Consider the following 72,089-nt stretch of genomic DNA (forward strand, 5'->3'; position numbering starts at 1 on the left):
AAAGAGGAGATCAGATGTTCCTCCATCTCCTTTGTATAAAGTGATCCCAGTCGCTTACAGCGATCCTGGGCTCCCCGGAGGAATGGGAGAGCCCACAAACCACCTCAGGCGAGAGGAAGGGTCATCCTGAGCTGGCGGAGAATGTAAAAGTATAGTTTCGTTGTTAGAGGCAGGACAGACCTCTCTGTAGAGGTGTTTTTTTAGGGATCACCTCAAAGTGGACAGAGTAGGAGATAGTTGGAAAGAGTGGGGTAAGGAGTTCCAAAGGATGGGAGAGGCTCTGGGGGAGTCCTTGAGGTGAGCATTTGAGGAGGTGACAAGGTAGCTAGAGAACAGGAGGTCTTGGGAAGAGGTTGGTATTTTGGGATGAGGTTGGTGATGTAACTGGGGACAGAGTTGTGAATCGCTTTGTAAGTTGTTAGTAATTTGAATTTTTTATGCGATGGCTGAGCTGAAGTCAGTGGAGGGCTCGCCAGAGAGGGTTAGCAGATACTGCGTAGATGGCAAGGTGAATAATTCTGGCTGAAGCATTTATGATGGACGGAGGATCTACAGGTAGGCCAACAAGGAGGGAGTTGGCCTATTAACCATCACAAAGCTTATCCCACTGCTTCTTCTTCTAAGGCCTTGTTCACACAGGTGGTAAAACCAGGGGTTTCAGACACATTTTTTTTGTATTTTTACCACAAAGCCAACTGTCCACCTCTCAAGGAACATGGACTAAAATTGCTGCAGAGATGTGTACTCACCTCACTAAGGTGAGTACACATCTCTGCAGCAATTTAAGTCAGCAAAGTTTGGTAAGGGTTGCCAAACTTGCCAATTGAAGTCAACAGAATTTTGCTGCACTTAGAAGCCAAACACTTGGCCCACAATTACGATAAAGTAGATCAATGTAAAATCCCCATTCAGCTGTAAAAATAAAAAAGAGGTGTGGAAAAAAAGGAACATAGGGTCTGCCACCATGTTGGATCCAGCCTTACTCAGCTACCACAAAATATCTTCTAAACATCAAGGGGTATAGTATATGACCCCCTCCTATGCTGTGTCTCTGCCCCTCCTATGATCTTGAACTTTTCCTAGAGAAGTTTGTGTCACTGCCCCTCTCACATTTGTAACACATTTCTTCCCATTAGTTTATGTTTCTGCTCCTCCCATAAGACAGTGTATGTCAGGGCTTGGACTTGAACCTGGGACCTCTGCTGTGCCTGGCAATGAATCTGCTTGCTGAGCTACCTGACATGCTGGACTGCATCCTGCCTGATCCATTGGACAACCCTGCCATGTGCCTTGTTTTCTGCTGACCTTTGAACTCTTTGCTTCTCCCATGAACTTCCTGACTTAAGTCATGTCTCTGCACTTCCTGTTTGCCAGATTATTGTGCTTCACACACTATCCTGCCTGCTGCCTCGAGCTACCTCTATTGCTACTTGGAATCGACCTTGGCTTGTGACCCCCGACTTCAAAACTCTTCTTCTGCACCGACCTTGATATGTGACCCCCGACTTCAAAACTCTTCTCCTGCACTGAGCTTGGCTTGTGACCCCCGACTACGAAACTCTCCTCTTGCATCGATGTTGGCTTGTGACCCCCGACTACGAAATTCTTCTCCTGCATCGACTTTGGCTTGTGACCCCTGACTATGAAACTCTTCTCCTGCACCAACCTTGGCTTGCTACCCCTGACTACAAAACTCTGCTTCTGCACCGAACTTGGCATCTGACCCCTGACTACGAAACTCTTCTCCTGCATCGACCTTGGCTTGTGACGCTCGGCTACAAAACTCTTCTCCTGCATGGACCTTGGCTTGTGACCCCCAACTACGAAACTCTTCTCCTGCATCGACCTTGGCTTGTGACTTCTGACTACAAAACTCTTTTCCTGCACTGACCTTAGCTTGTGACCCCCAACTACAAAACTCTTCCCCTGCACCGACCTTGGCTTGTGACCCCTGACTACCAAACTCTACTTCTGCACGACCTTGGCTTGTGACCCCCGACTACTAAACTCTTCTACTGCACCAACCTTGGCTTGTGACCCCTGACTACAAACCTCTTCTGCATCAGCCTTGGCTTGTGACCTCTGACTACAAAACTCTTGTACTGCACCGACCTTGGCTTGCAATCCCCAAGTAATCCCCAACTCCCCAACACTTCTCCTGCACTCACCTTGGCTTGTGACCACCGGCTACAAAACTCTTCTCCTGAACTGACCTTGGCTTGTGACCCCTGACTACGAAACTCTTCTGTATCAACCTTGGCTTGTGATCTCTGACTACAAAACTCTTGTACTGCACCGACCTTAGCTTGTGACCTCCAACTACGAAACTCTTCTCCTGCACCGACCTTGGCTTGTGACCTCCAACTACGAAACTCTTCTCCTGCACCGACCTTAGCTTGTGACCTCCAACTACGCAACTCTTCTCCTGCACCGACCTTGGCTTGTGACTTCAACACCTATCATCAGTTTAGTAGTTCATACGATTCAACCTCTTAAGAACTGAGAACTGTGCTTAGCCTGATGTTTTCAGCCATTGGTCTTTACTCACTTCAGGTATTCTCCTAACAGTGTAGAAAGCCCCCTTGTATTACAGATGGAACCCAAAATTCCTGGTTCATTCTACATTGTAAAAAATCCATTAAGAACCATACCATCATGTAGCTTTGTAAAGGGATGGCAGTGTTTATGGAAATCCTGGCAGGCAGATTATGCTGCTGGAGATATAGGAACCCCCGTACGTGATTCAACTTACCAGCAACAATTAAAAAAAAAAAAAAAGAAAAATATCAGTTTCGGTTGGAGTAAGCGTCAATCATGATTTCACGTTGCCTCCAATACGATGTACGGGGCTGTGTACGTGGGACAACGCTATGTAAAACGTGCAACAAACAACAAAAAAGATTTTACATCTCTCTCCCTGTACAAATAGGCTTGTGACGAATGTGATGTAACATACTAAGGCCTGTGTTTATATCACACAATACATAAATGTCAGGGGCTCAACTGCGCTCTATCCCCCTGTCTGCACTTCTTCAGCTCGCTGTGTTTTGTTTAAGAATGAAAGCAGAGACTAGTGACGGCTGAAACGTGGCGGAGTATAAAAACAGCAGGCAGCAACATTTTCCTGTCTTTTTTCTGTTTTATTATGTGCCACATTAGAGGGCATTAGCCTTCTCACTTCTAGAGACCACACATATGGTAGACATGTATGTGTCATTTACATTACCGCCGCTGAGTGCCGCAGACCCACGAGGGATCACTGCAGGGTACTGAGAACTATGAATGTTTTCTGGAAGATATATACACAGTATATATATATATATATACACAACGGCCACTTTATTATTAGGTACACCTGTTCAATTGCAGCAACTCAGTCCATTTAGGCATCTAGGCGTGGCGAAGGCGACTTGCTGAACTTCAAACCGAGCATTACAATGGGGAAGAAAGGGGATTTAAGGGAATTTGAACGTGGCATGGTTGTTAGTGCCAGACGAGCTGGTCTGAGTATTTCAAAAACTGCTGATCTACTGGGATTTTTACATACAACCATCTCTCGGGTTTATAGGGAATGATCTGAAAAAGATAAAATATCCAGTGAGCGGCAGTTGTGTGGAGGAAAATGCCTTGTTGATGTCAGAGGAGAATGGGAAGACTGGTTCCAGATGATAGAAAGGCAACAGTAACTCATATAATCACTTATTACAACCAAGGTATGAAGAATACCATCTCTGAACGCACAACACATTGAACCTTGAAGCAGATGGGCTTCAACAGGAGCAGAAGACCTCACCGGTGCCACTCCTGTCAGCTAAGAACAAGAAACTGAGGCTACAATTGGTGAGCACAGGCTCACTAAAACTGGACAATAGAAGATTGGGAAAATGTTGCCTGGTCTGATAAGTCTCGATTTCAGCTGCAACATTCAGATGGTAGGATCAGAATTTGTCAGAAACAACATGAAAGCATGGATCCATCCTGCATTGTATCAAGGGTTCAGGCTGGTGGTGATGGTGTAATGGTGTGGGGGATAAATTTTGGCACACTTTGGGCCCCTTAGTACCAATTGAGCATCGTTTAAACGTCACGACTCACGACCTACCTGAGTATTGTCCCTGACCATGTCCATCCCTTTATGACTACAGTGTCCCCATCTTCTGATGGCTCCTTCCAGCAGGATAATGCACCATGTCACAAAGCTCCAATCATCTCACCACTGGTTTCTTCAACATAACAATGAGGTTACTGTCCTCCAATGGCCTCCACACTCACCACATCTAATCCAATAGAGCACCTTTGGGATGTGGTGGAACGGGAGATTCACATCATGGATGTGCAGCCGACAAATCTGCAGCAACTGCGTGATGCCATCATGTCACTATGAAGCAAAATCTCTGAGGAATTTTTCCAACACCTTGTTGAATCTTTGCCAACCTGACACTAGCACTAGCAAGGTGTACCTAATAAGGTGGCCGGTGAGTGTGTGTGTGTGTGTGTATATATATATATATATATATATATATTAGGGATCAGGGCTTTTTTTCTCAGAGAAAAGGTGCAGGAACTCCACTTTCTAAGTTACTTTGTATCTCCGCCCCCTACCCACCTTCGAGCACTAACCCTTGGTTCCACCCCTACCCACCTCTGAGCACCGACACTTGGATCCACCCCCTACCCAGCTTCCAGTACAGCCCCTTTTAGAGAATATAGAGCCAAGTATAATTTTGTAGTGGAATGTATGGAATTTGGTTATGATGATAAGAAAAGCAATAAAATTGATCCCCCACAGCCAGCAGCAATATACCCCCCCAGCAGCAATAGACCCCCAGCAGCAGCAAAAGATCTCCCAGCAGCAAGCATCAATAGACTCTCTAGCAGCCAGCAACAGTAGACCCCCTCCCCAAACAGTAGATCCCTTCCAGCAACAATTAACCCACAGTATCAAAAGATACTCCACCAGAAACAATAGTTTGCCATCCAAAAATAGATCCCCTCCAGCATCAATAGATCCAGCATCAGTAGACCCTCTAGCACCCCTTGCCATAGCATACATTCAGTGCTAGAGGTGCTGGAACTGCGTTCCCCCGCGTTCCCGCTGAAAAAAAGCCCTGTTAGGGATAGACCGATTATCGGCAAGGCTGATATATCGGTGGCCGATATGTACTTTCCCAGATATATTGCTGATATTTCTGTGACGTCATTCTGCCTTCTTAGGCCGCGTTCCAGCCAGCCACCCACAGCCCCTGTGCCAGCCAGCCACCCACCACAGGGTGCAAGCCAGCCAGCCACCCACCACAGGGTGCCAGACAGCCAGCCACCCACAGGCCCTGTACCAGCCAGCCATAGGCACTGTACCAGCAAGCCAGCCAGCCACCCACAGGCCCTGTACCAGCCAGCCAGCCACCCAAAGGCCCTGTACCAGCCAGCCAGCCACCCACCCACAGGTCCTGTACCAGCCAGCCACCCACAGGCCCTGTACCAGCCAACCAGCCAGCCACCCAAAGGTCCTGTACCAGCCAGCCACCCACAGGCACTGTACCAGCCAGCCAGCCACCCACAGGCCCTGTACCAGCCAGCCACCCACAGGCGCTGTAGCAGCCAGCCACCCACAGGCCCTGTAGCAGCGAGCCAGCCACCCACAGGCACTGTACCAGCCAGCCAGCCACCCACAGGCCCTGTACCAGCCAGCCAGCCACCCACAGGCCCTGTACCAGCCAGCCACCCACAGGCCCTGTACCAGCCAGCCAGCCACCCAAAGGCCCTGTACCAGCCAGCCAGCCACCCACCCACAGGTCCTGTACCAGCCAGCCACCCACAGGCCCTGTACCAGCCAGCCAGCTAGCCACCCACAGGTCCTGTACCAGCCAGCCACCCACAGGCCCTGTACTAGCCAGCCAGCCACCCACAGGCCCTGTACCAGCCAGCCACCCACAGGCCCTGTAGCAGCGAGCCAGCCACCCACAGGCGCTGTACCAGCCAGCCAGCCAGCCACCCACAGGCCCTGTACCAGCCAGCCACCCACAGCCCCTTTGCCAGCCAGCCACCCACAGCCCCTTTGCCAGCCAGCCACCCACCACAGGGTGCCAGCCAGCCACCACAGGGTGCCAGACAGCCAGCCACCCACAGGCCCTGTACCAGCCAGCCACAGGCAGTGTACCAGCCAGCCACCCACAGCCCCTGTGCCAGCCACCGACCTACCACAGGGTGCCAGCCAGCCACCCACCACAGGGTGCCAGACAGCCAGCCACCTACAACAGGGTGCCAGCCAGCCATCCCCCACAGGGTGCCAGACAGCCAGCCACCCACCACAGGGTGCCAGCCAGCCATCCACCACAGGGTTCACTGGTCCCCCGAATTGGTGAAGGCCTGAGCAATATCCAGCAAGCAAATCCCTCGTCCTCTGTACTAACAGTGTGCAGGGAGCCCTACACCAATCCGGGGGAACAGTGACACTCTGAAGAGTGGATGCTCCTTTTTTTCTCTGTGATCCTATTGCTGTCCTCGTGTTACCACTGAGAGAGCTTTGGTGCGGTCCAGTGCTCATTACTAGGCCTTCCCCCACCAGGGTTACAGCCTCCCCCCTTTTGTAGGGGCATATCCTGTGTGTTTGTGGGGGTATTTTACCATTGGATATGGTCCTTACTGCTCAGTGTGCCATGTGAGACCACCTGGGAAGTGTCTGGCCAGCTTGACAAATGTCTGTTCCAACCATTGTGATGTGATAAAGCCTGTAAGAGATAAAGTGCTACATATGGTCCCTGAAGAAGCTACTCTAAGAGCCCAATGCTCAGCGAAACGCGTAGGACCTTATAGTACCATATCCACATGGAATTCACTCAGGCAATGATATCAATACCATTGCTGTAACCATTATTTTATAGAATTTATAGTTTTATCTCTGTGTTGATGTCTAATAATAATAAAGATGTTATTTTAACAATTTTTGTGTGTATTTTCAATGTATGACAAACCCACTAGCCGTTAAAGTCCCAACTTGAGAAGATTAGTGTCTGAAAGAACACACATCCCCAATTCATCCGGGGGTGGTTTTCCTACATTATAGGCCCTGCTTTGGGCCCTTCTCTTTTTTTTTCTATCCTTCTAGTACCCTCTCCTGTATCTCTGCAGTACAGCACAATGTTCTCTGGGTACTCCACTCCTTCTAGTACCCTCTCCTGTATCTCCGCAGTACAGCACAATGTTCTCTGGGTACTCCACTCCTTCTAGTACCCTCTTCTGTATCTCCGCAGTACAGCACAATGTTCTCTGGGTACTCCACTCCTTCTAGTACCCTCTCCTGTATCTCCGCAGTACAGCACAATGTTCTCTGGGTACTCTACTCCTTCTAGTACCCTCTCCTGTATCTCCGCAGTACAGCACAATGTTCTCTGGGTACTCTGCTCCTTCTAGTACCCTCTCCTGTATCTCCGCAGTACAGCACAATGTTCTCTGGGTACTCTACTCCTTCTAGTACCCTCTCCTGTATCTCTGCAGTACAGCACAATGTTCTCTGGGTACTCTGCTCCTTCTAGTACCCTCTCCTGTATCTCCGCAGTACAGCACAATGTTCTCTGGGTACTCCACTCCTTCTAGTACCCTCTCCTGTATCTCCGCAGTACAGCACAATGTTCTCTGGGTACTCTGCTCCTTCTAGTACCCTCTCCTGTATCTCCGCAGTACAGCACAATGTTCTCTGGGTACTCTACTCCTTCTAGTACCCTCTCCTGTATCTCTGCAGTACAGCACAATGTTCTCTGGGTACTCCACTCCTTCTAGTACCCTCTCCTGTATCTCCGCAGTACAGCACAATGTTCTCTGGGTACTCTGCTCCTTCTAGTACCCTCTCCTGTATCTCCGCAGTACAGCACAATGTTCTCTGGGTACTCCACTCCTTCTAGTACCCTCTCCTGTATCTCTGCAGTACAGCACAATGTTCTCTGGGTACTCTACTCCTTCTAGTACCCTCTCCTGTATCTCCGCAGTACAGCACAATGTTCTCTGGGTACTCCACTCCTTCTAGTACCCTCTCCTGTATCTCCGCAGTACAGCACAATGTTCTCTGGGTACTCCACTCCTTCTAGTACCCTCTCCTGTATCTCCGCAGTACAGCACAATGTTCTCTGGGTACTCTACTCCTTCTAGTACCCTCTCCTGTATCTCCGCAGTACAGCACAATGTTCTCTGTGTACTTTGCTCCTTCTAGTACCCTCTCCTGTATCTCTGCAGTACAGCACAATGTTCTCTGGGTACTCTGCTCCTATTGGAGTACCCTCTCCTGTATCTCTGCAGTACAGCACAATGTTCTCTGGGTACTCTGCTCCTTCTAGTACCCTCTCCTGTATCTCCGCAGTACAGCACAATGTTCTCTGGGTACTCTACTCCTTCTAGTACCCTCTCCTGTATCTCCGCAGTACAGCACAATGTTCTCTGGGTACTCTGCTCCTTCTAGTACCCTCTCCTGTATCTCCGCAGTACAGCACAATGTTCTCTGGGTACTCCACTCCTTGTAGTACCCTCTCCTGTATCTTGGCAGTACAGCACAATGTTCTCTGGGTACTCTACTCCTTCTAGTACCCTCTCCTGTATCTCCGCAGTACAGCACAATGTTCTCTGGGTACTCCACTCCTTGTAGTACCCTCTCCTGTATCTTGGCAGTATGGTGCAACATTCTCAGAGTGCTCTGCTATGTCTATTACCCTCTCTTGTATCTCTGCAGTACAGCCCAATGTTCTGTGAGTTCTCTGCTCCTTCTAGTACCCTCTCCTGTTTTCTGCAGCATAAAACAATATTCTCTGAGTTCTCTGCTTCTTCTAGTACCTTCTTCTGTATCCCCGCAGTACAGCATAATGTTCTCTGAGTGCTCTTGTCCTTATAGTGCCTTCTCCAGTATCTCTGCAGTATGGCATAACATTTTCTTGGTTCTCGCCTCTTGCTGGTACTCTCGTTTGTATCCCTGCAGCACAGCACATTTTGCAACCATACAAAAGAAACACAAGGCACACCGACCTAGTGCATTATCCGAAGACAAATCGTTTATTGGGTAAAAAAGTGGTACATTTTATACTCACAAAATTGGATGTTATAAAAAGTACATCAGAAATTCCAGAATATTCCATCCATGGCACAACAACTCATAAGACAGAAATTTGAGGTCCAAAGGACTGACGCATTTTGAGGGTTAACCGCTTCTTCAGAGCCATCTGTCACATTGTAAAGCGCTGCACAAACTGTTGGCGCTATCTAAATCCTGTATAATAATAATAATGGACACCCTTTGTGTCCTGTCACACAGAACTAACTTATATTACCGCTCTGTTGCGCTCTCCTAGTGCTCCCACAGTCTTCAGTGCCTAATCTCGCACATGCACCAGAGCAGAAGAAGATGGGTCGGATATGAGGTTGGCCACACCCCCTTCTCCAGTTCCACCCAATAGAAATGCAAGCCTTGCAAGTTGCCCCCAAACATTGGCTGCTGGCGGAGCCAGTGGGGAAAAGATCTTTCATGGCTCTCTGTCTCCTCTGGGTACCCCACCACTCGATGCACACATACCTGAACTCTTCATGTGTGCTCGGGTGTTTAACAGCCGGTGTTAGACTGTGTGCAAGCACCCTCGTGTTCGACAACTATGAGTATGCGTCTCGAGGCCAGCAGGGTGGCCTTTTGACAGGACAGCAGAGTGGCTGCCCCAGGATGACACACAAAACTGCTGGAAAAAAAAAATTTGGGTGTCAATTTGCTGCTCCTCTCAAAGTTTTGCATGGGTCCAATGGACCCAGTGGGGCCCATGGTAGGGCCGGCCCTGCTGACCAATCAAATGCACTTCTGGAAGAATGGTCAAACATTCCCATAGACACACTCCTAAACCTTGTGGACGGCCTTCCCAGAAGAGTTGAAGCTGTTATAGCTGAAAAGGGTGGGCCAACTTTTATTTTTTTTGGGGGGGTTTGTAAAAAGCTGGTCTTGCCTAGGGTGCAAAATAGTCTACACCGGCCCTGTCCACAGTACAGCATAATGTTCTCGGAGTGCTCTGCTCCTTCTAGTACCTTCTCCTGTATCTCTGCAGTCCAATGTTCTGCCTGTCTCCATGTTAACTAAAGCCACATCATGTTTAATAAGCGCACAGTTTACACAGACGTTGTGATTCACTGATTAGTAAAGGTTGTAATCCTGGCACCGTCCTCTCACTGCATTAACAATGGCCAAATCAACCTGCACTCAATTCATCAGCGTGTCTCTAAAACCGGGTCTGTGTTTGGCCTCCGTCCTGAGTGCCGTCACCGCACAGATATCTCACTTTTATAATTCTAGTACAGAGGAAAATTCTTAGAGGAATAGCACTGATCGCTGAGACTTTATCTGATATTGGGCTTCATAGGTGCTGACTACAGGAGCACAAATTGTTAGTCCTGCAGCAGAAGGTGGAGCCTCCCTGTCACACTGTCCTTCAAGTCCTACCGAAAAAAAATGGGACACCATTCCTTCCACTGACACCAACGATGGGACAAAATTCCTTCCACTGACACCAACGATGGGACACCATTCTTTCCACTGACACCAACAATGGGACAAGATTGCTTCCACTGACACCAATGAGGGGGACACCATTCCTTCCACTGACACCAACAATGGGACAACATTGCTTCCACTGACACCAATGAGGGGGCACTATTCCTACCACTGACACCAAAGATGGGACACCATTCTTTCCACCGACACCAATGATGCGACACCATTCTTTCCACTGACACCCATGGTGTGACACCAATCCTTCCACTGACACCAACAATGGGACAACATTCCTTCCACTGACACCAACGATGGGACACCACGTCTACACCTGACACCAATGATGGAACCCAATTCCTTGTACTAACACCAATGATGGGATACCATTCCTTCCATTGACACCAACAATGGGACACCATTCCTTCCACTGACACCAACGATGGGATACCATTCCTTCCACTGACACCAATAATGGGACACCATTTCTTCCACTGACACCAACGATGGGACACCATTCCTTTCACTGACACCAATGATGCAACACTATTATTATACTTCCACTGACACCAACAATGTGTATTTATAAACTATGTTTACTATGCTTCAGTTTGTGAAAGAACAGGAAGCCACTTAGCACAGAGCGCTTCTCATTCATTCACTGTCCAGTGCAGCTGAGGCTGCAGAGAAAGGCATGTGTGTTTTGAGTTTTGGGGTGCACACCCTAAAGCGATAGGTTGCGCACCCCTATGGCTGACTTTATAAAATCAAAGTGAATATTGTGAGCATAGAACCCTAAGCACCCACTCAATTTAACCCATATCTGTCCGGGCATTGGTTGGTACCCTTAGACTCACTGAGCACTATGGTCATGGTAGAGATGAGAGACGAGTCAAGGAGCAACTCATACCTTGGGGGGTTTGCCAGAGTCCTGCATCTCCTGCAAAGGTAATGTGAATATTCCCATAGTCCTACTCCACTCTTTACCTGCTTCTCCCCTAAAGGTAAGTTCCAGAAGCTACAGCTTTAAAGATTACACCTTTGCCATGGCTTGGTCCTTTCAACACTTTCCATGATGACCCACACTGGCATGGCCACCTCCCCATCATCTATGGTAACAACTCACTACTTTGGGGATCTCCAATGTATGCCTAGGTCTACTCACGAGACTCTATGAGAAGCTACAGCCTCAAAGATTACACCTTTGCCATGGCTTGGTCCTTTCTACACTTCCCATGATGACCAACACTGGCAAGGGCTCCTCCATATCATCTATGGTAACAACTCACTACTTTGGGTATCTCCAATGGCTGCCTAGGTCTACTCATGAGACTCTATGAGAAGCTACAGCCTCAAAGATTATACCTTTGTCATGGGTTGGTCCTTTCAACACTTCCCATAATGACCCACACTGGCAAGGTCACCTCCCCATCATCTATGGTAACAACTCACCACTTTGGGGATCACCAATGGCTGCCTAGGTCTACTCACAAGGCTTTATGAGAAGCTACAGCCTCAAAGATTACACCTTTGTCATGGGTTGGTCCTTTCAACACTTCCCATAATGACCCACACTGGCAAGGTCACCTCCCCATCATCTATGGTAAAAACTCATTACTTTGTGGATCTTCAATAGCTGCCTATGTCTACTCATTAACCAAAAAGAAAAAGTACGCACCGACCTAGTGCATTACCACTAAAAATGTATTAAATGTATTAAAAAGTATATATTATACTCACAAAGCAGGTGTGTATAACCACACATCAACATGACGCACATATAGTCTCCAAGGTAGCCAAGGAACTGCACTGTGCTAAATGGTATACAGTGTGCCGCATGGGGCTGCTGTGTCTAGGCTGACGCGTTTCAGGGGCGAACCCCCTTCCTCAGAGCCAAAAAAGAGTTGCTGCTCTTTGGCTGTGTTACTGTAGTAATGTCACTGGTACGCCCAAAAGTGTCAAAAATGTCAGTCATGGGTCCGATCTGTCCGCCGCAATGTCGCAGTCCCGCAAAAAAAATCACAGATCGCTGCCATTACTCGTTAAAAAAAAAAAAAACACCAAAAATGACAGAAATCTTTACCTTAGATAGTAAACGCAATAACTTTTGCGAAAAGCCATCAAAATACGCTTATTGCGATTTTTTTTTTCACCAAACGTAGGAAGCAGAAAACAAATTGGCCTAAAATTTTAAGAAATTTAGATTTTTAACTTTGGGGTTGGGGGGGGGGGATTTCATATAAAAAAATGTGAAAAATATTGTTATTTTTTCAAGATTTACGCTATTTTTTTGTTTATAGCGCAAAAAGTAAAAGTCGCACAGGTGATCAAATACCACCAAAAGAAAGCTCTGTTTGTGGGAAAAAAAGGACGTAAATTTTGTTTGGGTACGGCGTTGCACGACCGCTCAATAGTCAGTTAAAGTCGCACAGTGCCGAATCGCAAAAAGTGGCCCAGACGTAAGACAGCAAAATCCTCCGGTGGTAAAGTGGTTAAATATGGTGATACCTAGTGGCCAGTTTGGGGAACTACACTGGGAACCTCTCTGCTCATACTTTGCAAAACTACTTATATCCCCGGTTAGAGGTTTTATAAAAATGGAAAGAAAAAGTAGCTTTAAAATAAAAAAGTGACAGGTATATTCAGTCCAATGGTATTTGAAAAAATAAACACATGACTATTAACTAATTTGTTATTTCTAAGTCTAAATATAATATCTTGAATGGTGGATTATAGGGTTTAAAATAGTAATAAATACATTTTTTAACGGAAAATTTGATTGAATTAAAAGTACACAAAAGCACCAATGTGGTTGAAAAGAAGCCTAAGACCCCATTCAGACTGGGGCGACACGACTTGGTGGGGCGACCTGTGACTTGCACGGACTTCATATAATTGAAGTCAATGCAAGTCGCCTCCAGGTCGCCCCAAAGTAGTACAGGACCCTTTTTCTAAGTCTGAGCGACTTGTGTCGCTCCTATTAGAACGTGTCCTGTACTATTCAATGGCAAGCTACCGACCGCGACTTGTCAGGCGACCAAGTCGTCTGACAAGTCGCGCTAGTGTGAATGGACCCTAAATGGGCCCAAATTTAAAATAGAAAAAAAAAAACATTTAACAAAAAATAAATAAATAAATGTTTAACACAGCATAATAAGCACTAACAGTAGACATTAAAATTAGACAAAATGAATACAAATTGAACAAAAAAATTGATGCATGTAGGGCTTTTGGCATTCTTAGGTTCATAAAGAGTCTCATAGATCTGTCCAAACTGCTCCAACATGATGTAGAACACTGCTGCCATCTAATGACCATTCCAGAATATTATCTGAAATACAATAAGCTAGATCAGTGTTCTGATTTGAAAGTTGTTATTATTATACAACATTGTTATTGCGCGAACAGTTTGTACAGTGCTTTACTATATAATCAAGACAGTTCTGCTCCCAAACACTTGTGGGTGTGATAAAAAAAAGTGGGCAAGATGAAAAAGAATGGTTGTCCTTTCATGGCATTTGGCTTGTTGTGTGACACCTTTCCTTTTGCTTTGCTATGTTTTAGACAAAATAAGACCTAGAGGTATGCTGCAGAATATAAATGGTTGTAAGTCCCACAATTGGTGTCAGTAGCTTAAATAATAATAAAAACCCCCAGCATTGGTGTCAGTAAATGCAATAATAACCCCCAACATTGGTGTCAGTAGATACAATAATAACCCCCAACATTGGTGTCACTTGATACAACAATAACCCCCAACATTGGTGTCAGTAGATACAATAATAACCCCCAACATTGGTGTCAGTGGATACAATATTAACCCCCAACATTGGTGTCAGTGGATGCAATAATCAACCCCCAACATTGGTGTCAGTGGATACAATAATCAACCCCCAACATTGGTGTCAGTGGATACAATAATCAACCCCCAACATTGGTGTCAATGGATACAATAATAAACCCCCAACATTGGTGTCAATTGATACAAAAATAACCCCCAAAATTGGTGTCAATGGATACAATAATAACCCCCACCATTGGTGTCAGGGAATGCAATAATAACCCCCAACATTGGTGTCTTTGGACACAAAAATAATAACCTCCAGTATTGATGTCAGTGGAAACAATATTAAACCCCAACACTGGTTTCAAATACTACAATAATAACCCCCAGTATTGATGTCAGTGGACTCAGTAATAACTTCAACATTGGTGTCAGTGAATGCAATAATAACCCCCAGCATTGGTGTCAGTGAATACAATAATAACCCCCAGCAATGGTGTCAGTGAATGCAATAATAACCCCCAGCATTGGTGTCAGTGAATGCAATAATAACCCCCAGCATTGGTGTCAGTCAATACAATAATAACCCCCAGCAATGGTGTCAGTGAATGCAATAATAACCCCCAGCATTGGTGTCAGTGAATACAATAATAACCCCCAGCAATGGTGTCAATGAATGCAATAATAATCCCTACCACTGGTGTCAGGGGACTCAGTAATAACTTCAACATTGGTGTCAGTGAATGCAATAATAACCCCCAGCATTGGTGTCAGTGAATGCAATAATAACCCCCAGCAATGGTGTCAGTGAATGCAATAATAACCCCCAGCAATGGTGTCAGTAAATACAATAATAACCCCCAGCATTGGTGTCAGTGAATACAATAATAACCCCCAGCATTGGTGTCAGTGAATACAATAATAATCCCCAGCAATGGTGTCAGTGAATACAATAATAACCCCCAGCATTGGTGTCAGTGAATACAATAATAACCCCCAGCAATGGTGTCAATGAATGCAATAATAACCCCTTCCACTGGTGTCAGGGGACTCAGTAATAACTTCAACATTGGTGTCAGTGAATGCAATAATAACCCCCAGCAATGATGTCAGTGAATGCAATAATAACCCCCAGCATTGGTGTCAGTGAATGCAATAATAACCCCCAGGATTGGTGTCAGTGAATGCAATAATAACCCCTATCTTTGGTTTCAGTTGGCTCAATAATAACCCCCAACACTAGTGTCAGTAGGTGCAACAATAACCCCCCCATTGGTGCCAGTGGGCGCAATAATAACCCCCAGCATTGATGTCAGTGGGTACAATAATAACCCCCAGCACTGGTGTCAGTGGGCACAATAATAACCCCCCAGCATTGGTGTCAGTGGACTCAGTAATAACCCCAACATTGGTGTCAGTGGGTGTAGTAATAACCCCCAGCATCAAGTAAATCCTGGGGACTGTGCATTTATTGGTTGTGTTCACAAATGTTTGACACAGATTACCCCCTGCTGCAGTCACTCACCTTGTCACTTGCTACAAATATATAATGTTGCAATCTGATCACTGGGGGAGGAGACTTGAGGAAATGCTTCCTCCTGCATGCGGCAGACTTATGACATTCTCAGCCTAGGCAAAGTCACCGACTGGAGCCCAAGATTACTTTTTAATGATAAAAGATAGAGTTTCTCTGAAAAATGATCCAGTTGCTGTATATTGTTACATGTCAGCCATTTAATAATGCAGATGTGTAAAGTTACTGACAGGCCCATTTTAAATAAAATAAGAACAAAAGAAAAATAACAATAAGTAAGGAATAAGCACTGGTTGCACAGAAAACTATTGAAGCCAGTTTTTTTTTTTTTTTTTTTTATATCTATCAAGCTGTCAGACAGTGATAGATGAAGTCACTGTATTCGGTGTGCTGGGTGACAGAATCATAATTTAAAATTATTTTATTATAATTATTGTTGTTAATATTGACCAGTTTGATGCAGTGTGTGGCGTATGGTCTGAGCACTGACAGGCTGACCCCCCCACCCCTTCAACCTCTGCAGCAATGCTGGCAGCACTCATACGTCTATTTCCCAAAGACAACCTCTGGATATGACGCTGAGCACGTGCACTCAACTTCTTTGGTCAACCATGGCGAGGCCTGTTCTGAGTGGAACCTGTCCTGTTAAACGGCTGTATGGTCTTGACCACCATGCTGCAGCTCAGTTTCAGGGTCTTGGCAATCTTCTTATGGCCTAGGCCGTCTTTATGTAGAGTAACAATTTATTTTTTCAGATCCTCAGAGAGTTCTTTGCCATGAGGTGCCATGTTAAACTTCCAGTGACCAGTATGAGAGAGTGAGAGCGATAACACCAAATCTAACACACCTGCTCCCCGTTCACACATGAGACCTTGTAACACTAACGAGTCACATGACACCGGGAAGGGAAAATGGCTAATTGGGCCCAATTTAGACATTTTCACTTAGGGGTGTACTCACTTTTGTTGCCAGTGATTTAGACATTAATGGCTGTGCGTTGAGTTATTTTGAGGTGACAGTAAATTTACACTGTTATACAAGCTGTACACTCACTACTTTACATTGTAGCAAAGTGTCATTTTTTTAAGTCCCCGTTCACACTAAGGCGACCTGTGAGGCGACCTGGTCGCCTCACAGGTTGCCGTAGGTCGCCTTCCATAGGGAAGCTGCGGACCCGTTCTAATAGGAGCGACACAAGTCGCTCTGACTTAGAAAAAGGGTCCGGAGCTTCTTTGGGGCGACCCGGAGGCGACCGCCATAGACTTCAATGTTATGAAGTCCGTGGCGGCCGCTCCGAGGTCGCGGCGCGCTGCTCGCACCGCGACCTCGGAGGTCGCCCCCCCGAAGTCGGATCGCCCCTGTGTGAACGGGGCCTCAGTGTTGTCACATGAAAAGTTAGAAAATATTTACACAAATTTGAGGGGTGTACTCACTTTTGTGAGATACTGTATCATTATACCCAAAATAAGTTTAAAGATCCATGACTATATTATAACAGTATATTATAATATTATTAATAATAATAGTTGTAGTAATAGTTGTAGTAGTAATTATAATAATAATAACAACAACAATGTAAATTATAATAACAATAGTAGCAGTATAAATATTAACAACAGCAAAAATAATAAATAATATAAATAATGCTAATAACAATAATGCAAATAATAATAATTATGCAAATAATAATAATAGCAGCAATGTAAATAATAATAGTAATAGTATAAATAATACATTTAAATATCAACAATCATATTATAATAGTGAATAATAATAACAATATTTATTAGAGCCGGTTCACACTGAGGCGATCCGACTTTGGGGGGCGACCTGTGAAGTCGCGGTGCACCGCTGTGCACCGCGACTTCGGCGCGACTTGCAGGGACTTCACATAATGGAAGTCTATGCAAGTCGCTCCCAGGTCGCCCCGAATAGTACAGGACCCTTTTTCTAAGTCGGAGCGACTTGTGTCGCTCCTATTAGAACGGCTCCTGTACTACTCAATGGACCGCGACCGACCGCGACTTGTCAGGCTGACAAGTCGCCTGACAAGTCGCGCTAGTCTGAATGGGCTCTAATAGCAACAATGTAAATAATAATAACAAAAATATAAATACAGTAAGGCTCCGTTCACATGTCAGCGTATGATCGCGGGCAGAACCGCCGCGGTTCCGCCCGCGATCCGGAGATTTATTGCAAATCGCGGGACGCCTAGCGTTGCCCGTTGATTTGCAATAGCCCCCCAAATGCCTAGCGATGTTGCCGCGATTTACGCCCGCCGAATCGCGGCAACATCGCGGGACGCAATATGCTCCAAAAAAGTACAAGAGCTTCTTTGGAGCGTATTGCGTCCCGCGATTTTGTTTGCGCGATGTTGCCGCGATTCGGCGGGCGTAAATCGCGGCAACATCGCTCGGCGTTTGGGGGGCTATTGCAAATCAACGGGCAATGCTAGGCGTCCCGCGATTTGCAATAAATCCCCGGATCGCGGGCGGAACTGCGGCGGTTCTGCCCGCGATCATACGCTGACATGTGAACGGAGCCTTATGCTCCTAACAATAATATTAATTATTGTATAAATAATACATTTAAAAATCAACAATTATATTAAAACAGTGAACAAAAAAAAAATAATAATATCAACAATGTAAATATTGATAATATAAATATATATATATTATATATCATGTAAATATTAATAATATAAATACAGTAATGCTCCTAATAATAATTGTACAGTACATTGTAGCAAAATGTCATTTCTTCAGCGTTGTCACATGAAAAGATATAATAAAATATTTACAAAAATGTGAGGGGGGTGTACTGACTTTCGTGAGATACTGTAATTCTTTTTCTATGGATAGGATCTGCACATGGGAAAGCCCCCCCCCCCCCCCCCCCAGCATGCCACATGCAGTTTATGTAACGTGAGGTTTGAGCAATCCTCGGAGGTTAAACATATGTTTGGTTTGAACACAAATTGCAAACATGTTGCTCTCTTCAATCCTGGAATCCTTTCTTGTTATGCCAAATTGTTTGGGACAATGACCTTTGGCCCGCACCCTCCATTGCATGCGGATGCACTATAGACCCCAACCCCCCCCCCCTCCCCCGTGGCTGCCAAACTGTTTATGAGATCACAAAACACGTCATTAGGACGAACGGAGACTTCCAGGCTGAAAACAGCAGAAAATCGCCATCTACTAATCGCTGAACTGAAGCTGACAGTCGAGAAGGCTCATATGGGGCCATTCGAGTCACCACAAATTTAATTGCTAAAAAAAAAAAATGTTTTACATTTACGTACACATTTTTAACGGCTTCCCGACCGCCCGCCGCCTTTTTACTGCGGCAGTGCGGCCCTCCTGCGCGAACCGACGTAGACCTATAACGGTCAGGCACCTGCAGCTAGGGGGCGAGCTTGCACCGCCGGCGACGCGCTCCTGCCCCCACTCGGCAGCAGGGACTCCGATGCATGGGGACTGCAGCTCCGATTGCCACCTGACACCCGCGATCGTTCCCTGCTGAGAGAGAAGAACGGTCAGATGTTGTAAACACAGCCAACCGTTCTTCTCTCTGGAATGATCACCGAGCTCCTGTGATCCTTCTATATATATATACACATACATACCTATATATATATATATATATATATATACACACATGTCTCTATGGTCATTTCACAAGCCACCCCCCCCCCCCCACAGTTAGAATCACTCCCCTAGGCTCACATTTAACCCCTTGATCACCCACAGTGTTAACCCCTTCCCTGCCAGTGTCATTATTACAGTAACAGTGGATATTTTTAGCACGGATTACTGTAGTAATGTCACTGGTCCCCCCAAAAGTGTCAAAAATGTCAGTTAGGGGTCCGATCTGTCCGCCGCAATGTCGCAGTCCCGCTAAAAATCGCAGATCGCCGCCATTACTAGTAAAAAAAGAAAAAATTAAAATGACATAAATCTTTCCCGTAGTTTGTAGACGTGATAACTTTTGCGCAAACCAATCAAAATACGCTTATTGCGATTTTATTTTTTTTTACCAAAAATATGTAGCAGAAAACAAATTGACCTAAAATGTTAAAAAATTTAGATTTTTACATTTTTTTATTTTTTATCTTTTTTTTGTTTATAGCACAAAAAATAAAAATCGCAGAGGTGATCAAATACCACCAAAAGAAAGCTCTATTTGTGGGGAAAAAAGGACAGCAAAATATGGCCTGGTCATTAAGGGGGCAAATCCTTCCGGTCCAGAAGTGGTTAAAGTGTCCCTTAACCATCGCCATTTAAAGGGACAGTACAGTCAGTTAGTATTAGTACTTCTTTTGTATATGTATATTGTAAATGTAATCTATTCATATTTATTGTAATAGGAGGCGCCCACGTCTCCAGGAAGCAATGAGGGCTCTGCTACACCAGGGAATAGAAGATAGAAGACCCGAGACCCGGCCTGTCACGTAACCGGAGTTTTAGATAAGCGTTAAAAGCTTTTGGATCAATTAATTAATCTTTCTTGCTGGAGTTGTGCGCTGAATGCCAAACCCAATGCTGAACTCTAACCAAACAGTGAAATACACATACGTGAGCTTTTTTTCCCTTTCAAAGGATTCATATTTCTGTCCATCCAGTCCTGTGAATTACACAGCTCTGCCACCCAACACAGCCCCATCTGGTAGGGAGAAGATGTGTTTTTTCTCTTCTTCAGTTATAGGTCTTACCCCCCCCCCCCCAGCCTGTGATTGGACAGCAGAGAAGAAGAAGTAGACTGATGGACTCATGTGCCTGTCGCTCTGCTCTCTCTTCCTATAAGCATACCCTTTATTGGCAGGTGAGCACTGCAGCACAAACTCTGAATTTAGAGGTTAAAGGGTAACCCAGTGTAAACTCTGCATTGGAAAGTGTCAAAGCTTACACAGGATTAGGATGTCCCCTGACATGACTGGTGATTGGCCGCCCAGGCCAGAGAAATTCATGCTGGAGGGAGATCATACGCCCTCCCAAAACGGAAAGCAGGGCCGCCATCAGTGGGGACAGCCCATACACATGTAATGGGGCTCGGGCTCAGGGTTGCCACCTGTCCGGGATTCACCCGGACAGTTTGGGTTTGGAATCATCCATCCAGGTTACAGAACGCCAGACCGGACTACGGCTTCCCAGCAGGGTTGCTGGCTGCCGTTTTGTAACCTGAAAGTGTCGGTTGCACTCTTTTTCACACTGCCCCAAGCCAGCACTAACAGACAACCCCCCCCCCCCCCCCAACACACACAGACGGAAGAGGAAAACTACTCCTTTTCCTCCCACCCCTACCCCTCTGTATCTGCCCACACGCCAATCCCCGGCATTGTGCCTCAGAAAAGGAAAGTGGGAGCTGGAAATTTGAAGTCCAGCAGCCTTAGATACATCTGGATGAGAGGTTCTGACTGCCAAGGGGTGAATGAGCTCACCATCCATCCCTATCTGTGACTGAAGTCTCCCCCCTTCTCTCTCTCTTGCCTCTGAGTGAGTACACTAAGGTAAATCAGGGTTCTCAGAGCACCCCTTACATCAGAGTTTATTTTTACACCAGAGGCCACGGTGTCCTTAATTACATCAGAGTCCTCAGTGTTCCCCCTTAAATCAGAGTTTCCAGGGCATTTCTTATGTTAGAGTCCCCAGAGTTCTCCCTTACATCAGAGTCTGCAGAGTCCCCGCTTACAGTGTTAGAAAACTCTGCGAGTTCAGATGTAAAAGGGGAACTCTGCGGATTCAGATGTGAAAGGGGAACTCTGTGGACTCTTATGTAAAGGGGGACTCTGTGGACTCTGATGTAAAAAGGGAACTCTGCGGATTCAGATGTAAAAGGGGAACTCTGCGGATTCAGATGTAAAAGGGGAACTCTGTGGACTCTTATATAAAGGGGGACTCTGTGGACTCTGATGTAAAGGGGGGCTCTGTGGACTCTGATGTAATGGGGGACTCTTTTGATTAACTTCATATGATTAGAAAGGGTATTTCATGTGATTAGAAAGGGTATTTTCTTTAAAAATATATGTATAGTTTACACCAGGGGTGTCAAACCCAATTTCATCACAGGCCGGTTGTATCGGTAAGACTAGATGTCCAGAGAACCCCCCGCCCCTTACATCAGATGTCAAGAGCCCCCCACTATCAGAAGTGCAAAGTCCCCCGCCCTCCCTTACATCACAGTGCACCCTCTTTACCTTGTGCTGCTTCCTGGAAGAAGCTGGGGATGGAGCTGGGAAGCAGAAAGTGCAGGGTCTGGAGGAGGACCAGAGGAAGGCTGGAGACAAAGATGAGGTGGTTCTGCAGCTGAACAGAGAGGTACAGAATCTGTATGAGGAGTTCTGTCCTCTTCTTTGCTGCCGACTGCTGGGACAAGGTAGGGACAGAGATGAGGGGGTAGCTGCAGGAGAGGTGCGAGGGCCACATGAAATGGCCTGGAGGGCCACATTCGGCCCGCGGGCCTTGTGTTTGACACACGTGGTTTACACGATAAAAAACTGCTGTATGCCGCTAAAGTGTTCGGTTTTGACTTGAAGTAAAGATGGCAACCCTACCCGGATCCCAACCAATGAGATAGAGTTGTTGTTGCTGTAGTAGCTAACAATTGCTATAGCAGAGCGGCTGTGGGGCCGATGCAGCTCACTTAGTTCTGGCTGCCGGGGGAAGGCAGAGTAATATCATCTGTACTCGGCCTCCCCCTGCAGACCGGGTGCTGGTTTGGGTGTCACGCCAGTTGCAGCTCAGCCGTGTAGCCTGCAGGACTGCTCAGTGCTCACTGTTGACTGGTCTGGAGACAAGTTGTTAAACATCACAATGGTAAATTGAATGACAATGTTGCTGGATGTGGGCCTGTGCTGTCTCTTTGTTGAATTGGGCCGTCTCTTTGCTATATGGTGATGTCTCTTTGCTGGATTGGGATGTCTCATCGCTGAATATATGGTGATGTCTCTTTGCTGGATTGGGCTGTTCCTTTGCTGGATTGGGCCATCTCTTTGCTATATAGTGATGTCTCTTTGCTGGATTGGGATGTCTCATCGCTGAATATATGGGATGTCTCTTTCCTGGATTGGGTTGTTCCTTTGCAGGATTGGGATGTCTCATTACTATATGGTGATGTCTCTTTGCTGGATTGGGCTGTTCCTTTTCTGGATTGGGCTGTCTCTTTGCTATATGGTGATGTCTCTTTGCTGGATTGGGTTGTTCCTTTGCAGAATTGGAAAGTCTCATAAAGGAAAATATGATGATGTCTCTTTGCTGGATTGGGCTGTTCCTTCGCTGGATTGAGCCGTCTCTTTGCTATATGGTGATGTCTCTTTGCTGGATTGGGTTGTTCCTTTGCAGGATTGGGATGTCTCATTGCTGAATATATGGTGATGTCTCTTTGCTGGATTGGGCTGTTCCTTTGCTGGATTAGGCTGTCTCTTTGCTGAATATATGAGGATGTCTCTTTGCATAATATATGGGGCTGTTTCTTTGCTGGATTGGAATGTCTCTTTGCTAATTATATATGGGGATCTCTTTGCTGGATTGGATTAATTTTCATATATTAAGTTGTAAGATTGTTAAAATAAAAGTGGGTGCACTGAAGGACTCTGTGGCATGGCCAATGGGTGGATTCAGTGAGACAGTCAGTGGGCAGGCCCTGGGGAATGTTGGTGGTCAGGCCCAGGGGGACCCAGGCCTTAAGCTGTTTAAGGGGCCCAAAACTTTGTAATGGCTGCCTTAGGCATCTCGCAGCTGGATTGGACCTGGACCCCTTACCTCTGTGTCCCTCGTCCACCACCTCTCTCACCTTTGCGGCCCTCATCTACCCCCTCTCACCTCTGCAACCCTTGTCTACTACCTCTCACCTCTGCATCCCTCATCGTCCAGTGCTTGCCTCTGACCCACTATATCAACACCAACCATTTAACACCTCTCACCTCCATGACCCTGGTCTACCACCTTTGACCTCTTCGTCCCTCTTCTGCAACTTCTTACCTCTGCTTCTGTCGTCTACAACTTCTCACCTCTGCAGCCATCATCTACCACCTCTCAACTTTGCATCCCTCGCCTACCACCTCTCACCTTTGCATCCCTCATCTACCACCTTTCACCTTTGTGTCCCTTGTCTACCACCTTTTACTTCTGCGTCCCTCGTCTACCACCTTTCACTTGTGCGTCCCTTGTCTACCACCTATCACCTTTGCGTCCCTCGTCTATTAACTCTCTCCTCTGCATCCCTCATCTACCACCTCTCACCTCTGCGTCCCTCGTCTACCACCTCTCACCTGTGCATCCCTCATCTACCACTTCTCACCTGTGCGTTCCTCATCTACAACCTCTCACCCGTGCTCCCCTCATCTACAACCTCTCACCCGTGCTCCCCTCATCTACCACCTCTCACCTGTGCATCCCTCATCTACCACTTCTCACTTCTGCGCCCCTCGTCTACCACCTCTTACCTGTGAGTCCCTCACCTTCCACTTCTCACCTCTGCATCCATCGCCTACCACTTTTCACCTCTAAATCCCTTGTCTACCACCTTTGATCTCTGCTTCCCTCATCTATCACTTCTCACCTGTGCATCCCTCTTCTACCACCTTTCACCTTCACCTCCCTCGTCTACCACTACTCCCCTCTGCATGACATCCCTCATCTACCAACACTCACCTCTGTGCCTTTCCTCTACCATCTCTCACCACTTTGTCCCTTGTCTACCACCACTTACCTGTGAGTCCCTCGTCTACCACCTCTCACCTCTGCATCCCTCGCCTACCAGTTTTCACCTTTAAATCCCTTGTCTACCACTTTTCATCTCTGCTTCCCTCATCTATCACTTCTCACCTGTGCATCCCTCTTCTACCACCTTTCACCTTCACCTCCCTCGTCTACCACTACTCACCTCTGCATCCCTCATCTACCAACTCTCACCTCTGTGCCTTTCCTCTACCACCTCTCACCACTTTGTCCCTTGTTTACCACCTCTTACCTGGGAGTCCCTCGTCTACCACCTCTCACCTCCACGTCCCTCATCTACCACCTTTCACCTGTGCATCCCTCATCTACCACCTTTTACCTCTACGTCCCTCGTCTACCACTTCTCACCTCTGCAACCCTATCCGCCACTGCTTGCCTTCGACCCGCTATATCAACACCAACCATAATTTTAGGACCTGAAGCCCCAGCTGATGAAGACAGATTTTATGCCAATAGTTCCAAAACGTTGTAAGCATTACATGACATAATAAACCGGTGACTTCATACTTTGGGCTAGATTTAATAATAATAGATGGAGACACCTAAAATGTCTAGCTATCCTGGTGTGTTAACTGTGTGAACTTTTTAATAGCCGTCCTCTGCATTTTTTAATTCTTTCTACCAAAAAACCTAAACAAATGTGACAAAAAAAAAAAAAAACAGATATGCGTATTACCATTGCTGACCACAAGGTGGCAGTAAAGATCTACAGCCGCATAAAGACGTTTCTTCTCCAATAACAGATTTTGTTGACTTTCCAGTTGAAAAGTTACAGCAAATTCTGCAGGGAAAAAACTTAAACATTTGTCCTTCCCCTTCTCTACTGAAACATTTCTGTCTGTGTTGTTGTTGGGAGATTTACGTTCACTTCCTGTCTGGTAAACCGTTGTCACCTAAAGGATGGAAATGTAGGGGAAGGACTAAACTTCCATGTGCTATTTATAGCTATGTACTTGTTGAAGGTTTTCCTCCATTTCCTGTCTGGTAATTTGATGTCACCGGAATAGGAAATTGGAGGAAATTTCGCTTATGGGGCCCCAGACTGGACTGTAAGTGACTTTCTACTTAAAGTGGAATTCCACTCTATATTTGACTAAGCTGGAAGCTGCTCCCGACCCCTTCTAACTGCTATCCTAGCTACCTTGTAGAAGAACGAAGTTTATACTTTCTCACAGTGCCTCGGTCTGGCCTTTTGGCCTCCCCAGTGGACGGCTTCAGGGGGGAGCAGAGGGCAACAACAATGGATGGAATGCCTAATGATGATGTCACTTCCTAGCCTGTAACACGTTTTACACACCCACTGGCTTAGTCCTAGAAGAGCCTGTGAGTGGTTGAAACGCATTAAAGAGGAGTAGCTTGAAAGGGGACAAGCTGACACTGTATAGAGGAAACCGACTGGGCTTGTCACCTTCTTAGCCACACCCTTCTAAAGTGTTTCTTTCAGTCACAGGCTTAGTCATAGAGGACCCCTACGACTGAGCCAGTGAGTGGTTAAAACGCATTAGAGAGGAGTGGCTAGGAAGGGGACAAGCTGAAGTCGATCTGGCACTATATAGAGGAAACCGACTGGTCTATTGAGTGTCAGATCGGCTTCAGCTTGTCCCCTTCCTAGCCACGCCCCTGTAACGTGTTTCACCCACTCACTGGCTTAGTCGTAGAGGAGTTCAATGCATATATTGTCAGATCGGGGTCAGCTTGTCCCCTTCCCATGCCCTGTAACGCGTTTCACCCAGTCACTGGCTTAGTCATAGAGGAGCTTGACATATAGATTGTCAGGACGAGGTCAGCTTTTCCTCTTCCTAGCCACGCCCCTATAATGCATTTCACCCACTCACTGACTTATTCATAGAGGAGCTTGATGTATAGATTGTCAGATTGGCTTCAGCTTGTCCCCTTCCCAGCCACGTCCCTCTAATGTATTTCACCCACTTACAGGCTTAGTCATTGAGGACCTCTACAATTATGCCTGTGAGTGGTTGAAACGCATTAAAGAGGAGTAGCTTGAAAGGGGGCAAGCTGACATTGTATAGAGTAAACCGACTGGTCTATTGAGTGTGAGATCAGCTTCAGCTTGTCTCCTTCCTAGCCACACCATTCTAAAGTGTTTCACCCAGTCATAGTGGACCTCTACAACTAAGCCAGTGAGTGGTTGAAATGCATTAGAGAGGAGTGGCTAGGAAGGGTACAAGCTGAAGCCAATCTGACACTGTATAGAGGAAACCGACTGGTCTATTGAGTGTCAGATCGGCTTTAGCTTGTCCCCTTCCTAGCCACGCCCCTGTAACATGTTTCACCCACTCACTGGCTTAGTCAAAGAGGAGCTTTATGTATAGATTGTCAGATCGGGGTCAGCTTGTCCCCTTCCTAGCCATGCCCCTGTAATGCATTTTACCCACTCACTGACTAAGTCATAGAGGAGCTCGATGTATAGATTGTCAGATTGGCTTCAGCTTGTCCCCTTCCCAGCTACGCCCCTCTAATGTATTTCACCCACTCACAGGCTTAGTCATAGAGAACCTCTACAACTATGCCTGTGAGTGGTTGAAACGCATTAAAGAGGAGTAGCTTGAAAGGGGACAAGCTGACACTGTATAGAGTAAACTTACTGGTCTATTGAGTGTCAGATCAGCTTCAGCCTGTCCCCTTCCTAGCCACGCCCCTGTAACGCGTTTCACCCACTCGCAGGCTTAGTCGTAGAGAAGCTCAATGTATAGAGTGTCAGATTGGCCTTAGCTTGTCTCCTTCCTAGCCACGCCCCTCTAATGTGTTTCACCCACTCACAGGCTTAGTCATAGAAGAGCTCTACGAATAATCCCATGAGTGGTTGAAATGCGTTATCGAAGAGTGACTAGAAAGGGGACAAGCTGAAGCCAATCTGGCTCTGTATAGAGGAAACCAACTGGTCTAATGAATGTCAGATCGGCTTCAGCTTGTCCCCTTCCTAGCCACTACTCTCTAACAAATTTCAACAACCCATGGGCTTAGTCATAGAGGACCTGGTCTTCGAGCAGCCAAATCCTCCGGTCTGAAAGCGGTTAAATGACACACAGGTGGACTCTATTTACTAATTAGGTGACTTCTGAAGGTAATTGGTTCCACTAGATTTTAGTTAGGGGTGTCAGAGTAAAGGGGGGGGGGGCTGAATACAAATCCACGCTACACTTTTCACATATTTATTTGTAAAATATTTTGAAAACCATTTTTAATTTTCCTTCCATTTCACAATTATGTGCCACTTTGTGTTGGTCTATCACATAAAATCCCAATAAAATACATTTATGTTTTTGGTTGTAACAACAAAAAAAACAAAAAATGTGGAAGATTTCAAGGGGTATGAATACTTTTTCAAGGGATTGTACCTAATGACATATATGCTACAAAGTGTTACTTTTGGAAAATAATATATATATTATAAATAAGCTGCAATTACAATCCTCAAACTCCATTGCATGCTTAGGCAGCTGAAATCAATCTTATTGGCTTACACCGTCTTCCTTGAAGTGATCTCTCATCGATTGTTCCGGGGTGATATGACGGAAAATCCCACCATCCTTTGCAGGAGGCTTTCGGTAAAGTCCACGCTCGGCGGGTCTATGAATACTCTTCCCCCCCCCCCCCCGTTCTGTATAGGTCAGGAATTATAAGGGGATTTTTCTCCTGCGCTCCGGGCGGGTTGTATAATGTATTAGAGCTGCTGAACAGAACGGGTGACATTTGTCATCTCCGCCGCGTCCAACCTAAATCTGGGAAGTCTGGATTATGGAGAAGGTCTACAATGGCACCTTGTAATAGTCCGCTCGCTGTGGATTTCTGTTCCGTAGATATAATACAGCTGAACAATAACCGACTTACGCTGAACATTTATCGGCGGGAAATGTCAGGATGCAGAAAATCTAAAAATAATACATTTATTCACACTGGGGGAATGAGAAGACGGGACTTTGTAAATCCCATGGAGGGAAATGTGCCGCTGCCGGGACAGTCATGGGGATGAATATTTATGGAGAACGCAGCGGTGAAGAAGGCGGTTACATGAGCGCGGTGTGTCTGATAGAGACTGAACATTGCATGGAAAGGACAACTTCACCTTTTAATTAACTTTTCTTTTATTACCCCCCCCCCCCCCCTGAGTGCAGCCCACCTGAGATCAGAGGCGTAACTACAACCTTCACTGCCCTGGTGCAAGAAACCATGAAGGCCCCCCGGACCCCTGGCCGGGTCCCTTTGCTTCTTCCCACGGATCGTGGGGCCCTTTACTCTCTTTGCAGGGGCCCCTTTATTACGGTCCTGCAGCCGGACCCTTTCACAAGTTCTGCAGTGGGCCCCCTTCCTGCCATCTTGGGGCCTCCCCACGATGGTGGAATGCCAGGGCCCAGTAGCAAGTGTGGCCTTTGTGAACCTGGAAGTTCACCCACTGGTGTCAGTAGTTTTTATTTTTTGGTATTTTAACCACTTAAGCCCCGGAGGATTTGGCTGCTAAACGACCAGAGGGTATTTTGCGATTCGGCACTGCGTGACTTTAACGGACAATTGCGCGGTCGTGCGACGCTGTACCTAAACGAATTTGGCGTCCTTTTTTTCCCACAAACAGAGCTTTCTTTTGGTGGTATTTGATCACCTGTGCGATTTTTTGATCACGCGCTATAAACAAAAAAAGAGCGTCAATTTTGCAAAAATAGCAATATTTTTCCCTTATTTTTATATGAAATTCCCCCAAAAAAAAATGTAAAAATCAAAATTTTTTAATATTTTCGGCCAATTTGTTTTATGCTACCTATGTTTGGTAAAAAAAATCGCAAAAAGCGTATTTTGATTGGTTTGCGCAAAAGTTATTGCGTTTACTAACAAAGGGAAAGATTTTTGTCATTTTTGTTGTTTTTTTTTTTAACGCGTAATGGCGGCGATCTGCGATTTTTTTTGCGGTACTGCGACATTGCGGCGGAAAGATCGGACCCTTGACTGACATTTTTGACACTTTTGGGGTTACCAGTGACATTTCTACAGTAATCAGTGCTATATATATGCACTGTTACTGTAAAAATACACTGGTAGTGAAGGGGTTAACTTTATTTGAGAGGGAGGGGCTGTGTGTGTCCCTAGGGGCGTGATTCTAACTGTGATTGGCTGTGGCTTCAACTGTATGCAGAGTGATCAATGGATCTACATAGTAGATCCATGTGATCAGCTCTCATACAGAGAGGAGAATGACAGGCAGCTTGTTTACACAAGCTGCCTGACTTTCTCCCTCTCCCCCGCCGATCGCAGAGTGGCCGGCGGCGATCGGGTCCGCCGGTCACACGCGCGGGGGGGTCCGTGACCACGCGGGAGCGCGCCTCCGGCGGCGCGCTCGCTCCCTAAACCCTCACAGGCGAGCGACGTAGACCTACGTCACTTTGCCTGTGAGGGGCTGACCGCCGCCGTAGATAGTCGTGCGGCGGTCGGCAAGTGGTTAATTGTATTATTTTTTATCATTTTATTTTATTTTCTTACAATGTGACTGACTATGACTCTACACCAATCGAGAATCGAATATCTTCCTCTGGAGAAGATATATCGATGATGTTTTTTTGCTTTTGTGGAGAGGGGACAGTACCTCACTCCAAGCTTTCATGGATAGACTGAACTGTAATGACTGGGGAATCCGTTTGACGTACCAGCACAGTTATGTCTCCATCAATTTCCTTGACCTGGTCATATACAAGCAGGGGTCAAGGTTTTACACCAAGACTTTTTTTAAACCCACTGACAAAAATGGGTTTATCTCCCTAGACAGTTGCCATCATCCGAGGTGGCTAGCATCAGTACCTAAAAGCCAGTATAGACGAATTTGTCGCAATTGTACAGATCCGCAAGAATTCAAGTTACAGTGTGAAGTCCTGAAAGATAGATTTCTGGAAAAAGGCTTTAAAGCGGAGGTCCGGGCACAAAATCTACCTTTTTTTTTTTGTGCCCATCCGCTTGGTCTCCTGCACCTGAAAAGGAATTGGATAGTTAGGCATTTTTTTTTTCACTTGTAATTGTAGATTGAAAATACTCACCTCAGTGTACTTCCTCCCTCTGAGCCGCGGCTCCGCCGTCACTTCCTGTCTTGCGATGATTCCTGGGAGCTGAACGTCATCACTCCCAGGAATCAATGCGACGGCACCGGCCCCGCTCGTCACTTCCGGGGCGACGCCGCATTCCCTGTTAAACAGCTTCTGGGCATGCCCAGAAGCTGTGGAGGAATGCGGTGGTGCACCAGAAGTGACGAGAGGGGCCGGTGAAGGCGCATTCTGGGAGAAGAAGACGCGGAAGAGGACGCAGAAGAGGATCGCGCTGGCTTCAGCTGCCCACAACAGAGATGGAAACGCTGGAGAAGAAATTTTAAAAGTGAGTATTTCATCTTGTACGTAAGTGCGAACCGGGACAGATCAGAGGCTAGCCATTGTGGAATGTACTAGCCCTGACTGTCCCGGGGGTATGTTTGTTGAAAAATGGTTTCTGTGCCCGGAACTCCGCTTTACGAGAGATAACTTAGACCAAGACATTGCTCAGGTCAGTTCATTACAGCAACCAGAACTTTTGGAACCTAAACAGAAAAAAGAAGGTGCTTTGTCCAAATTCGAGTATGCCTTTGTCACCACATTTTCGAGTGGCTATAGGTGGATTAACCGCACCTTCCAGGAAATATTGGGATATACTGAGAGGGGACAAAGTCCTTGGTACGACTCTTCCTGACCAGCCTCCTATTATTTTTAGAAGAGCCAGGAATTTGAAGGACTTTATAGCCCCCACCCCAGTGGAAAAACCCCCAATTCCTAAAATGTTTGGCAACCTCAAAGGCTTTTTTCCATGCAGAAAATGTCAGGTATGTAGAGAACTCAATACACAGAGGACCAAAACCTTCAGTTCCACTGTGACTAAAAAAAGGTATTATATATATATATGGAATATAAATATTACAGGGAACACTATATACTACAAGAGACTCTTGTAGTATATAGTGTTCCCTGTAATATGTATATAGTAAGGTATATACTCCAGGTAGTTGTACTCTCTTGTAGTATATATTGGTCCCTGTAATATGTATATAGTAGGGTATATACTCCAGGTAGTAGTTGTACTCTCTTGTAGTATATAGTGTTACCTGTAATATGTATATAGTAAGGTATATCCTCCAGGTAGTAGTTGTACTCTCTTGTAGTATAGTGTTCCCTGTAATGTGTATATAGTCTATATACATATTACAGGGAACACTATATACTACAAGAGAGTACAACTAAGCTCAGTCTGGAGTATATACCTTGCTATATACATATTACAGGGACAAATATATACTACAAGAGAGTACAACTACTACCTGGAGGATATACCTTACTATATACATATTACAGGGAACACTATATACTACAAGAGACAACTACCTGGAGGATATACCTTACAAAATAAATATTACAGGGAACACTATATACTACAAGAGACTCTTGTAGTATATAGTGTTCCCTGTAAAATGTATATAGTAAGGTATATACTCCAGGTAGTTGTACTCTCTTGTAGTATATATTGGTCCCTGTAATATGTATATAGTAAGGTTTATCCTCCAGGTAGTAGTTGTACTCTCTTGTAGTATATATTGGTCCCTGTAATATGTATATAGTAAGGTATATACTCCAGGTAGTAGTTGTACTCTCTTGTAGTATATATTGGTCCCTGTAATATGTATATAGTAAGTTATATACTCCAGGTAGTTGTACTCTCCTGTAGTATATATTGGTCCCTGTAATATGTATATAGTAAGGTATATACTCCAGGTAGTTGTACTCTCCTGTAGTATATAGTGTTCCCTGTAATATGTATATAGCAAGGTATATACTCCAGCCTGAGCCTAGTTGTACTCTCTTGTAGTATATAGTGATCCCTGTAATATGTATATAGTAAGGTATATACTCCAGGTAGTTGTACTCTCTTGTAGTATATAGTGTTCCCTGTAATATGTATATAGTAAGGTATATACTCCAGGTAGTAGTTGTACTCTCTTGTAGTATATAGTGTTCCCTGTAATATGTATATAGTAAGGTATATACTCCAGGTAGTAGTTGTACTCTCTTGTAGTATATAGTGTTCCCTGTAATATGTATATAGTAAGGTATATACTCCAGGTAGTAGTTGTACTCTCTTGTAGTATATATTGGTCCCTGTAATATGTATATAGTAAGGTATATACTCCAGGTAGTAGTTGTACTCTCTTGTAGTATATAGTGTTCCCTGTAATGTGTATTCTGGTGGGTGATTGTGTAGACAGGGGGCCCCAGTGCACTGCATTGCCCAGGGGCCTATAAGGCTCTTAAGATGGCACTGAGGAGAGGGGAGGGAGGAAGGCTTTTCTACGCAAGCTGTGGCTGCTTTAGAAATGTAAGACGCCTTTTGATTTGTTGATTGGAGGACGTTTGGCTGCTGATGGATTGTAGAGGGATTGGTCAGATGTGTACTGTGCAAAAAGGGAAGGCAAAGGCCAGATTGGCCAACCGCTCTGCCCCGGGTTCAGCCAGGCTTCCTGCCACTCATCCGGGATCTCCACATCAGGAATCTCTGTATGCCGAGCACGGCGTCACCCTTCCCCCGGCAGATGACAAACAAGACGCTGGAACTAATTAGGCAGGTGAATGTCTCCTTTAAACAGCTTAATTATTAAATCCATCAACATCCTGTCTTCTCCAACCTGCGCTCGGCTCCCCCGGGTAAATTAAACACGGAATTAAGTTCTGCGACAATTAATATCGCCGCTCGATAAGGTGGGATAATGAATGTGATTGGGGCTCATTAATAGCACAATGACAAAATAAAACAGGAATTAGATATTTCCGCCTGGGGAATATTCCCTTTAATTGTCACCATGTCATCCATTAAGGCGCTGATTAAGTACATATTTCCTCCTAACGAGGAGCGTATGTACAAGATCGCGTTTTGTCAGGGCGACTTTGAGTCGTTTTTTTTTTTTTAGCATGACGCTTTTTGTCAGGAGCAGCTAAAAAAGACTGCAAGGAATCGTTCAAAATAAAAACCTGTTTTGGGTGGAGAGGGGTCAGGGGTCACCCCATGCTGGCTCTGTATAGCTCTTGGCACCTTTTCAGCCAAGCTTGTGCTGTTCTATGTCAAATGCCGCTTCATGCTTTGACACATCTCCATAGACCCGGACCCAGTCTGTCCAGATGGTTATGGTCACTTGCTGAATTACCGGAATCCACAGGCAGCTTAACTCTGCAATAAGACACAGAAGTTGAATCCAACCCAATTTTACTTGAACTGAGGATGTGTTCCTATTTCCTATTAACCACTTCTGGACTGGAAGGATTTGCCCCCTTAATGACCAGGCCATATTTTGCGATTCGGCACTGCGTTATTTTAACGGACAATTGCGCGGTCGTGCGACGCTGTACCCAAATAAAATTGATGTCCTTTTTTTTCCCCACAAATAGAGCTTTATTTTGGTGGTATTTGATCACCTGTGCGATTTTTTAATTTTTTTGCGCTATAAACAAAAAAAGAGCAACAATTCTGAAAAAAAATATATATATTTTTCACATTCTGCTTTATATAACATTCTCAAAAAAATAAAAAAGGGAAAAATATTTTTTTTTTCACATTTTAGGCTAATTTGTTTTCTGCTACATATTCCCCCCCCCCCCCCCCCCCCACAAATAGAGCTTTCTTTTGGTTGTATTTGATCACCTGTGCGATTTTTTAATTTTTTTGCGCTATAAACAAAAAAAGAGCAACAATTCTGAAAAAAAATATATATTTTTTTGCACATTCTGCTTTATATAACATTCTCAAAAAAATAAAAAAGGGAAAAATATTTTTTTTTTCACATTTTAGGCTAATTTGTTTTCTGCTACGTATTTTTTTCCCCCCCACAAACAGAGCTTTCTTTTGGTGGTATTTGATCACCTCTGTGATTTTTATTTTTTTGCGCTATAAACATAAAAAGAGCAACAATTCTGAAAAAAAAAAAAAAAAAATATATATATATATATATATATATATATATATATATATATATATATATATTTCACATTCTGCTATATAACACCCCCCCCCCCAAAAAAAAAAAATAAAAATCTGTTTTTTTTAACATTTTAGGCCAATTTGTTTTTTGCTACATATTTTTTTCCCCACAAATAGAGCTTTCTTTTGGTGGCATTTAATCACCTTTGCGATTTTTATTTTTTGCGCTATAAAAAAAAAAAAAGAGCGACAATTCTGGAAAAAAAAAAACAATATTTTTCACATTCTGCTATATAACATCCCCCCCCCCCCCAAAAAAAAATTGAAAAATCATTTTTTTTTTTAACATTTTAGGCCAATTTGTTTTCTGGTACATATTTTTGGTAAAAAAAAAATCACAATAAGCGGATTTTGATTGGTTTGCGCAAAAGTTATCGCGTCTACTAACTACGGGAAAGATTTATTTAATTTTTATGTTTTTTTTTTACTACTAATGGCGGTGATCTGCGATTTTTTTACAGGACTGCGACATTGCAGCGGACGGATCAGACCCCTAAATGACCAGGCCATATTTAGCGATTCGGCACTGCGTTACTTTAACTGACAATTGCGCGGTTGTGCGACGCTGTACCTAAATAAAATTGATGTCCTTTTTTTCCCCCACAAATAAAGATTTCTTTTGGTGGTATTTGATCACCTGTGCGATTTTTATTTTTTTGCGCTATAAACAAAAAAAAGCGACAATTCTGAAAAAAAAAAAATATATATATATATTTTTCACATTCTGCCATATAACGTTCTCAAAAAAATAAAAAAGGGAAATTTTTTTTTTTTTTTTCACATTTTAGGCCAATTTGTTTTCTGCTACATATTCCCCCCCCCCCCCCCCACAAATAGAGATTTCTTTTGGTGGTATTTGATCACCTCTGTGATTTTTATTTTTTGCGCTATAAACAAAAAAAGAGCGACAATTCTGAAAAAAAAAAATATATATTTTTCACATTCTGCTATATAACATTCCCCCCCCCCCCCCCCCCAAAAAAAAAAGAAAAAATCAAAATCAAATTTTTTTTAACATTTTAGGCCAATTTGTTTTCTGCTACATATTTTTCCCCCCCACCAACAGAGCTTTCTTTTGGTGCCATTTGATCACCTGTGCGATTTTTATTTTTTTGTACTTTAAACAAAAAAAGGGCGACAATTCTAAAAAAAAAAAAAATATATATTTTTCACATTCTGCTATATAACATTCCCCAAAAAAAATTTTAAAATTTTAAAATCAATTTTTTTTAACATTTTAGGCCAATTTTATTTTCTGCTACATATTTTTGGTAAAAAAAAAAAAAATCGCATTAAGCGGATTTTGATTGGTTTGCGCAAATGTTATCTACAAACTACAGGAAAGATTTATTTAATTTTTATTGTTTTTTTTTTTTACTACTAATGGCGGCGATCTGCGATTTTTTTACAGGACTGCGACATTGCGGCGGACGGATCAGACCCCTAACTGACATGTTTTGACACTTTTGGGGGGACCAGTGACATTACTACAGTAATCAGTGCTACAAATATGCACTGTCACTGTAACTGTATGGGGGAGAGGCTTGTGAAATGATCACAGAGACATATGATCCTATATACAAGGATCACAGGCTCTCTGTGATCATTCCAGAGAGAAGAACGGTCAGCTGTGTTTACAACACAGGATTCATTTAAATTAGTTACTACTGTAATTCGGATACGGAACAAAATGGACCGCACCGTCTACTATTAACCTGCGGTCGGCCTTCTCTGGATTCTGCGGGAACGTTCGAGAACCGCGGGACGGTAAGTCCAGTGACCGAACGCTCTGTACGATGGAAGGAAGCCGCGTTATTGGACAATTCGATAGTCTCTGATGTCTTTTCTGCTCTCCATTTATTAATCATTCTAATTAGTTTTGGAAGTTCTATGTAACATCTCGCTCTATTGACCGGGCCGGAGGCGAGCGCGATCGATGGGATGTTAGGAAATCTTTGGCGGGTGACAAAGGCGCAATTAGCTGAACTGGATGGAAAACGCCGCCTTGTGTATTTAATTAGCTCTGTCCTCCCTCTGACGTGCCATTAACCCCTCGTGGCATGAAAGGGGGTCACATTACCGTCTGCGGGGGCTCTAAGCAACTTCATGAATCTTGGCGGGTTTATAATTGAAGCGTCCCGGGGACAGCGACCACCCTGCAGTATTTCCCTGATTAATGGCACAGCCCAGCTTTGCGGCAAAGACAAGTGAGCGCCGTCCATTTTAACTATTAGTTTACCGGACTCTTATACCCCCCCCTTTCTGCCCAGACCAATTTTCAGCTTTCAGCGCTGTCACACTTTGAATGACAATTGCGCGGTCATGCAACGCTGTTCTCATGAAAATGTTATCATTTTTTTGAGACAGATAGAGATTTTTTTTGGCCACTGGGGGGTTTTATATTGTTTTGCTAAACAAACCAAAAAAAAAAACAAATTTTGAAATTTTTTTTTAGTTTCTGTTATAAAATTTAGCAAAAAAGTACTTTTTTCTTTCACTGATGGGCACTGATAGGCGGCATTGATGGGCCCTGATGAGGTGGCACTGATGGGTACTGATGAGGAGGCACTGATAGGCTGCACTGTTGAGGAGGCACTGATAATCACTGACAGGCAGCACTGATATACAGCACTGATGGGTACTGACATGCAGCACTGATGAGGAGGCACTGAGCGGGGGCAGTGATGAGTAGCACTGATAGGCACTGACACAGGCGGCACTGATACATGGCACTATAGGGTATTGATAGGCAGCACTAATGGACACTGACATGCAGTACTAATGAGGAGCCTCTGCTAGGGGGCAGTGATTGGTAGCACTGATGGACACTGATGAGAAGCACTGATGGGCACTGATATATGGCACTAATGGGTACTGATAGGCAGCACTAATGGGCACTGACATGCAGTACTGATAAAGAGCCTCTGATAGGGGGCAGTGATTGGCAGCACTAATGGACACTGATTATCACTACTGATGGGCAGTGATGAGGAGGCACTGATAGGCACTGACAGGCGGCACTGATATATGGCACTAATGAGTATTGATAGGCAGCACTAATGGACACTGACATGCAGTACTGATGAGGAGCCACTAATAGGGGGAAGTGATTGGCAGCACTGATGTACGCTCATAGGAAGCACTGATGGGCACTGATATATGGCACTAATGGGCACTGACGTGCAGTACTGATGAGGTGGCACTGATAGGGGGCAGTGATTGGCAGCACTGATGGACACTGATGAGAAGCACTAATGTGCACTGATATATAGCACTAATGGGTACTGATAGGCAGCATTAATGGGCACTGATATGCAGCACTGTTGAGGAGGCACTGATAGGGGGCAGTGATTGGCAGTACTGATGGACACTGATAAGAAGCACTGATGGGCACTGATATATGGCACTAATGGGCACTGACGTGCAGCACTGATGAGGAGGCACTGATAGGGGGCAGTGATTGGCAGCACTGATGGACATTGATGAGAAGCACTAATGCGCACTGATATATAGCACTAATGGGTACTGATAGGCAGCACTAATGGGCACTGACATGCAGCACTGTTGAGGAGGCACTGATAGGAGGCAGTGATGGGGCAGCACCGATGGACACTGATGAGCAGCACTGATGGGCACTGATTGACACTGATCTGTCAATCAGTGCCCATCAGTGCTGCTCATCAGCACTGATGGGCACTGATGGGCACTGATTATCCGTGTACATGTCCCCTGTCAGGATTGCCAGTTACTGGCTCTCTTCTCCTCACGCTGACAGCGTGGGAGGAAACTCTGTTTACAATTTGATCAGCTGTGATTGGCCCTTTACCCGGATATGAGATCAGCGATTACAGAGCTTGCCGGATGTGCGCCCCAGGGGGCGCCCTCCCTGAACCACAGATCCACGCTGCATTTGTCTTTTGGCTATAGCACAGTAAGTAAGTAAGTGTAAGGTGACCATATTTTTCAAATTAAATCATATATTTTTTTTTTTTGGCAAATGGTAAACTATTTTATAAGCATATTTCTTCAAATGATATAAGCAGTGTATGTGGTGTGTGTTTACAGAATGATTTATGATGTATACGTTATTTCTCACATTTAATCCAGGAGATAAATAAAAAAAAAAGAAGAAAAAGATACTTCTTAGAATTCTATGAGATATGACTACCAAATATCAAACGAAAAGCGAATAAATCACCAATCCCAGCGCACATGAAACAAAAGGAAAATAAAATAAAATAAAAGTTCATTGCACCGTTGGCTGCTGCTGTAAAAAAATATCCATCATGTTACCTTATGCTTTAAATCAAACAGTCCTTGCAGAATTAGCAGCGCTCACCCGGTGTATTACACACCGTGTGCCTTCCAAATGGTTGAAGGTAAATCCCCCCCTTGTGAGTGATGTTGTCTATAGGTGTTCCACCGCTCTGATCCTCATAAGGCAGATATAAGTGATTGAACACACCGATCCCGTCACCACACCTCGTGAGATCCGCTCCCCTTAGAGGTCACTCTCAGCAAATCTCCAAAATATCAAGCGCCTTAATAATATCCTTGCTTACATGAAGAGCTAGAAGTCACGTGGTCACGCCCAGAAACGTTTCGTCATTACAACTTCGCCAGCGGGCGTGTCCACATTGCGCCTGTTGAGATCCGCTCCCCTTAGAGGTTACTCTCCCCAAATCTCCAAAACATCAAGCGCCTTAATATCCTTGTTCACATGAAGTGGTAGAAGTCACGTGGTCATGCCCAGACACGTTTCGCCATTACAACTTCGCCAGCGGGCGTGCCCACATGACGCCTGCTGAGGCCCGCTCTCTTTAGAGGTTACTCTCACCAAATCTCCAAAACATCAAGTACCTTAATAATATCCTTGTTCGCATGAAGTGCTAGAAGTCACTTGGTCATGCCCAGACACGTTTCGTCATTACGACTTCGTCAGCGGGCGTGTCCACATTGCGCCTGTTGAGATCCGCTCCCCTTAGAGGTTACTCTCCCCAAATCTCCAAAACATCAAGCGCCTTAATATCCTTGTTCACATGAAGTGGTAGAAGTCACGTGGTCATGCCCAGACACGTTTCGCCATTACAACTTCGCCAGCGGGCGTGCCCACATGACGCCTGCTGAGGTCCGCTGCCTTTAGAGGTTACTCTCACCAAATCTCCAAAACATCAAGTACCTTAATAATATCCTTGTTCGCATGAAGTGCTAGAAGTCACTTGGTCATGCCCAGACACGTTTCGTCATTATAAACTCGCCAGCGGGCGTGTCCACATGATGCATGCTAAGATCCGCTCCCCTCAGAGGTCACTGTCACCAAATCTCCAAAACATCAAGCGCCTTAATAATATCCTTGTTCACATGAAGTGCTAGAAGTCCGGTGGTCAGGCCCAGACATGTTTCGTCATTACAATTTCGCCAGCGGTCGTGCCCACATGACGCCTGCTGAGATCCGCTCCCTTTAGAGGTTACTCTCACCAAATCTACAAAACTTCAAGCGCCTTAATAATATCCTTGTTTGCATGAAGTGTTAGAAGTCACGTGGTCATGCCCAGACATGTTTCGTCATTACAACTTCGCCAGCGGGCGTGTCCACATGACGCATGCTAAGATCCGCTCCCCTCAGAGGTCACTGTCACCAAATCTCCAAAACATCAAGCGCCTTGATAATATCCTTGTTCACAAGAAGTGCTAGAAGACAGCTCAATCTCTGTGCTGGGAGCGCGCAGTGAGCATGCGCTAAGCACAGAAACATCGGCCAACCATGACGCATATGTAAAGGCTCCCCTGGAGGACAAGTAGCACCAGGAGCCCCTAATTCCCATTTCAGAACTGCACTTTAGCAGAGCCAAGCATACATGTTTAAGGGCCCATTAACACTACTGTGTTGCAGTAATGTGCCGCAGTGCGCGCTACATGTGCAATGCAGTGGCTTTCATTCTCCGCGACTCCCCAGTGCAAAAAGATACACATTGCAGACGCACGCACGCACGCCATTTTTGGTGTACTAGGTATCCCATGCAAATAAATGGGTTGCCTTAACGCAATGTACAATAATAGGTGTGCGCTGACGCACACCAAGGGTTTACATGGCTTCTCACCAGCAAACAGACATGGGGGGGGGGGGGGGAACTAGGTTTTTCCTTTTACTTGCACCTAGTAGAAAAGAAGGGGTACACTGACCACGACTGTATGGTTAGCAGTACTTCACAGGACTTGCCGCTATGGCTAACAGAGCGGGAAATCAGGGAAAGGCTGGATAAAATTAACACAAATAAATAACCAGGCCTAAATGGCGTACATCTGAGAGTACTTAAAGAACTCAGTAAGGTTATTTCTAGACCGCTGTTCCTGATCTTTGCTGACAGTATTTTAACAGGAACTGTACCAGGTGACTGGAGAAAAGGTAACGTGATTCCAATATTCAAAAAAGGGCAGAGGCATATTCCGGGAAATTATAGGCTGGTCAGTCTGACATCGATAGTATGTAAACTTCTGGAGGGGATGATAAGGGACTATATCCAAGAGTTTGCTAAAGAAAACAAAATCATCAGCAATAATCAGCACGGGTTTACAAAGGGGCGTTCGTGTCAAACCAATCTCTTAACATTCTATGAGAAGGTTAGCTGTGAGCTAGATAGGGGGAGACCAGTGGATGTGGTGTACCTGGATTTTGCCAAGGCGTTTGATGCAGTTCCCCACAAACGCTTGATTTATAAATTAAGGGTGACAGGCATCGACCACAAGGTTTGCTCTTGGGAACTGGTTAAAGGGGCGTGTCCAAAGGGTGGCAATAAACAACGCATACTCAGACTGGTCTAGAGTGGTAAGTGGGGTCCCCCAAGGCTCAGTTCTGGGACCAATTTTGTTCAATTTATTCATAAATAGCATTGAGGACGGGATCAGTAGCTCGATCTCAGTTTTTGCAGATGACACAAAATTGGGCAGGGCAATAACTGCACAGCATGAAGGCAGATATCTTACAGAATGACCTGAACAAAAAAACTGAGTGGGCAACTACATGGCAAATGAGGTTTAATGTGGATAAGTGCAAGGTATTGCACTTAGGGACCAATAACATAAAAGCAAAATACAGGCTAGGGGGGGGACCTCTGGGGGTATCAAAAATGGAGAAAGATCTGGGGGTCTTAGTAGAAGATAGACTTAGCAATAGTATGCAATGTCAAGCTGCAGCTGCCAAAGCCAACAGAATATTGGCATGCATAAGGAAGGGAATATAGTCCAGAGATAAAACTATAAACCTACCACTTTATAAAACTCTGGTCAGACCACATCTGGAGTATTCTGTCCAGTTCTGGTCGCAAGTCCTCATAAGGGATGTTTCGGAGCTTGAGAGAGTACAGAGAAGGGCAACAAAACGTATTAGGGGATTAGAGGACCTTAATTACGAAGAGCGTTTACAAGCGCTTGATTTATTCTCTCTGGAGAAGAGACGCCTGAGAGGGGACATGATAGCAATTTACAAATACCTCAACGGTAATCTGAGCATAGAAAAAAAACGATTCAGCCGCAAGGAATGCATGAGGACACGAGGTCATACAATGCGATTAGAGGAGAAGAGATTTAACCTCAGGCTATGCAGGGGGTTCTTTACTGTAAGACTGTGGAATTCTCTGCCACAAATGGTAGTAACTGCGGGGAGTATGGCTACTTTTAAAAGACATCTTGGACGTACAAGGATAAAAACATTCGGAGGTATGGGAAATTAATACGTCCACACACACCTACACTGGTTGAGCTGGATGGACTATTGTCTTTATTCAACCTCAACTACTATGTAACTATGTAATCCTGCCAGTAACAAACGTGCTGGGGGACAACGCTCACCATACTGTATCTATGGAGGAGCAGCATTGTACCCTTGACACAAAACTACAGAACACCTCACCTCTCTCCCCATTTCCGGGGTGTTCTGTATTTCCCAGAGGGAACTGGTGAGGGGTGATTCTGATGCTGCTGCTCTGACATATCGGAATTTTCTGGGTTTTGGTTTTTGAAGGACCCCCACCCTACAATTCTCATACAATTCTGAATGCTTCGCAAAGTCTCATGGAGACGGAGAAGAGATAATTGAGGCTCGGCCTCTATCTGCAGAGCTTCCTGCGCTGCTGAAGAGGAGACGCTAATGGATGCCATATCAGAAACGTGGCTGGAGGACAGTCTCAGCAATCACACCGAGACGGAGCGCTGGGGAGCCGAGATCCTTATCACTTATTCTTCTGGGACTGAAATTGAACTTCAGGAACATTGGATCAATGCGGGCGGCGGGAGACACGGAGGAGGAAGAGCCGTGTGCTGCCAGGGAGAGGATTCACCTTTCTCATCTATTGGCACAAGTCTGAAAGTGAACTGCACATGAGAACATGGAAAGGGAGTTCTCTATTGTAATAACTCCCCCCACCTCCCTTACTAGCCCCCTAACTACCCCCTCCCTAGACCCTCACCTAGCCTTCTTAACTGTCCCCCTCCCTAGACCCTCACCAGTCCCCCTTATCTATCCCCAATAACTATCCCTCCTCCCTAGACCCTCACCTGGCACCCTTATTTATCCCCCTCCCTAGACCCTCACCTAGCCTTCTTAACTGGCCCCCCTCCCGACCCTCACCTAGCCCCTCCTTAACCCCCATAACTATCCCCCCTCCCTAGACCCTCACTTGGCCCCTTTATCTATCCCCCTCCCTAAACCCTCATCTAGCCTTCTTAACTATCCCCCTCCCTAGACCCTCACCTAGCCTTCTTAACTGTCCCCCCTCCCTAGACCCTCACCTAGCCATCTTAACTGTCCCCCCTCCCTAGACCCTCACCTAGCCTTCTTAACTGTCCCCCCTCCCTAGATCCTCACCTAGCCTTCTTAACTGTCATCCCTCCCTAGACCCTCACCTAGCCTTCTTAACTGTCCCCCTCCCTAGACCCTCACCTAGCCTTCTTAACTGCCCCCCCTTCCTAGACCCTCACCTAGCCCCTCCTTATCCCCCATAACTATCCCCCCTCCCTAGACCCTCACCTGGCCCCCTTATCTATCCCCCTCCCTAGACCCTCACCTGACCCCCTTATCTATCCCACTCCCTAGACCCTCACCTAGCCTTCTTAACTGTCCCCCTCCCTAGACCCTCACCTAGCCTTCTTATCTATCGCCCTCCCTCGACCCTCACCTAGCCTTCTTAACTATCCCCCTCCCTCGACCCTCACCTAGCCTTCTTAACTGTCCCCCCTCCCTAGACCCTCACCTAGCCTTCTTAACCGCCCCCCCTTCCTAGACCCTCACCTAGCCCCTCCTTATCCCCCATAACTATCCCCCCTCCCTAGACCCTCACCTGGCCCCCTTATCTATCCCCCTCCCTAGACCCTCACCTAGCCTTCTTAACTGTCCCCCTCCCTAGACCCTCTCCTAGCCTTCTTATCTATCGCCCTCCCTCGACCCTCACCTAGCCTTCTTAACTATCCCCCTCCCTCAACCCTCACCTAGCCTTCTTAACTGTCCCCCCTCCCTAGACCCTCACCTAGCCTTCTTAACTGTCCCCCCTCCCTAGACCCTCACCTAGCCTTCTTAACTGTCCCCCCTCCCTAGACCCTCACCTAGCCCCCTCCTTATCCCCCATAAATATTCCCCCTCCCTAGACCCTCACCTGGCCCCCATATCTATCCCCCTCCCTAACTTTTGCGCAAACCAATCAAAATACGCTTATTGCGATTTTTTTTACCAAAAATATGTAGCAGAAAACAAATTGGCCTAAAATGTTAAAAAATTTAGATTTTTAAATTTTTTGGGGGGAATTTCATATAAAAAAATGTGAAAAATATTGTTATTTTTTCAAAATTGTCGCTCTTTTTTTGTTTAAAGCGCAAAAAGTAAAAATCGCACAGGTGATCAAATACCACCAAAAGAAAGCTCTATTTGTGGGAAAAAAAGGATGTCAATTTTATTTAGGTACAGCGTCGCATGACCGCGCAATTGTCCGTTAAAATCACGCAGTGCCGAATCGCAAAATAGGCCCTGGTCTTTGAGCAGCCAAATCCTCCAGGGGCTTAAGTGGTTAACATGCTAATTAACTTAAACCAGCCTAGGTGGAGTACATGGAATCCACATCTAAACAATGCTTTGATATTTAAGAGTTACAGACTTCATGGCAACGGTTTACAATAGGCTATAGGTCTCACAGTGTAAAGTGGGATTAAACCCTTACATATTTCTTGAGGGATATTGTTGATAAATATTACTGTCCCCTTTGAAGTAATCCTGACCATATTCTCAGCGTCCATTAAGTAGCTGTCCATTATTTTTTTGCTCACCCTGTGCCCCTAATAGACACAGGGTGACTTACACATAAGAGGTGTCGGGGGATCTGGAAAATGGGTTTCCAGAGCTCTCAAAGGTAAGCTGGGTTTTCCCGCCCCCCCCCCCCCCCCAATCAAAGTGACTCCCGTCACAAAGCCTCCCCTCCCAAGCCCCTTTAACTACACTCGCACTCTATCCCAATTAATTAGCCCCCTTAATTATGTGGCCCCTGGCCGCTCCATCTCCTGGCTGCATTCAGTGATTTCCATGGCTTCCCATTATAATACAATATTCTGTGATTTCTGATCCCTTCATTTTTCACCCACGGAGCGCTAATGAAACCAGATTGCAAGCTCTGTGGTTGCAGGCTCTGCAGTTTACTTGCCAATGGGGGTGGGCATCAGGACCCCGGCCAGGCACAGCACGGCCTCTGGATGGAAGCGACATCATTACACATGTATGTACTAAGCCTCTCGCAATCCTCGGAAAGTTTATACAATTATTTTTAATTGGTAATTAGTCTTTGGATGGGAAGAGAACAAAATGTTGGTGGACATAAGGAGATCCAGACAGCTGGCCTGAGTCCTGGCAGAGAGGAAAGTCCTATTAGTCAGCGGATGTGCGGGGGACAGAATTGGACGCATGGCTATATACTGTGACACCCCAGATATATAACTATGTATTAAATACGTCACAGGGCTATATACCGTATATTATATATAGAGAGATAGCGACTTCCCTCCTTATATTAGTTATAATATACAGGAGTGACATCACCGCTCTCCAGATATAAGTTATATTACACAGGAGTGACATCACCGCTCTCCAGATACAAGTTATATTATACAGGAGTGACATCACCGCTCTCCTTATATAAATTATATTATACAGGAGTGACATCACCGCTCTCCAGATATAAGTTATATTATACAGGAGTGACATCACCGCTCTCCTTATATAAATTATATTATACAGGAGTGACATCACCGCTCTCCAGATATAAGTTATATTATACAGGAGTGACATCACCGCTCTCCTGACATAAATTATATTATACAGGAGTGACATCACCGCTCTCCAGATATAAGTTATATTACACAGGAGTGACATCACCGCTCTCCAGATATAAGTTATATTATACAGGAGTGACATCACCGCTCTCCAGATATAAGTTATATTACACAGGAGTGACATCACCGCTCTCCTGATATAAATTATATTATACAGGAGTGACATCACCGCTCTCCAGATATAAGTTATATTATACAGGAGTGACATCACCGCTCTCCAGATATAAGTTATATTATACAGGAGTGACATCACCGCTCTCCAGATATAAGTTATATTACACAGGAGTGACATCACCGCTCTCCAGATATAAGTTATATTACACAGGAGTGACATCACCGCTCTCCAGATATAAGATATATTATACAGGAGTGACATCACCACTCTCCAGATATAAGTTATATTATACAGGAGTGACATCACCGCTCTCCAGATACAAGTTATATTATACAGGAGTGACATCACCGCTCTCCAGATACAAGTTATATTATACAGGAGTGACATCACCGCTCTCCAGATATCAGTTATATCAGGGCTCAAAATTTAAAGTCCTGAGCTACTAGCCAGGCCTTAAGGGTTACTCACCACCAGTTGCCCCACGCAACTCCTACCCTGCCCTGCCCCTAATTCCGCCCCTAAACACGCCCTCATCAATTATCTCATAAAATTACAGTTACAAAAATAAATATTAATAACAACGTTTTCAGTGCCCATCAGTGCAGCCTAATCAGTGCCCATCAAGGGTCTGGAACCCCCAAATCACCCTCCTAGTACCCCCCCCCCCCAAATTTCACCTCCTAGAACAAATCCTACCCGTCAAATCCTCCCCCCATCAAAATTTTCCCCCTAGCACAAAAAAACCCCATTATTCCTACTGGCACAACCCCTCCCCCCCAAATACCCCTTTTTAACAGCCCCAAGACTTCCTGTTCTGGCAAAAATCCATCCCCCCACCCCATTCCAATAATCTCTACAAGGACGATCCCCAAATCCCCACTCCTGGCACAAATCCTCACCCCCCCCCCCCCCAGCACGAATCACTCCTCCTAGCACCCTCCCCCCCAATTCCCCTGCTAGAAGAAATCTTGTATTGTCACCTCTCAAATTCCCCATCCCAGCACAACCCCCCTCCCCCCCATATCAATCCCACCTAGAAGTAATCATCTTCTCCCCACCCCTCCTAGTACAAATACTTTTTGGGGGATTGTCCTTGGGGGGGGGGGGGATTAAGAGAATTTGTAGCAGGAGGGGTGGGGAGAAGCTGATTACTTCTAGGTGGGATCAATATGGGAGGGGGGGGGGGACTGTGCTGAGATGGGGGGGTTGTGCTAGGAGGGGGGGGACTGTGCTGAGATGGGGGGGTTGTGCTAGGAGGGGGGACTGTGCTGAGATGGGGGGTTGTGCTAGGAGGGGGGGATTGTGCTGAGATGGGAGGGTTGTGCTAGGAGGGGGGGGGGGGTTGGCTGAGATGGGGGGGTTGTGCTAGGAGGGAGGGGGCATTGTGCTAGGAGGGGGGGGCTGTGCTGAGATGGGGGTTGTGCTAGGAGGGAGGGGGGGATTGTGCTGAGATGGGGGGGTTGTGCTAGGAGGGAGGGGGGATTGTGCTGAGATGGGGGGTTGTGCTAGGAGGGGGGGGACTGTGCTGAGATGGGGGGGTTGTGCTAGGAGGGGGGGATTGTGCTGAGATGGGGGGTTGCGCTAGGAGGGGGGGGATTGTGCTGAGATGGGGGGGGTTGTGCTAGGAGGGGGGGTTGTGCTGAGATGGGGGGGGGGTTGTGCTAGGAGGGGGGGGGGAATTGTGCTGAGATGGGAATTTGGGAGGTGACAGGATAAGATTTGTACCCCAGTGTAGTTCTCCCTTTCCTCCAGCATGCAGACCTCAGATAAAGCGCGGCACATCGCTCTGTGATCCTCCTCTTCATATGTCAGAGCGGAGGAGGAGCGGAGGAGGAGAATAAGAGAAGCCGATTCCTAAAGCTTTGCACGGACAGCTGGCTGGAGAGATGTGGCTGCAGAAGGGGAAGAAGATTGCGGCTCAGGAATGACACTGGATGTCAGATCGGGACTATACAGAGTTTGTTACCCCCTGTCCTCCGAGTCAAAGCAAGCAATGTGGAAAGGGGGCGGGTAACAAACTCTGTATAGTCCCGATCTGACATCCAGTGTCATTCCTGAGCCACAATCTTCTTCCCCTTCTGCAGCCGCATCTCTCCCGCCAGCTGTCCGTGCAAAGGTTTAGAAATTAATTGTCTTCTCCTCCGCTCCTCCTCCACTCTGACTCTTTAAGGGGAGAAGAAGTCCCGATCTGATGTCTGCTATACTGACAGCAGTGTGAAGCCCGGCGAGAAGAGAGAGAGAGCACATCCCGCTCTCTCCTGTCACAGAAACACTCCTGGCAGCGCCCCCTCCACCTCCCATGACACAGACGCCCAGGGCAGCCATCCATCCACCCTCCCTTGTACCGGCTCGCCTTAAAAAGAGATGATCGGCTTACCCCCTCCATCAGTACTGCTGGCCGGATAATGTCGGAGCGGCGGATCATCCCGCTGTACCAGCTTTAATTGTAATTGCTGGGTGCTCGCCGACATACACATCCCGCCTCCTAGCCCGGCTTCTTTGATAGACAGAACACATCCTGGTTGGCCAGGTTTTCTGTCTATCAAAGAAGCCGGGCTAGGAGGCGGGACTGTGTATGTTGGCGAGCGCCCGGCAATTACAATTAAAGCTGGTACAGAGGGATGATCCGCCGCTGACATTATCCAATCCTTCGGCAGGCTTTCCTCTCCTCTCTTCCCCTGACCAGAGCTCGCCCTACATAATTTTCCACTCGCAAAATGCGAGTAGGCGAGTGGAAAATTTGAGGGCTGAGTTATATTATACAGGAGGGACATCACCGCTCTCCTGATATAAATTATATTATACTGGAATTACATCATCACTTTTCAGATATAAGTTGTATTTCTGAGATGAGAAGGCATGGCTCGCAGTCTCCGCTCTAATTCATCCCAAAGGTGTTCTATCGGGTTGAGGTCAGGAATCTGTGCAGGCCAGTCAAGTTCCTCCACCCCAAACTTGCTCATCCATGTCTTTATTGACCTTGCTTTGTGCACTGGTGGGGCCGTCTCCAAACTGTTCCCACAAAGCTGGGAGCATGAAATTGTCCAAAATGTCTTGGTATGCTGACGCCTTAAGAGTTCCCTTCACTGGAACTAAGGGGCCAAGCCTAACCCCGGAAAAACAACCTCACATCATAATCCTCCCTCCACCAAATGATTTGGACCAGTGCACAAAGTCCTGACCTCCACCCGATAGAATACCTTAGGGATGAATTAGAATGGAGACTGCCAGACAGGCCTTCTTATCCAACATCAGTGCCTGACCAGCTGACCTCACAAATGCGCCTCTGGAAGAATGGTCAAACATTCCCATAGACACACTCCTAAACCTTGTGGACAGCCTTCCCAGAAGAGTTGAAGCTGTTATAGCTGCAAAGGGCGGGCCAACTCAATATTGAACCCTACGGACTAAGACTAAGATACACTACGTCACAATACTCTTGGTAATGTAGTGTATCTCCAATAACAGAAAGTTCTGTAGTTGTAAATCTATCCAGCAGGAGGCAGTGTTGTCCTGTGGTCGGCTGCTGACATTTGGCTGTAGTTGTTTAGATGGGGGTTACATCTTTCTCTTCTCTCTTTGTGAGTCATCTTACTCCGCATCATGTGTCATTAATGGATGACTTGGTGGTTACAAGCAAAGTGCAAATTGCCAAAGTGTAACCTTTCCTTCTGTACATTGCCTCATAGCCAAGAGTAAGTAACCAGACATTTAACTTCACCGGCACCGAGAGCTGACTATTACATGTCCATTCCTGTAAATCTAGGACTACTATAAATGTATATACAAGTTCTATAAAGTGAGGATGCTTTTAAATGAAATAAAATAATAAGGGAGGAGAACTCCTTACATTGGTGGTCAGTGGAAAGAATGCTCCTTACATTGGTGGTCAGTGGGAAGAATGCTCCTTACATAGTTACATAGTTACATAGTTAGTGAGGTTGAAAAAAGACATCAGTCCATCCAGTTCAACCTATGATGTGTGTGTGTGTTTGCTTTTAGCCGTACATTGTATACCCCTGTATGTTGTGGTCTCTAAGGTGCCCATCTAATAGTTTTTTGAAACTATCAATGCTCCCTGCTGATACGACTGCTTGTGGAAGAGAATTCCACATCCTTACCGCTCTTACAGTGAAGAACCCCTTACGCACTTTAAGGTTAAACCGCCTTTCCTCTAGTTTTAGTGAGTGGCCACGTGTCTTATTGTATCTCCTTTCTCTGAATAGTTTGTTCCTTATGCTCGGGTCGCCAGTACAGTATTTGTACATTGATATCATATCCCCCCTCAATCGTCTCTTCTCCAGAGAGAATAAGTTCAGTGCTTGTAGTCTTTCTTCATAGCTGATGTCCTCCATCCCCCTAATTATTTTTGTTGCCCTTCTCTGGACTTTCTCCAGTTCCAGCACATCCTTTCTGAGGACCGGTGCCCAGAACTGGACAGCATACTCCAGATGTGGCCGGACCAGAGTCTTGTAGAGCGGGAGAATAATCTCTTTATTTCTGGAGTGAATCCCCTTTTTTATACATCCCAGTATTCTGTTGGCTTTGCTTGCTGCGGCCTGGCATTGCATGCCACTGCCAAGCCTGTTGTCTACCAGTACCCCTAAGTCCTTTTCCATCCTAGACTCACCCAGAGGTTCCCCCCCTAGCGAGTAGCTTGCTTTCTGGTTTCTGGCCCCCAAGTGCATTACTTTACATTTTTCAACATTAAATCTCATCTGCCATGTAGTTGCCCACTCCGTTATTTTGTTCAGGTCCGCTTGCAAGGTTTCCACATCCTGCATAGAAGATATTGGCATGCCTAATTTAGTATCATCCGCAAATACTGAGATTGTACTCGATATCCCCTCCTCTAGATCATTTATGAATAAATTAAACAGGATTGGTCCCAGGACAGAACCCTGGGGGACCCCACTTTCCACACCCGCCCAATCCGAGTACTCCCCATTTATCACCACCCTCTGGACTCTCCCCTGGAGCCAGTTCTCTATCCAGGTACTCACCTTATGGTCCATACCTATCTTCCTTAGTTTGTACAGTAAGCGTTTGTGGGGAACGGTGTCGAAGGCCTTTGCAAAGTCCAGATACACCACATCCACAGGCTTACCTTTATCTAGGTGGCAGCTCACTTCATCATAGAAGGTTAATAGATTGGTTTGGCACGAACGATTTTTCATGAATCCGTGCTGATTAATACTTATAATACCGTTTTCATTACTAAAGTCTTGTATGTGGTCCCTTAACATCCCCTCCAATATTTTGCAGACTACAGATGTTAGGCTGATCGGCCTATAGTTACCCGGGATATATCTCGGCCCCTTTTTAAATATTGGTACCACGTTGGCTTTTTTCCAATCAGCTGGCACCATACCCGTCTGTAAACTATCCTTAAAGATCAAGAATAATGGTCTGGCAATCACCTGGCTGAGCTCTTTAAGAACCCTCGGGTGCAAGCCATCCGGTCCCGGGGATTTATTTATGTTAAGCTTCTCTAGTTTAGCTCTAAGTCTATCTTCTGTTAGCCATGGCGGCACTTCCTGAGGTGTATTATTTAGTTCGGCCTTACAAGCTGGGTTCGTGTAGACCCCCGATTCCTTTGTGAAGACTGAAGAAAAGAAATTATTTAACACTTCCGCCTTTTCTCTGTCCTCAGTGGCCATTTTTCCTTTATCATCTTTTATGGGGCCAATGTGTTCTGGCCTCGCTTTCTTACTGTTTATATACTTAAAGAACTTCTTGGGGTTCTTTTTACTCTCCTCCGCTATATGTCTCTCGTGTTCTATTTTAGCCGCCCTGATTTCATCTTTACATTTCTTATTACACTCTTTATAATGCTTAAATGCTGCCACTGACCCCTCAGTCTTGTATTTTTTGAAGGCCTTTTCTTTAGCTCTAATATACGTTTTTATGTTGGAGTTTAGCCACCCAGGGTTTATTTTTGTTCTTTTAAATTTATTTCCCAGTGGAATGCACTGGCCCACCCCCTTGTTAAGTATGCTCTTGAAGCACTCCCATTTTTCCTCCGTGTTCTTTGTTCCCAGGGTTCTATCCCATTTTATATTTTCTAGCAGTGAGCGCAGTTTAGGGAAATTGGCTCTTTTGAAATTCAGCGTCTTAATATTACCCTTGTGTTTCCTATTACTGTAATTAATACTGAAACCAATTGACCTATGGTCACTGTTCCCTAAGTTTTCCCGTATTTCTATATCCGTGAGCAGGTCTGCATTGTTGGTAATCAGTAGGTCAAGTACCGCATTGTTTCTTGTCGGTGCATTCACCATCTGACCCATGAAATTGTCCTGCAAAATATTTAGGAACTGCCGAGCCTTGGCTGAGTGCGCGGTTCCTTCTGCCCAGTCTATATCCGGATAATTAAAGTCCCCCATTATAATGACATTTCCCATCCTTGCTGCCAATCCTATCTGTAACATGAGGTCCGCCTCCCCCTCCTCACTCTGGTTGGGGGGCCTATAGCATACGCCCAATATTACCTTCCCCACCGTGCCTTCCCTTTGAAGCTCTACCCATAGGGATTCTGCCTCGTCCATAGCTCCATTATTAATATCATCCCTCATATTTACCTGTATACTGTTCTTAATATACAGACATACCCCTCCCCCTTTTTTACCCTCTCTATCCCTGCGATAAAGGGAATACCCCTGAATGGTCGCCATCCAATCATGAGAGCTGTCGAACCAAGTCTCAGTTATCCCCACAAAATCTAAGTCCTCCTCAAACATCAGCAGCTCCAGCTCTCCCATCTTGTTGGCCAGGCTTCTGGCATTGGTATATAAGCCTCTTAATTTTGATGTTTTTAGGCTGCTCTCTTGATTTTTCCCCGTACCCACCCTGGGTTTAGGAGCTCCGAACACCCTACCGCTAATGCCCCCATTTCTGCCCTCTGAATCTTGCTTTCCACTGGCTAATTCTACATCTGTACCCTCCCCCCCATTCCCTAGTTTAAAAGCCCCTCTAACTTTTCGGCCATCCTCGCACCCAGTACGGCTGCACCCACCCCATTTAGGTGCAATCCGTCCCTACCAAAGAGCCGGTGACCGACTGAGAAGTCGGCCCAGTTCTCCAGGAACCATTGGTGGTCAGTGGGAAGAATGCTCCTTACATTGGTGGTCAGTGGGAAGAATGCTCCTTACACTGGTGGTCAGTGGGAAGAATGCTCCTTACACTGGGGGTCAGTGGGAAGAATGCTCCTTACATTGGTGGTCAGAGGGAAGAATGCTCCTTACATTGGTGGTCAGTGGGAAGAATGCTCCTTACACTGGTGGTCAGTGGGAAGAATGCTCCTTACACTGGTGGTCAGTGGGAAGAATGCTCCTTACATTGGTGGTCAGAGGGAAGAATGCTCCTTACATTGGTGGTCAGTGGGAAGAATGCTCCTTACACTGGTGGTCAGTGGGAAGAATGCTCCTTACACTGGTGGTCAGTGGGAAGAATGCTCCTTACACTGGGGGTCAGTGGGAAGAATGCTCCTTACATTGGTGATCAGTAGGAAGGATGCTCCTTACATTGGTGGTCAGTGGGAAGAATGCTCCTTACATTGGTGGTCAGTGGGAAGAATGCCCCTTACATTGGTGGTCAGTGGGAAGAATGCTCCTTACATTGGTGGTCAGTGGGAAGAATGCCCCTTACATTGGTGGTCAGTGGGAAGAATGCTCCTTTCATAGGTGGTCAGTGGGAAGAATGCTCCTTTCATAGGTGGTCAGTGGGAAGAGTGGTGATCAAAATGCCAGACTTAAAGATAGCTGAATAGACCATTGGGTTCATGCAACTGGCTTTGCCAAATGAACTATACAGGCACCATCAGATGGAAGGTCAAAAGAACACTTATCCTCCGCCCAACATCTGGAGGAACCCTAGCCTTCCATGGAACCCTGGTTGAGAATGGGTAAACTACCAGAAATAATCAAAGTTCTTCTGTGGAATTAGGCTGCCTGTGTCTTATGTAATACCAGATAGACTCCAAGGTGTTCAGATGAGAGTTCTGGGGATGGGGGATCACATAGTCATTTCCAGAGCTCCTTGTTCTGCTTCCTTTATGACTTTGTCTTGAGTCATTGTTCAGCTGCAAAATTAATTTGGGACTGATCAGAATCCATCCTGATAGTATTGTCTAATGTCTATACTTTTTAAAATCGAGGAGACTATGAATTCTGACCAAACCCCCAACATCATGTGCAGAAATGCGGTACGTAAACTGCGAGGGACCACCATCAAGCCTCTGCAATGTTCTTCAGGTCTTTGGCAAACACACTGCCTTGTTAAATATTTAAAGAGCAGTCAAGAGCACCTGCTGCCATTTTTTGCACACCAGTTTCTGCCTTTTACCTGAATAAGTTTGTTTCTTGACTTGGTTTGCACAATGAAGGTGTGTGGCTTTATAGCAGCAAGTCTTTCATGAAGACCACATCTGACAAGACGTATCCAGACTGCAGATGGATGTACCAAGGTCTTACTGGTTTATGTTAGGTCTGAGGTCCATGCCAAACTGCCTTCTATTAGAGCCAAATATTTCATGAGCACTCAAGAGCACCTGCTGCCACCAGTTCCTGCATTTTCGTGGATCTGTGGGTCTCTTGACTTGGTTTCCACAATGGAGGTATATGGTTTGTCATTAGCAAGTCCTTCATGAAGACCACATCTGGCCAGACTTCTCCAGACTGCAGTTGAGTGTACCAGGGTCCTACTGGTTTCTGTCGCTCTGAGCTGAAGGTGCTAATGACATCCCCTGACCCCAAAGGAAAGTTTTGTTGATACGTTGGTTTTTTGGGTTGCACACTGTGGTCCTCAGGTCGCCTGGTCCTTTTTTTTTCTGCAGAAGAGCTTCAACAGAACATCTGGAAAAAACCTTTCTTCCATGAAATATCTACCTTGCAAATCATAGCAAGAGTCAGACTACCAAAGTGATTTGTAGCATCCCCAGTGGCCTTCCAGGTATCCGATATGGACCACCTACATTAAGCCAAGTTGGCCCTTTACATATAGGAGAATAGAAATAGAGTCCCGCAAGCCTCATACTGAGCAATCCCATGAATCAGAGAGATGACATCAGCCTCAGTTTATCTCTGCCCCCGGCTGCACTTCCCCTGACACATTTTGCCCTGCCCATGGGGCTTGACCATGGAGGCCAACCTCAAGTTGCTACTAGTTTCCTAGAAATACAGGAATAACTGCTGGAAACTTGCCATAGGAGTTTATGATAAAAATGTAGAAGGCGCAACTACACTGGGGTGGATTTACTAAAACTGGAGAGTGCAAAATCTGGTGCAGCTCTGCATAGAAACCAATCCGCTTCCAGGTTTTATTGTCAAAGCTTAATTGTCCAAGCTGAAGTTAGAAGCTGATTGGCTCCCATGCACAGCTGCACCAGATTCTTAGTGCTCCAGTTTTAGTCATTTTTTTTCTGTAGATAATAGTGTAGTAATAGCAGACAAAGGGGACATCTAGGGGTAAAGATGTTGTAAGTTTAGAACCACATATGAGGGTTATTTACAATATCAAATCAGTGCCATCTTAAGAGCATTAAAGGGCCCCGGGCAATGCAGTGCACTGGGGCCCCGCCTACACAATCACCCACAAGAATAAAATTGCAAATTATCGATCAGGCGTTTTTTATTGGTACAGCAGTGCCAGGCTAATGTCAGCTTCCAAGTTCGGCGGCTGGGTCCGGTGAACACACACACGGACTGGAGTTAGACTTGACTGTCCAGTGTGTGCCTGTTCCCATGGAGGCGGACAGGCATTCCTGCAGTTGTGGGGTCCCCGTCCATGGCCCACGTGGCCTGACAGCAGCGCAGGGCCTACAGAGGCTTGACACTTGTTACGTTCGGCAGCGGGATGCACACGGGAATCAGGACTAATGCTTTACTGGGGCTGGGTCGCTGGGCAGGTGGGGACTCCCGGGCAAATTGGGCCCCCGGGCAACTGCCCAGCATGCCCATTTGGTAAGATGGCCCTGTGTCAAATGTCAGGTTTTAAGAGGAGGAAGAAAGCTCCAGAGGAAGTGGGCAACAGAAGGGAAATTCTAGAGTCATGACAGTGCAAGTATAGGACCAGACAAGAAGAGGGTTCTAGAAAAGAGAGCAACACAAGGGAGAGGAAGTGGTGACCAGGCAGAAAACAAGAGGACAGTTGGGGAAGCCGAGTACTATAATCCCACCTTGGACCATTGGAAAGTGTTTCCCCCAAGATGAGCCTCTTAGTGAAGAACAGTGCAGGAGATGCCTGCAACTTGATCTCAAGCTTTGTGCTGATGTCGGGGGATGGTACTGAGCCAATTACAGGAGCGAGGGGATAAGTTTACAACAAATATAAAATTGCTGCCAGAGTTTCAAAGAAGAGAAAAATTAAACTCCCTCATTTTAGAAACCAATCGCTGGTTGCAAAATGCATTGGGAAGGTCGTATTGGGTAAATTTGAAGTGGCTGTAAACTCTAAGGCTCCGTTCACAAGGCGACTTCCATTGCGACTTTGATGCAGCTTTGGATGGGTGCGCCTTGGATGAGACTTTGATGCAGCTTTGGATGGGTGCGCCTTGGATGAGACTTTGATGCAGCTTTGGATGGGTGCGCCTTGGATGAGACTTTGATGCAGCGTTGGATGGGTGCGACTTTGACTGTTGAGTTCGGTTTTGACTGTTGCATTGATCACAATAAAGCAGAGTTCTGATCTCCCTCTCCAAAAATTAAAGGTCAGCAGCTACAAATACTGTAGCTGCTGACTTTCACTATTAGGGCACTTATCTGTCCGGGCATCCAGCGGTGTCCTCACCCGAGCCGATTCTTGAATTGGCTCTCTGGTGCTGTCGCCGCCATCTTGGCTAAGGGAAACCGTCTGTGAAGCCTTACAGCTTCACAGATGGTTTCCTACTGCGCATGCAAATGGGCCAGCTGTTGGGGGAAGGAGGAGGGGCTGAACTTCCGGCTCACCTTACTGTGAAGAACAAATTTAGGAGTGGGTACCTGTCAAACCCAGGTACCCGCTACCCCCCCAAAAGGTGCCAAATGTGGCAGCGGAGGACGAGAGGAGCCAGACAAGTGGAGCAACTTTAATGTGACCTTTTGAGAGTTTACATTGCAGTCTTTGGCACTCAAATCACATGACATTTGTATCAAAGTCGTGCAGAAACCTTTTTAAAGTTACTGCAACTTTAAGTCGCATAGATTTGAATGGCTTCCATTGAAATACATGGGCTGCGACTTTATGGGGTTGAAACTTAAACTGGAGAGTGCAAAATCTGGTGCAGCTCTGCAGAGAAACCAATCAGCTTCCAGGTTTTATTTGTCAGAGCTTAATTGAAGAAGCTGAAGTTAGTCCCGGTTCACACTGGGGCAACCTGTCAGGCGACTTAGCCGCCTGACAAGTCGCGCTCCATTCAGTGCAATGGAACTGTTCTAATCAGAGCAACTCAAGTCGCTCCGACTTAGAAAAAGGTTCCTGCACTACTTTGGGGGCGACTTTCATTGACTTCTATTAGAGAAGTTGTTTGCAAGCCACGCTGAGGTCGCGCTGCACGGGGCGGCTTCAGAGTCGGGCGACTTTGAAGCCGCCCCTGTGTGAACCAAGCCTTAGAAGATGATTAGCTACCATGCACAGCTGCGCCAGATTTTGCACTCTCCAGTCTTAGTAAATCAACCCCATATGTGTCCAAAGTCGCATAACAAGTCGCACAAGTGTGAATGGAGCCCAACTGAGTGATAATGTCGCTTGCTCTGTGTATCGTCAACAGCTGTTATCTGTTACATAAACTACCTGTTTTATCCCTTTTTGTTGCGGTGCTGCTGATCGTCCGCAGCCTCTTTGCAGCCGCTTAAGTGATGGCTGCATGGCATTTCTCAGTGAAATGGCCACTTGTGAAAGGGTGGTAATGCAGGAGTACAGCTGAAGGACCAGGTCAGAGTATTTTCACCCTATAACAGGAAATGCCCAAGTAAAGACATTCATTGCGGGATCACCAGAGATTATTTTATTATTTGAAAAAAGCGCAACTCCACTTTTGTTGAGAAAAAAGCTTTTCCCTCTGGGTGATCTCTGTACATTGCAGGGATTGTAACAAACATTGTTGCAGATTCCTATCTGTTATTATTCTGAATAAATCATTGTTTGTTCCTCTGTGCTGGGTGGGTCTAATGGGAGTGGTTTCATATCTATCAGCTGTGGCAGCTGCAGAGCTCTAATGAGGAAATCTGCTGGGCCTGCATCCCTTTAGACGTGTTCCTATTGGGAGGATCTCACCAAAAATGACATTTTTGTTGCAGGGAATGCCAGAAATCTGACTTATATCTTAGTGCAGACTTCTGGGAAGATTGGTGAGCCAATCACACAAGCAGGAAATGATGTTTCTGGGGGGTGTGGTCAGTATACATTCTGTGTACAGAACAGCTCCAGGCGGCCATATTGCATTGCATTTTCAGAAAATTACAACGGCTGCAGATTGAAAGGGAAATGTAATTTTTAATAACATTCAATTACAATATGATTTGTGTCGCGATTGTATACGCTATATTGTTTTTTCTTTATTTGCTATTTGTTTTCCCCAGGAAAGTGGAGTTACCCTTTAATTATATTGAAAACTACTTTTGAAATGGCATTAACAGGTTAAAGCATATATGAGATTTTTTATATATATTTTAAGTAACAAGTAGATTGTGTAGAAATGATACATAATAAATCAATTGTTTCCCAATGGGATGCCACCAAAGTCGCTTACATGTACATTTTGGGAGATGGTTGCGTCCAGTAGGGGGAGCTGTTCCTTCATCCTTCTGCCTGCTCTGGGAGAATATATAATAGATTTTATTTCCCCCGGGGATACACAACGGTTGGTTCAGTGTACATTTGGCTGGATGCAGCAATCTCCTCTCGTCTGGCACATATATGTTTAATAAATAGGGATCTGCTGTGTTTTTATTCTGCACATGGCCTTGCTTTGCAGTAAGTGAATTTCAGATAAGGCTGCTGCTCGCAGGACTGGCTGCTCAGAGCGGCGGGCATTGGGCGAATTCGGCGAACATTGGGGTGACTTTTCTGTTTCAGTCCTTTTTATTAGCATTTTTTTTCGTACTAAAAAACTGTAAAATATGAGGCATCGAACAATCCTCGAGTACACTATTAAAAGGAAGTAATGGTACATTCAGGGCCGGCCATTAGGGGGTACTACCGGTACTCCTGTATGGGGCCCAGGCACACAGGGTGGCCCGGACAGCAGGAGGATTGGTGGATCAATGACAGAACGATGCATTGTGTGCTTCTCCCCCCTCTCCCTCTTGCCGGCTTTCAGCTGCTTGTCCCCACCCACACTCAGAGACGGGAAAACGGGAACTGCAGCCTGTAGAAGTGGTGGAGAGGAAAGAGCCAGGAGGAGGTGCGCTGTGTTGTGCTCTCCCCTCATGTCAGAACAACACTCGTCCATGCAGCACAGGAGACAGGATCGCTCTTACATTGCATCGGACTGCACACACACAGAGTTCGATTACCTCCCCCTACCTCCTCTATGGGCTGCTCTTCTCCCGAGAGCAGGAAATGTGGGTAGGGGCCGGTAGAGTGTGTCTTGGGGTGACTTTTATCAGGCATTGCTAAAGGTCGGGGCGAAAGGGCCTGAACAAGGATCCTTTGTTACATCTCATTGCTGGTGATCTCCTGCATCCTCTTTGCAACCACTTCCTGTCTAGATGGCTACTGTACATGGTATTTATCAGAGCGGTGACAACAGTGGACCATGCCTATGTAATGTGCATTGCAGGGGCGTAACTACAGGGGTTGCAATTGCTGGTGAGTTACAAAGAAGAGAAAAATGAACTCCCTTGTTTTAGAAATCCCCTGCTGGTTGCTGCCAAGCAGGGGAGGAGTCCAGCGTCATAGGTTTACGTCGCTGGACGATAACAAGCCACTTTGCCGCAGTACGCTCAATGTGAGCGGTCGGCAAGTGGTTAATACTAACCTGAGAGCTGGTATCCCATAAGGCCTGGACAGAGGTACCATCTATTTCACAGTTCACAAGGCACCTTTTTCCAACGAGGCTCAGTAACTTGTTGTTTTGCCTCATGGTAACACCATCCACGTGAGTTTGCACTTCCTCGGCTATCTGGTGGAATCTTTGATTATGGTTGGGTCTGTTCATTTTGAAGTATCTCACTAAATGTCCAGATTGACCACAGTTGAAGCAATGGTCACAGGCAGTTCTCTGACCAGTTCTTTTACAAGATTGACTACATCCATTGCTCATGCTCACAGTTACCCGAGGCCCTCTAAATTTACGATCTGGACAAGTTCTCGAACCTTGGAGGAGTGTCTTCATCTTTATTATCTCTTTTTGCATCTGGGGTATCAGCTTTTCCAGTTCAGAGTTGTTTTTTGACAGCTTTTGGATGGTTGGGCTACTTACTTGTGATGGGAACCAAGATATTGTGTTGGCAGGCGTTGTCAGGACATCTGGTTCCTGGGGACACTGTACGACATTGGACTGACATTCTTTCCCTTTCATCGAATTGCTGAACTGAGCTTTCTTTTGCTTCTCTTCCCTTTCCATTTCCATATTAGTGGCTTCATTAATTTTCTCTATGGGCACCTCATCTGGAATGGAGGGATCATCTAAATACTGCTTTAATTGGAACTTGATGTGGTCACTTCTCAGTCCAGTACCCACTGACCTTAGAAATGTCTTTTGTACCAGCTCAGTCCTGAAGTGTTCATCCAAGCCTTCTCCTTGTGAGACAAACAGGCGGTCCTTCAATTCAATAGCTCTGAACAGGAAATTCTGAGAAGTTTCCTTACTATTCTATGAGATGTTTATCAGTTGTTGGTACAGTTTGGAAACATTTTCTTTCTTGTAATGGCTTTTTAGGATTCTCCTAAGTTGAACTAGGGTCAGTCCATTCTTCATTTCCAGCATACCTCTGAGCAGGGCTTTTTTTCAGTTCCACCTCCAGAACTGAATGTATGTAATAGCAAAGGGGTGCTGGGGTGTGCTGGAGGGTCTACTGATGCTGGCTAATAGGGAATTTATTGTTGCTGGAGGGGATCTATTTTTGGGAGGATGGGGGTCTACTGTTGCTGGGGAGGTCTACTGTTGCTCATGGAGGTTGTATTGTTGCTGTGGTGGGTCTTATGTTGCTGGTGGGTCAGTTGTAACTGGGAGGGATTTATTGTTGAGGGAGGGGTCTTTGTTGCTGGCTGATGGAGGGTCTATTGATGCTGGCTTCTGGGTATTCTAGTGTTGCTGGAGGGGATCTATTTGTGCAGAGGGTCTATTGTTGCTGGGGAAGTCTGTTGTTGCTGGTGGGGTATCTATTGTTGCTGGGGTGGGTCTTATGTTGCAGCGAATCAATCATTGCTGGGAGGGATCTACTGTTGAGGGAGGGGGTCTAATGTTATTGGCTGCTGGGGGGTCTATTGATGCTGGCTTTTAGAAGTCCATTGTTGCAGGGGTGGATTTATTGTCGCTGGGGTGTTCATTGTTTCTAGATCATTTATATTGCCTTGCTTGTTATCGTTAATTCTCTAAAAGGGGTGGTTCTTGGCGGTGGGTAAGAGGTGAAACCAAGGAACAGTGCTCGGAGGTGGGTAGGGGACAGAGTCAAGGGGTGACTCAGAAGGGAGCACTTCCTGCACCTATTCTCTGAGAAAAAAAGCCCTGCCTCTGAGACTTAGGCTGGGACTAACGGCTTTTACCACAGCTTCCACAATCTCGGACTCGGGATACCCTTTTTGTAGTCCCATGTTGATCTGGTGTATAAGGTTTGTAAGGACAGCTTCTCTTTCTGTTCCTTTTCACCTATCTGGCCAGCAATCTTAAAGTCCTTCCTGGTTGTCACCTCTGGCAAGTTACCATAGGGAAGTCTTTGAGTGACTGGAATAGGTTCTTGTTTTGGATGACTGTCACTTGCGTCCTGGCTTTTAGTACTCTTTTATCTGGACGTTTCCTGGAACTTCTCCTGCATAGTGTGGTATTGTCGTTTCAAACCGGCTACTTGCTGTTCCAGTTGGGGGTCTTTCTCACTAATATTTGGTATTGTCCCTCTTCTTCTCTAGCTCACCGATGAACCTCTTAGTTGCTTGGAGAAATTGTGTCACCGCCTCTTCACTTTCAGCCTTAACCAGTTCATCTATCACCTTGTTGACTATCCGCATTTAGTGGCGCCGGGTTTTTCCTTTCGCCATACTTGCTTCGGAGGCCTTGATAAACTGGCAAGTCTCAATAAGATCACCGACTGTCATGTGAATCAGGTGCCCCCTGATTTAGTATTGCAACTTTTCTATATCCATCTGTGTACAATACCCGTGCAGCAGTAGGTAATACCTTAATCTTCTCTCAGATTTGTCACGGACAGCATAGCCGCTCTTTTCCACTTCCGTGACCTTTTTGCATTTTCTTCCCCCGGCCCCACATTGGGCGCCAATTTTGGTGCACATATGCTGAAAGTATGGTCAATAATTGCAATGTGCATAGGGAGCGGGCCAGATAAAACCAGAAGTCCTTTTATTGAAAAGTTTCTGCTATGACATAAAGCATGACCTTCAGTCTGATAGACAGGATAGCAACTGCTATTCTGTTCCCACCAGAAATAAAGGTCTGTCTTTTTGGTTCCCCCTGCTATATTAGCAGTTTCCAATAAAATGTGGTCCCTGTCATTCAGGCTTTTAGCTCTATGCTGCCGTCTGCTGGTGATTTAATGGAAATGCCATGAGTTTTACTTTCTCTATGAACAGAACTATAACCCTGGACTGCTGGAGCTGGAAATGTGATACTTATTAGTTTTTTTTTTATGGGGTACCTGATTTTGACATCCCTTACATTATTATTATTATTATTATTATTGTATTATTTTAAAATTATACTGTATAAATATAATAACCAGTGGCGGCTGGTCCTCAGTTTTTTTTGAGAGTTGACAATCAAACCCCCTGCCAGGTCTGCAGTCACCCCATCCATAGTTGCTTGTAGGGTTTTTGATCTCTAGAAGGCTGGCTAAGTATGTGTCTGCCTCCGTCCCTTTGTATAAATTATAGAGTTTGTTTGGTGCCTCAGACCAAGGGGGATTGGAACTTTGTGGGCAAGTGAAGTTGTATACACTTGTGTAATTAAAAGATTGATTTATTTAGAGAAGAAAATGACATAAAATTGTACATTCATTCGTGTTGGGTTACAGACCCAAGGTGAGTAGGTGAATAAAGTTTTTTAAATGTTTTGTGACATATGTGGTATGGTGACTTATTGGGATATGTTTCTCTGTTCCCAATGCTTGGTGGGCTTGGAATGTGGGCAGAGAAATTCCCAGTGCGTATCCTACGCGTTTCGACTCTATTACGGCCTTTATCAAGGATTTATATCACCATATCTGAAATGGTAGTTAGTTACTGATTTAGTATATAAGATTATGCAGACCACTGAAATTTAAGCAGTTGGTACTGGTTAAATATATATATATATATATATATACATACATTTTGTTTTTTATTTTGCCTGTTCCATGTTAGATTCTTTTTGTCCCTTATTCACAGCGAGAACCTGTGGATGTGTTGTTCCTGGAATGGTATATAACAGGGATCCTCAAACTACGGCCCTCCAGCTGTTGCGGAACTACACATCCCATGAGGCATTGTAAAACTCTGACATTCACAGACATGACTAGGCATGATGGGAATTGTAGTTCCTAAACAACGGGAGGGCCATAGTTTGAAGACCCCTGGTATATAATATGGGTAAATATAATTATGTAAATATATCTCCAAATGGATAAGGCCATTTTTTAGAGAAATATTTTTCAAAACTCACAGACTTGTGCTGCAGAAAAGAGCAGCTAAGTTGGTGAAGCTCCAATGGGGCCTCTGAGTTCCCATAGTTGCAACTTCTCAAGCTTCTCCTTCCGGGCCGGCTAAGTCTTAAGATCCACCTCCTGTCCTGATTGGCCGGGAGGAGAAGCCGGAAGACAATAGCGAATTTTTATTCACTAATGTGACAAGTGGGTGGGTTCCAACCTTTTTTCAAGCCAATTAGAGCCTCAGGCTCCAATCATGTGCTTCAAAAAAAAAAAAAATGTTGGCGCCCCGCATGGAAATTAGGGGGGCGGCACCCCTTATGGACTGTCCACCGCTAATCATAACATATAGTAATTGATTATTATTTATTATAATTGTAATAAAACATAAAAAATTATCCTTTATTTAAAAATCATTTCTTATTATACTCTTTTTAAAAACTCACCTCCCTGCGCTGTCTGCCCGTAGTTCTACGCCACACGAATTGCAGAATATAACACTTAATTAATCAAACAGCCATTCGGATGTGTGCAGCGGCGCACTGCTTTATGAATTGTGAACAGATAAACGGAATTATTCTCAATTAGGAGGTGCTGAACCCCCACCAAGGAATCCGTCACCTCTGCCGACGGCGTGCAAGAAAAAAAACAAAATAAAAAAAAAACAAAAAAAACAAATGGAAATCATATTTTAATAATTCAACAAAGCCAAGTGAAATATTGCCTTCATTATTAACTTTATTAAACTGCCAGGGACAGTCGGGGGATGATACATTTAGTCAAAGATAAAAATCGCTGCCCTTTTAATGAGCTTTGCAAATAATAAGAGACATAATATGTTTAAATAGACTCTGCGTTACCGTCTGCATCGCTTGAAAGCTCCTCTCCGTTATTAAAAGAGAAGTCCAGGAAGGATACAAATCTGCCAGTAAACGTACAGTATATAATGTCAGGCTGTGTGCTCTGTATTCTGTGAGCTGCACTATTATTATTATTATTATTATTATTATTATTACACATTTATATAGCTCTGACATATTCCGTAGTTCTGTACAAAGAACACCGAGCCTTTCACATCAGTCTCTGCGCCACAGGAGCTTACACTCCAACCCCCCCCCTACAGTGCCACACAAGTATTATTATACATTTATATAGCTCTGACATATTCCGTAGTGCTGTACAAAGAACACCGAGCCTTTCACATCAGTCTCTGCACCACAGGAGCTTACACTCTAATTCACCCCCCCCCCCCCCCACAGTGCCACACTAGTATTATTATACATTTATATAACTCTGACATATTCCGTAGTTCTGTACAAAGAACACTGAGCCTTTCACATCGGTCTCTGCACCACAGGAGCTTACACTCTAATTCACCCCCCCCCCCCCACAGTGCCACACTAGTATTATTATACATTTATATAACTCTGACATATTCCGTAGTTCTGTACAAAGAACACTGAGCCTTTCACATCGGTCTCTGCACCACAGGAGCTTACACTCTGATTCCCCCCCCCCCCCCCCCACAGTGCCACACTAGTATTATTATACATTTATTTAGCACTGACAAATTCTATAGTGCTGTACAGAACACATTAACCACTTCTGGACCGGAAGGATTTACCCCCCTTTAATAACCAGTCCATTTTTTGCGATTCGGCACTGCGATACTTTAATGGACAATTGCGCGGTCGTACGATGCATTACCCAAATACAATTGTCCTTTTTTTTCCCCACAAACAGAGCTTTCTTTTGGTGGTATTTGATCACCTCTGTGAAATTCTTTTTTATTTTTTGCGCTATAAACAAAAATAGAGCGACAATTCTGAAAAAAAAAAAAAATATATATATTTTCTGCTATCTAACATTCCAAAAAAAAAAAAAATAAATGTAAAAATCTACATTTTTTTACATTTTAGGGCAATTCCTTTTTTGCTACATATTTTTGGTAAAAAAAAAAATTGCAATAGGCGTATTTTGATTGGTTTGCTCATAAGTTATCGCGTCTACTAACTACAGGAAAGATTTATGTCATTTTTTTTTACTAGCAATGGTGGCGATCTGCGATTTTTAGCGGGACTGCGACATTGCGGCGGACAGATCGGACACCTAACTGACATTTTTGACACTTTTGGGGGGACCAGTGACATTACTACAGTAATCAGTGCTAAAAATATGCACTGTTACTGTAATAATGACACTGGCAGGGAAGGGGGTTAACATTGTGGATGATCAAGGGGTTAAATGTGTACCTAAGGAAGTGTTTCCAACTGTATGGGGGTGGGGCTTATGGGATGACCATAGAGACCTGTGATCCTATATAGAAGGATCACAGGCGCTCTGTTATCATTCCAGGGAGAAGAACGGTCAGCTGTGTTTACAACAGCCGACCGTTCTTCTCTCTCAGCGGGGAGCGATCGTGGGTGTCAGGCGGTAATCGGAGCCATCTGCCCCATGCATCGGAGTCCCCGCCGTGGGGTGGGAGTGCGCCACCAGCGGCACGCGCTCGCCCCCTAGCTGCAGGCGCGCGACTTACGTGGAGCTACGTCGGTTCACGCAGGAGGGGCGGAGTAAAACTGCGGCGGGCGTTTGGGAAGTAGTTAAATCAGTCACATTAGTATTTGTTTCAGAGGAGCAGGCAGGAGGGGTGGCTGCCCTGGGCACTGTGGTATCATGTAAGGTGGGAGAGCATTGTGAGGAGATTGGGGGGAGGGGATTGGACAAAAGGGGGAATTTGGGGGGCGGCAAGGGGTAAGAATTGTTCTAGGTGGGTACATTTTGGGGGTGCGTGCTAGAAGTAGTGATTTAGGGGATCTGTGTTGGGAGGGAGGATGTGGACAAGGATTTGCTAGGAGGGGGAAATTGGTGTGTGGGGGGGGGGGGGTTTGTGCTAGGTGGGGAGATTGGGGGGAATTAGTGCTTGGAGGGGGGCTTTGGAGTGGGAGAAGATGATTTGTACTTGGGAGGGGATATTTTAGGGGTAGAGGATTTGAGCTAGGAGAGGTGATTTTCTTTTTTTGGTGGGGGGGGGGGGGCATTTGTCCTGGGGAAATTTGAGGGATGAGGGGGCAAATATTTATTACTGGAAGGAGGGATTGGTGGGAATTTGTGCTGGGAGAGGGGATTTGGAGTGGTGTGAGAGGATGTGTACTTGGAGGGGAAATTTTTAGAAGTAAAGGATTTGTGCTAGGAGGGGTGATTTTTTTTGGGGGGGGATTTGTGCTGGGGGATTTGGAGGATGGGGGGGGATTTATACTGGGAGGGGGGATTGGGGGAAATGTGTGCTGGGGTGGGGGATTTGGAGTGGTGTGAGATAATGTGTACTTGGAGGGGAAATTTTAGGGGTAGAGGATTTGTGCTAAGAGGGGGTAATTTTTCTTGGGGGGGGGGGATTTGTGCTTGGGGGATGTGGGGGGGGGGGGGGTGACAGAGATTTGTACTGGGAGGAGGGGTCATTTTATGCTTAAGGGGTAACCATGCATATTAGTGCTCTGTTATTTTTTTTTTTTTTTTTGGGGGGCAGGGGGCGCTGTTTGGCATGTTTGCCCCGGGCTCTAGATGACCTTGTCCCGGCACTGGCTGTACAGAAAATACTGAGCCAGCCACATCAGTTCTGGCACCAGAGGAGCTTACTGTCTAATGTCCCCCACAGTCACTCACTGTTATTATACATCTATATAGCTCTTACATATACCGCAGTCACATCAGTCTCTGCACCAGAGGAGCTTACATTCTAATGTCCCACCAGTCACATTCCATTATTTTTATACATTTATATAGCTCTGACATATTCCATAGTGTTGTACAAAGAACACAGAGTCTTTCACATGATTCACTGCACCAGAGGAGCTTACACTCTAATGTCTCCACCCCAGTCACACACTAGCATACATTTATATAGCTCTGACATATCATTTAGCGCTGTACAGAGTTTCATAATGTCAGAGTTATGTAAGAAAAATACCTAGAGAACAAAACATGTTTTATTCAGCCGTCCTTTAATATTTACAGCGGTCATTGAGAATGGCAGAATGAATACATTATGACGTTCCGTATACAGAATAACCGATTTTGCTAGAAAAATAAAGCGCCTTCCTCAGTGAACGCACCAAGCCGACTTCAACTGAAGATAAAATACTTTTATGACCAGAAACTTTATTCAGATTTGCTAATCGTTATTTTTATTTTTCACATTATTTATTTACATTTTGCAGCTTTTTCAGCAATAAATGAAATGACTGGCTAGGCCTACGACCAGATCTACGGCACAGGCTGGTAACTGTCACTTGGTAAGCGGTGTCTCGTAAATAGAAGTCAGACTGCGTAGGAACACTCTAACCTTGGCCTTTCCAACATACCAAGTTGAACAAGTGTGTAGGCAACAACAGTTTCATGCAGGTGTGCTCATGTCAGTTGAGGTAAGTAGATCCTTCATCAACTGCCCCATTGATATTTACAGAGAGAATATAGCTATTTCAGAGTCCACGTAGATGGTCTGCAAATGGGGGTTATTACAACCAATGCATTTCAAAGTGCCCCCTTCGTTAAGGCTGGTTAGCTATTGGAGGTGGAAGATGGACTTCAAGAAAATTATTAAAAGGAAGATATTACCACTGGCTGTGATTGCAAAGTCAAGTATCTCAACAGCTGGTTGTAGCCTATGGCCTTTGCAATCACTGTTATTAGTCAAACCTTAATTTTATACAGTCTCCTAGACTGTCAGGACCTGGATCACCTGCTGGTGGCACTGTGCTTACCAGAGCCAAAGGTTGTAGTTCTGGTGTCCACCAGCGGGTGTCTCCCAGCAGCCAGCAGATCACAGTAATCAGTCTCCACCTGATGCTTGCTGCTGGGACGGTATTAAGGCACAGATCTACGGCATAGCTTGGTAACTGTCACTTGGTAAGCTGTGTCTCGTAAATAGAAGTCAGAGTGTGTAGGAACACTCTAACCTTCGCCTTTCCAAAATACCAAGTTCACCAAGTGTTGGCCACAACAGTTTCATGCTGGTGTGTTCATGTCAGTTGAGGCAGAGTGGTAAGTAGATCCTTCATCAACTGCCCCATTGATATTTGCAGAGAGAGAGAGAATATAAGTGTCACATAGCTATTTCAGAGTCCACGTAGATGGTCTGCAAATGGGGGTTATTACTACCAACGCATTTCACTGTTTTTAGGCAAACCTTAATTTTTTTCAGTCTCCTAGACTGTCAGGACCTGGATCACCTGCTGGTGGCATTGTGCTTCCCAGAGCAGAAGGTTGTAGTTCTGGTGAAGGGGGGCGCAGTTTGGAATCTTTGCCCTGGGCGCTGGATGACCTTGTCCCAGTACTGCTGTCAGGACCTGGATAACTTGCTGGTGGCACTGTGCTTCCCGGACTAGAAGGCTGTAGTTCCGGTGTCCATCAGAGGGTGTCTCCCAGCAGCCAGAAGATCACAGTAATCAGTCTCTACCTGATGCTTGCTGCTGGGAGGGTATTTAGATCCCCTTCTTCTATTCCCTTGTGCTTCAGTGTTTTTCCCTTGGCTCTTGGTCTTGCTCTTGCTCCGCATCCTGTACTTTGCTGCATCATATCTGCTCCCTTTGGTCCTGCCCCCCCCCCCCCCCTTTTGCATATCCAGTATCATCCTGTTTATCTGTGTTTCCCGTTTTATGTATATACAGTGAGGGAAAAATATATTTGATCCCCTGCTGATTTTGTATGTTTGTCCACTGACAAAGAAATGATCAGTTTATAATTTTAATGGTAGGTTTACTTTAACAGTGAGAGACAGAATAACAACAAAAATATACCAAAAAAACACATTTAATAAAAGTTAATTGATTTGCATTTTAATGAGTGAAATAAATATTTGATCCCTTCTCAATCAGCAAGATTTCTGGCTGCCAGGTGTATTCTACACAGGTAACGAGCTGATATTAGGAGGAATCTCCTAAAGCGAGTGTTCCTAATCTCAGTTTGTTACCTGTATAAAAAGACTCCTGTCCACAGAAGCAATCAATGAGATCCCATGACCAAGACCAAACAGCTGTCCGAGGATGTCAGGGACAAGATTGTAGACCTACACAAGGCTGGAATGGGCTACAAGACCTTCGCCAAGCAGCTTGGTGAGAGGGTGACAACAGTTGGTGCGATTATTTGCAAATGGAAGAAACACAAAATAACAATCAATCTCCCACGGTCTGGGGCTCCATGCAAGATCTCACCTCGTGGAGTTTAGATGATCATGAGAACGGTGAGGAATTAGCCCAGAACTAAACGGGGAATCTTGTCAATGATCTCAAGGCAGCTGGGACCATAGTCACCAAGAAAACAATTGGTAACACACTGCACCGTGAAGGACTGAAATCCTGCAATACCTGCAAGGTCCCTCTTCTCAAGAAAGCACATGTACAGGCCCGTCAGAAGTTTGCTAATGAACATCTGAAGGATTCAGGGGCGAACTGGGTAAGAGTGTTGTGGTCAGATGAGACCAAAATCGAGCTTTTTGGCATCAACTCAACTCGCCGTGTTTGGAGGAGAAGGAATGCTGCCAATGATCCCAAGAACACCATCCCCATTGTACAACATGGAGGTGGAAACAATATGCTTTGGGGGGTTTTTTTCTGCTAAAGGGACAGGACAACTTCACCGCATCAAAGGAAAGATACCATCAATCTTGGGTGAGAACCTCCTTCCCTCAGCCCTCAGGCAGGACTTTGAAAATGGGTCGTGGATGGGTAATGCAGCCTGACATTGACCCAAAACACATGGCCAAGGCAACAAAGGAGTAGCTTAAGAAGAAGCAAATTAAGGTCCTGGAGTGGCCTAGCCAGTCTACTGACCTTAATCTTATAGAAAATATGTGGAGGGAGCTGAAGGTTCGAGTTATCAAATGTCAGCCTCAAAACCTTAATGGCTTGGAAAGGTCAAAACCTGCAAAGAGGAGTGGGACCAAATCCCTCCTGAGAGGTGTGAACCTGGTGGCCAACTACAAGAATTGTCTGACCTCTGTGATTGCCAACAAGGGTTTTGCCACCAAGTACTAAGTCATGTTTTGTGAAGGGGTCAAATACTTATTTCACTCATTAAAATGTAAATCTGTTTATAACTTTTTCGAAATGCGTGTTCATGGATTTTTATTGTTGTTGTTCTGTCTCTCACTGTTAAAATAAACCCACTACCATTAAAATGTATAGACTGATCATTTCTTTGTCAGACGTACAAAATCAGCAGGGAAGCAAATAATTTCCCCCTCAATGTAGTGTATGTATTTAGTTTGTTAGGGTTTTATGTTATATAGTTAGGTTGCTTGTTAGGTATTTTTGTCAATTGGTTATTGTTCACTTGTATTTTCACGTTTGCTGTGTATTTTATTTGCAGGTGTTTGGATGGGTTTTGTTTCACTCTTAAACTTGCTTAAATTATATATACATATATATATACTCACCGGCCACTTTATTAGGTCCACCTGTTCAGTTGCTTGGTAACACAAATTGCTAATCAGCCAATTACATGACAGCAACTTAATGCATTTAGGTATCTAGATGTGGTGAAAACTCGCTTGTCAAAATCACTTGTGGCTGTCACTACTCCTGTCAACCTTGCAACAGAAGAAAGGCACTCCCAGTAAACCATGGCGCCCATCCCTTGTCCCGGTCCTGCCTGACAGTCTAGCAGAGGAAGTAAACTCTAAGCTATAATTTGTACCTATAAGTAAGCCTATAATAAGGCTTACCTATAGGTACTGTAAATATCTCATAAATGTGTACCGTTTAGAATATATTTACATTGCATGCAGCCAATGACATCATTGGCTCATGCGCTCTGAAGGAACAGCCACCTGTGCCGCTAATGATACAGTAGCTCCCCCGCACATGCGCGAGAGTGATGTCATCTCAGCTCTAGCCTGTCACACAGCCAGGGTCCGCGGAAGGAAGACCAGGAGAAAATGGCAGCTGCCTCCATTGCATTACTAGAGGGCTTTGTTTTCAGGTAAGTTTCACATAATGTGCTAGTATGCGATGCATACTAGCACATTATGCCTTTACCTTGCAGGTCCAAAAAAAAAAAAAGCAACCAGTGGTTTACAACTGCTTTAAGGTATGACTAATAACAGTGAATGCAAAGGCCATAGGCTACAACCAGCATGTGATCCAGCTCCTTACATAGGGTTCACCTCCAAGAACTTATTAGTGGTGAGAAAGGAGGCACTTTTAAGCACCTGAAATACTTTGGCTTTTTTTGGAC

This window comes from Pelophylax lessonae (genome assembly GCF_965119305.1).
Source record: "Pelophylax lessonae genome assembly, chromosome: 11".
Taxonomy (NCBI): Eukaryota; Metazoa; Chordata; class Amphibia; order Anura; family Ranidae; genus Pelophylax; species Pelophylax lessonae.